Source organism: Lolium perenne, chromosome 6 (genome assembly GCF_019359855.2).
Source record: "Lolium perenne isolate Kyuss_39 chromosome 6, Kyuss_2.0, whole genome shotgun sequence".
Classification (NCBI taxonomy): Eukaryota; Viridiplantae; Streptophyta; class Magnoliopsida; order Poales; family Poaceae; genus Lolium; species Lolium perenne.
This window is the reverse complement of record NC_067249.2, coordinates 159,042,249-159,114,337: the sequence shown is the minus strand read 5'-3', so window position 1 is coordinate 159,114,337 and position 72,089 is coordinate 159,042,249. Positions and strand designations below refer to the sequence as shown.

General features: G+C 45.7%; 2 protein-coding genes across 2 annotated transcripts; both read right to left on the bottom strand.

Annotated features, from left to right (window-relative positions):
• Nucleotides 1-40,523: 40,523 nt before the first annotated feature.
• Nucleotides 40,524-41,201, bottom strand: LOC127307079 (uncharacterized). The gene has a single exon (XM_051337776.2). It carries the CDS (start codon nt 41,165-41,167, stop codon nt 40,757-40,759), a length of 411 nt encoding a protein of 136 aa, XP_051193736.1. The 5' UTR covers nt 41,168-41,201; the 3' UTR covers nt 40,524-40,756.
• A 600-nt stretch (nt 41,202-41,801) lies between these two features.
• Nucleotides 41,802-46,312, bottom strand: LOC127307080 (protein MIS12 homolog). The gene is made up of 7 exons (XM_051337777.2): nt 46,036-46,312; nt 45,865-45,928; nt 44,913-45,032; nt 43,257-43,349; nt 43,039-43,177; nt 42,153-42,287; nt 41,802-42,062 (listed from the first exon to the last, which is right to left on the bottom strand). The coding sequence occupies exons 1-7, from the start codon at nt 46,158-46,160 to the stop codon at nt 41,995-41,997; spliced, it is 744 nt and encodes a 247-aa protein (XP_051193737.1). The 5' UTR covers nt 46,161-46,312; the 3' UTR covers nt 41,802-41,994.
• Between the last annotated feature and the right edge of the window lie 25,777 nt (nt 46,313-72,089).

Sequence of the window (72,089 nt, the reverse complement as noted above, 5' to 3'; positions counted from 1 at the left end):
ATCTACTGTGACAACATGGGTGCCATCACCAATGCACAAGAACCAAGGTCACACAAGAGGCTGAAGCATATCAAGCCTGCGTTATCACTCGATTCGCGAGTAAATCGAAGATGGAGAAGTAAAGATTTGCAAAGTACACACTGATCTAAATGTAGCAGATCCGTTGACTAAAGCTCTCCCTAGGGCAAAGCATGACCAACACCAGAATGCCATGGGTGTTAGGTACCTTACAATGTAATCTAGATTATTGACTCTAGTGCAAGTGGGAGACTGTTGGAGATATGCCCAAGAGGAAATAATAAAAGTGGTTATTATATATATCTTTATGTTTATGATAAATGTTTATATACCATGCTATAATTGTATTAACCGAAACATTGATACATGTGTGATATGTAAACAACAAAGAGTCCATAGTATGCCTCTTAACTAGCTTGTTGATTAATGGATGATTAGTTTCATAATCATGAACATTGGATGTTATTAATAACAAGGTTATATCATTGTATGAATGATGTAATGGACACACCCAATTAAGCGTAGCATAAGATCACGTCATTAAGTTATTTGCTATAAGCTTTCGATACATAGTTACCTAGTCCTTATGACCATGAGATCATGTAAATCACTTATACTGGAAAGGTACTTTGATTACATCAAATGCCACTGCGTAAATGCGTGGTTATAAAGGTGGGATTAAGTATCCGGAAAGTATGAGTTGAGGCATATGGATCAACAGTGGGATTTGTCCATCCCGATGACGAATAGATATACTCTGGGCCCTCTCGGTGGAATGTCGTCTAATGTCTTGCAAGCATATGAATAAGTTCATAAGAGACCACATACCACGGTACGAGTAAAGAGTACTTGTCAGGAGACGAGGTTGAACAAGGTATAGAGTGATACCGATGATCAAACCTCGGACAAGTAAAAATATCGCGTGACAAAGGGAATTGGTATTATATGTGAATGGTTCATTCGATCACTAAAGTCATCGTTGAATATGTGGGGGCCATTATGGATCTCCAGATCCCGCTATTGGTTATTGGTCGGAGAGAGTTCTCACCCATGTCCACATAGTTCGCGAACCGTAGGGTGACACACTTAAGGTTTGATGTTGAAATGGTAGAACTTGAATATGGAATGGAGTTCGAAGTATTGTTCGAAGTCTCGAATGGGATCCCGGACATCACGAGGAGTTCCGGAATGGTCCGGAGAATAAGATTCATATATAGGAAGTCATTTTATAAGTTTGAAAATGATCCGGTGATTTTACGGAAGGTTCTAGAAGGTTCTAGAAAAGTCCGGAAGGAATCACTAAGGAAGGAGGAGTCCCGGAGGGACTCCACCTCCCCATGGCCGGCCAACCATAGAGGGTGGAGTCCAAGGTGGACTCCACCAAGGGGGCCAGCCACCCCCCCACATGGAAGGGGGGAATCCCACCTCAAGTGGGAGTCCCACCTTGGGTAGGTTTCCCTACTACATGGAAGGTTCTTGTGTTGGGGTCTTATTCGAAGACTTGTAGTCCAACACTTGGGGATCCACCTATATAATGAGGGGCATAGGGGAGGGGGCCGGCCACCCCAAGACCACAAGGTGGCCGCACCCTATAGTGGCCGGCGCCCCCCTCTCCCAAACCCTAGCCGCCCCCCTCTCTCCTCCACCTCTCCCGCACGCTTAGCGAAGCTCCGCCGGAGATCTCCACCGCCACCACGCCGTCGTGCTGCCGGATTCAAGGAGGAGCTACTACTTCCGCTGCCCGCTGGAACGGGGATAAGGACGTCGTCTTCATCAACACCGAACGTGTGACCGAGTACAGAGGTGCTGCCCGATCGTGGCACCGTGATCAAGATCTTCTACGCGCTTTTGCAAGCGGCAAGTGATCGTCTACCGCAGCAACAAGAGCCCCATCTTGTAGGCTTTGGAAATCTTCAAGGGTGAGTCTCGATCATCTCCTCATTGCTACCGTCTTCTAGATTACATCTTGGCTTGGATTGCGTTCTCGCGGTAGGAAATTTTTTGTTTTCTATGTTACGAATCCCTACAAATAGTGCCTTAAATAAAATGAGGAAGCTCCCAAGGTACATGCATAACTTAAAATGTTGCATTTGAATGCAATATGCATAACATGGAATCCTCACTCCCTCATTACCATTTAAAACACGAACATTTGCAATAGATCATAGATAGAAAATTAAGCTTAACACTTGCAACAAATAAATGGTTGAGCAACAAGTAAGAGGCACCATAATTAATAAAAGGCTCAACCAAGAGGATTTGTTAAAGGCATGATAGAGCATATTATAAGACTATTACAAGGATGAGCAAAAAGCATCATCATAGTCTTCTATGAATTATATTCCTTAGCATGACCAATCAACACGCAACAAATAAATAAGAATATCGAATGGAGATGTATCATCTCTTATGTGTATAAGTTTCTCTAAGTGAGCGATATCACAAAGATATTTATCCACAAAGAAACATGCACACACAAAATAGATACACAAGAAATATAGCATGATATCCAAGACAAAGTCATGCAATATACCAATAAGAATTTTTGCTTAATAGCATGGCCAAAGGCTCAATTTTATCTTATAGTACATTCATGGACTTCAACCACAAGCACATCAAAGACATCACACATATCAACAAGGGAAAGAAGATAGTTGGGATACTTTGAGAGGAGCAACAAGTATCACAAAGAAAGAATACCAAAACAAATAACTCAATTTGCACTTTCATCGATATTGCACATGTGATAGGTTTGAGGAATTGATATGCAATAAAATTGCTAGATAGGCATAGTTGGGATGGATGAATCATGAGCATGATTTTATATACTTCCCAACATATGTCCTCATCTCAATTTACTCACATTTGCAATAAAGAGGTTTCATTAAAAACTTTGCAAGAAGCATAATATTTTAAAATCAAGAGATTCATGCCAAGATGCAACCACATGGTTGGATGCTAGGAAAATATGCATGAGAAGATACTTGTTACCGAGATAGCATTGGTGTGGATGTAGTAGATATGTGTTCGTTGACCATCCTAGCTTGCCTCAAGTTACCATTGAGTCACCACTTCTCCCCAAGAGTGAGACAAGCATCCAATGCATATCCATTATACCTAACACAAAGGTAAGTACAAAAAGGTCCCCAAACTAATTGGGTCCGAAGTAGTTAGACACACTACAACATATAGGACAAACTCCACAATACTGTGTGCATATAAATATGAAATTGAATTTCATGCACATCTTAACCAAATTAGGATTTGATGTAGTTTACCCTATATATTGGATCAAAGAAAGTAACACATGCCATAAGATATACATATATTAAATATGCATGCACAATACTTTCAAGAACCAAAGGAAGATACATTTTGGACAAAACACCGAATAAATCAAGAGATAATGGTTGTCCAAATTATATCAAAGAATCAAATCAACACAAGATTGACTCCAAAGACTTATCTCATTATAAGAAGCTAATTAAACCTAAACACAAAGGAATGAGATAACCAACTCCCAAGAGAGCAAGGTTTCAACAAATAAACCAAACCCTTGACACTTTTTTATGATGGCACAAAGTACCAACAAGAAAATTTATGTCTCCCAAAACCAAATTCTTGATAATGATCAAGAGATGTTAAGCATTCTAACAAATATAGAAGAGCTCCCCCAAGATTAGTGCATTATCTAGGATTTTTCATATGAATACAAAAATGCACAAAACTAGGATCATCATGCTACGTATATCTACTAAAATGCAAAGAAAGTTTGAATAGACAAACTAGATCCATAAGATGCAAGGAAGACACATGGGAGTCAAAGCACACCAAATTCATGGCAATAGATAAGGCAATTTAAACACAAGAGCCAATGTAAATATGATCAATAAAAATCTACCTCATAATAGATTGCCAATTGTCCTAGGACAAGAGGTATTAGGAAATATTTCCCGGTGGTAGTTTGTAAGTATTCGAAAGATCACATTTACAACAAATAAAGCATATGGTAAAAGATAAGATTTAACCATCATGCAAAGAGAGTTTCTTGATAGCTTCAAATAGTCGTACTAATATGCAAAGCAATTAATAGTATTCATACCAACATGCAAAGCAATTAATAGTATTCATACCAACATGCAAAGCAATAAATAGTATGACTTGAAGCACATGGTTTTCCAAAAATGTATTGAGGGACATGTTGTAACAAACCATGCCAAGAAAAACTTTCACAAAAAAAAGATCCACAAAGATATTAGCAATGAAACCATTTAAACAAATTGGAACTTGTTTGAGCAAACATGCCACATAGGAGAGAGATAATTTACGATATCAATTCTATGTGACACAACCTCAAATGTTCACAGTTTCTAGGCTTGTAATATTCACAAAGCTTAGTACTCCCCCATAATGTGATAATGAATTTATTTTCACAAGAGGCAGATAAGATCCAACTAGAGATATTAATGGACATTAGAATTTGAATTTCTCATGAAGATGACATACCACATAGAGACTAGATAATCTTGCAATATCAATTCTAAGTGATATTTCTCATGTACACACATTGTTAGGATCATGAAATTCCCAAAGGAATATCACTCCCCCAAAATGGGATAGTCCATTAATCGCTCATAAGAGCCATATAAGATACAACAAGATGCAAGAGGCTCCAACACAAATACAAATACATGGTGTGCAACCCAACATACATAGACTTGATTTCTCAAGAAAAGCAAGTAGGAAGCACAACATATACAAACACATGTTAGGAACAAAACTAACACATGCAAAGGGGCGAGTAACTTTCAATATAAATGAGTTGAGCACATGTTACCGCAAGGAGGAACATTGAATATATGATAGAAGCAAAATAACCAAAAGACTAGGCTTGAGATAATATAAATGATGAAGATCCCTTAATTCTTCATGATGTAGCCAAGTCTCCAATGCCCTCCAACAATCACCTATTGATCAAGTTTTGGATTGTTGGTCCCCAACTAAGTTGGGTCCTAAGAGGTTAGTCACAATAGGCTTGGCAACCCAAATGGTTCTTTTCTTGACACCACTTTGAGCACCAACATATTTGGCAAACACATTGCCACCCTCGTCCTTATGAAGATAATAAACATCATCAATGGTGATAGAGTTGGATGAGGTACCAATAGTGCAAAAGGAGGAGATGTGGCCCTTCTCACGGCATATGTAGCAAGTTCTTTTCTTCTCCTTCTTCTCACTAGATTTCCCCATAATGTGAGCATTGGCTTGATTCTTCTTGGGAAGTGGCATTTCTTCAACTTGATGTTGAATGTGAGTTTGAGCTTGAGGCCGCTTCCCTTTTTGCTTCTTCTTCAAAGGGCAAGATCTAACATGATGCCCTTCAATTTTGCACCTGAAGCAAACAATCTTGGCCGGGTCTTTGACTTGTACTTGGCCCTTCTTCTTATTGTTGTTCGTGGACTTGTTCTTGTTGTTGGATTTGAATCCAAGTCCACTCTTGTCATTGGGGGATTGTTGCACACTCAACATCGTGTCAAGTTTGTATTTCCCTTCATGACTTTTTACCAAGTCATTCTTCAAAGAAGTGACTTGGGCCTAGAGCTCTTCGATTTCCTCTACATGGTTAGTAACAACACAAGTACTAGAGGAAATAGAACCTTCATTGTTAGAGCAAGAAGGCAAGGAAGATAATTCATCACAAGATTTAGCAATATTATGAGTGGATGAATTACTAGGACTAGCACATGGCAATATAACATTTTGAGTAGTAGTGCTAGTACCCACATGAGGCTCACAAGGTGTTGCCTTAGATATGATAGCCTCATGAGCTAACTTTAGCCTATCATGAGAGGCTAGAAGATCCTCATGGGAGCTAGAAAGCTTTCCATGATCTTCTTCCAATTTCCCATAATTGCTAGTTAGGAAATCAAGTTGAGCCCTTAGCTCAACATTCTCCTTCAAGATAGATGCTTCACAAGAAGTAGAGTTAGTAGCACAAGCATCATTATTAATAGCAATAGGAGAAGGCAAGTTTGCATGCTCTTTTAGATACGAATCTTTAAGTTTCTCATGCGATTCGGTGAGTTTAGTGAGTGCACTCTCAATGACCCTTGAGCCCTTTTTGAGTTGCTCAAAATCCTCAAGGAGTTTAGCATTAACAAACACAAGCTTATCATTTTTTAGCTTTAGTTCATTTGCCATCTCAAGAGCTCTATCCTGGTTTTCCTTTTCTCTAGACAATTCTAGAGCAAAGGTCTCCTCAAGAGCTTCCTTGGTGGTTTGTTCTTCTTCAAGTTCATCCTTTAGGGATGCCACATCATTGGCATACTCACGTTCAAGAGCACCCTTTTTATCAATGGTGTTCTCATGCATCCAAATAAGTTTTTGGCTCTCAATAGCGGTAGTCAAGATTTCAAAGAAGTGAGAGCAAGCAATTTTATCTTTGCAAATAACCTTGAAAACACTCTTACCCTTATCGCGTAGAGAGACAACCCAATCATCTTCTTCATATTCATCCTCATCCTTATCCCCACGAGAAATATTAGGTTCCATGGTAGGAGGTACCGTGGAACCCTTGGCCATAAGTCATATATGAGAACCGTGAGATAAAGATGAGGAGTTACTTGAGGCTCCTTTCAAGATCTTGTCTCGACCAATAGAATCTTTGGTTTCCTCTACATTGTTAGCCACACAACAACTAGAGGAAATAGAATCATTTTTATCATGGCCACAAGACAAATCAAGCATATCATCATGAGATTTATTCAAGCAACTTACACATGATATGCAAGGACTATCAACACAAGCATGTAAATCATTTCTAGTGCTAGATGTGTTTAAGTCCGAAGATGAAGCAGTGCAATGAGTTAGAGATGAAGAATCATCAATAGTAAGCTCAATATCAATATTGCAATTTTCATCACCACTCACCATATCATTACCTTGTGTCTTACCACACTTTGGTGAAGTGGATGAAGATGAGAACTCATCACGGCCGGAAGTGGAAGCAATACAATTGCTCACAACAATGGAAAACACATGAGAAGCAAGAGCATCGAGGCAAGAGTTTTTCTCCTCCTCAAGAGATAAACTTTGAGGATCCTTAGGAGAAGAAAAACCCATGTCAAGAAATCGCTCCATGTTCGGGGAAATACCCCGCAAAATATTAAGCACATAAATTTTCCATAGATCATAATTTGTGCCATCAAATATAAACAAGTTATTATGCGCTAATCCCCTAACCGACATCTTTACTCTCAAGGCGGTGAAGCCTAAGAATGAGAGATCTTGCTCTGATACCAATTGAAAGGACACGGATGTCGCCTAGAGGGGGGGTGAATAGGAGATTTAAAACTTTTACGAGATGGGCTTAACAAATGCGGAATAAAACTAGCGTTTACTTTGTCAAGCCCAAAGCCTATATACTATGGTTCACCTATGTGCACCAACAACTTATTCTAAGCAATGGTTCATCTATGTGCACCAACAACTTATGCTAAGCAATACAAGCAAGTATGTTATAGCAAGATATATATAACTTCAGGCACGATGGCTATCACAAGGTAAAGTGCATAAGTAAAGAGCTCGGGTATAGAGATAACCGAGGCACGCGGGAGGCGATGATTTATCCCGGAGTTCACACTCTTGCGAGTGCTAATCTCCGGTGGAGAGGTGCGGTGGCTTAGTGCTCCCGAATGCCACAAGAGGCTCACCTTGAGGTGTGGTTGCTCGATGCACAACAACGCCACAAAGGCCTCACCCCAAGATGCGGTACTCACACCACACACCGAACGCCACGAAGGCGCCTCACCTAAATCTCTGGTGACCCTCGCCACAAAGGCCTAGGTCACGGTTCCACTATGGGATTTCCTTCGAGGCGGAAACCGGGCCTTACACAAAGGTTGGGGCACACTTCCACAACTTAATTGGAGGCTCCCAACAAATCGCCACAAAGGCCTAGAATCGGTCTAGGGTTCCAAGAACCCAAGAGTAACAACCTTCTTGCTTTCACCACCACGAATCACCGTGGAGAACGCAAACCGATGCACCAAATGCAATGGCAAGAACACCACAAAGATGCTCAAGTCCTTCTCTCTCAAATTCCAACAAAGCTACAAAAGCTATTGGGGTATAAGGGAGGAAGAACAAAGAGGAGAACACAAAATTCTCCAAGATCTAGATCTAGAGGATTCCACTCACAAAGAGAGGGATTTGATTGGTCAAGATGTAGATCTAGATCTCCTCTCTCTTTTCCCTCAAGAATATGCAAGAATCATGGGAGGAATCAAGAACTAGGGCAAGCTTTGAAGGACAACAATGGACGGGAGAGAGAGAGAGAGTGAACCAACCAGCCCAAGGAGGAAGAAGGGGTGCTTAAATACCCCTCCCATCGAAATATGACCATTTGGGTATGCTCAGGCCGGATTTTCCGGGCCAGATATTTGCAAAATATCTGGGCCCCGAAAAATGGCTAAGGACTTGAGAAAACTGCTCGCAGTAAGGGGCCCGGATATTTTGAATCCGGGCCGGAATATCTCCCCCCCCCCCCCGAAAACTGCAGAAACACCAAAACGAGAATGATCATAACTTGAGCATCCGGACTCCGATTTTGATGATCTTGGGCTTGTTTCGAAGCTAGTAACAAGCTCTACAAGATCATGCAGGGAACCATCATAGTCCAGCAAGGTAGGATAGAAATAAATGATGAAAGGTTTGACCTATCTAAAAAAGACATACCAGTAAAACCTCCAACCTTGAAAATGCAACAAGTAGCCCGTGCAAAAACCATTCTTGATGAACTAGAGCTTGTCATGAGAATAAGCACAAGCTATAAAACATCACATGGATAAGATCCAAATAACAACCAAGAAATATGATGCAAGGATGCAAAGGTTTGAGCTCTCCGAAGGATACGATCGAGTTACTCACCCGAGAGCCCTCTTGATAGTACGGCAACTAAACTATAAACCAGTCTCCAATTACACCATGAGACCGATGAGAAAGAAACCCTATCAAGAGCAAACCTTAACCTTACGCATTCCACTTGAGCTTGATGATGACGGTCTTGACCGCAACAAGATGGAACGCCTTTCTTGATTGTGCTTGCTTGACGAAGTCTTGTGGATTGCTCCCCCATAATCCACCATGGGAGAGCTTATTCATCGGCGCATCTTCATATATCCATAAACACCATATAGATTGCTCCCCCATAATCCACCATGGGAGAGCTTCTTCTTCGGCGCATCTTCTCATATCCATGATCACCATATGGATGGCAAGAGTCTAGCAAAGAATCTCTTCGAGATGGCTCATCTTGAACTTGCACTTCATTTCGTTGATGTCTTGAAGTTAACCTTGAGAGCTCACTTCATCTTCATCTTCAAGACATACTTGACACTTTGCACTTCATTTCGTTGATGTCTTGAAGTTAACCTTGAGAGCTCACTTCATCTTCATCTTCAAGACATACTTGACACTTTGCACTTCATTTCGTTGATGTCTTGAAGTTAACCTTGAGAGCTCACTTCATCTTCATCTTCAAGACATACTTGACACTTTGCACTTCATTTCGTTGATGTCTTGAAGTTAACCTTGAGAGCTCACTTCATCTTCATCTTCAAGACATACTTGACACTTGATCTTCTACATTTGTTTCTTATTGCAATCTTGAAGCCAACATATGGTTCAAGCATTGCCTATGAACAACTCCTACAAATATAACTCAATGCAAACATTAGTCCATAGGGATTGTCATTAATTACCAAAACCACACATGGGGGATCCATGCACTTTCATTCGCGCGACGAGCCACAACAGCGACGCCTCCACTCGTGGGAGCATGTATTGCCGCCCGTGGGAGCAACGCCGGCTACCGATGGGAGCAGGTCCGACCGCCAATTGAAGCATTGGTGGCCAAGCGTGGGAGCAGTGCCTCCCACCAGCACCGCCGCCGGTGCTACCACCGGCTGCCGCAATCCGCAGATGCTGCGACCCGCCGCCGCCGGTGCTACCATTGGCCATCGCGGATGCTGCGAGGCTCCGCCGCCGGTACTTACAGCCAACCAATCCAGCAGCATCATTTCGAAGCCTGGAGGAGACCATCCCCCGGTTGGGTCGACGATGTGGAGGCGCGCGCCAAGTATGTCGAAGGTCATGGATTTGCCGAGCTCGATCTCCCACTGGGGATTGGGACGTCGTCGTCATCGCTACACTGGAATTTGGTGGCGCGTCGGAGGACGGTGAGGTGGCTAGCTTGCGGTCGAATTTGGGGCGGAGCGGGCAGGTGCCATGGAAGCGGCAGCGAAGAGAAAGGGAGAAACGGATCGTGGGTAAGATGATGGCTCCGAAACGATAAGGTAAACTGGGTGGGCCCTGAACACATTGCTAGCAGCCACGGGGAGGACGTGTGTCACGCGCTGAAGCCAGAGGTCGCGAGCGACGCGTTCCTCCGGGAGAAAACAAGCCTTTTCCAAAAAATCTCGCAAAAATGGTTATTTTGATTACCATAAAGAACACTTATACCGGACCAAATATTCCGGTATTTTATAGTTTACTTAAATTCTAAGACTTTTGATAAATATTGGATAAATTTATAATTTCGTTTTGCAAATCTCGACCGGTATTTCTGGTATTTTCTAAAACCGGTAATATTAGTGACTGCCGATATTTTTGCGCAACCAAGAAAACAAAAACCTTTGCAAGACCTCACTTCTCATGAAGAGCTAAGATTATCACATGCAGAATGGTTTTTCATAATTTGTCCACTTGTTACTCCAGTTTTATGAAGTTTTATTTCATTATGATGACGGGGGATTTCAGTCTTCTAGACCCTTCTGTTACACCAAAATGAGCAAATCTATATAATGCTACAAAAACTTTTGAAGCAAGTTCAATTTCACCGCCATGAGCTACAAAATCGAGGGTTTAACCATGTAATTGTTCTAATCCTAGTGAAGTTTTCTTTCTCCTCAAGTGGTTTGGAATCTCCAAGGCGCTTGCTCCATGAATTACAAAGCTTGAATAGGGTTGCTTATGACCAAATACTTTGGCAATGTAGCCAGTCAATCGATCGCCGTCGTGTTTATCCTACCTATTATCTCTCGAATTGTGGTTGATGATATCATAAGATCAAGCATTTGAATGAACTCAGCTGATTTTGCATACATAGAAGGAACAACACCACCCCTACACAAGGTGGACGAGCCAGGGTAGCAAGCACCGAAGATTCTTTTTTTTTTGCGGGGGAAAAGTATTTTCATTAATTTATCACAGAGTTACAATCATTTTGCATCGCTTAAGAAATCTCAGGTGGAGAGTTGCCAAGCCAGACTTGAGTCCGACGCATGCACCTTCCCATTTGGGCAAGTTCATGACTAACCTGATTACAATCTCTACTAATCTTTACCAAAGTAGAATCCCTTTCCCGAAGAAGGTCACGAATAACATTTATTCTAAACGCGTAAATAGAGGTGTTCGGGGTGCTTTCCTTGATCAACTCCGCTGCTTCTAAACAGTCTGTCTCGACAGTGATATCCAATGATGTCCAGGTATAAGAGATCTTCAATCCATCTTCGATCGCCATAAGCTCAGATTCGGTAGCATCCCTGCAATTTTTTACTTCACGACAGGCCGCCACTATCATGTCCCCTTGGCAGTCGCGCAAGGCAATGCCTATCCCAGCTTCACCAACTTTATCAAAAGCCCCATCCACATTTAGCTTGGCTTTGCCGAGGCTGGGAGGCATCCAGCGTTTCCTTACCTTTTGTCGCCCATCATTGTCAGTTTTGAATTTCTTAAAACCTTGCTCAGCATCTACAACCATCTTACCCTTCTCCATGGAACCTTCCGGCCATTGCTTGATTAGGAGGAGAGAGTTTAAATAGCTTATCAGAAAACGGCAAGATCCTTCAATTGGAGGGCAGGGCTTACCATGTGCGAGCTCATTGTGCCCATGCCAAATTCTCCACATTACCATTAATGTCCTAGCTCTTTGATCCAGGGGTATGGCATGCAGGAGGTTCAGCAGCCATTCCTTCCCTACATTTTTAATGGTAGCATCAGCTGGGAGCTCCCATACTTCTTTCATAGCTAGCCACAGACTCCGTGCATGGGGACATCTGGTAAAAATGTGGAAAGTATCATCAGGTTCTGATCCGCAGATTTGGCATAAGCTTGTTGTCGCCATGCCTCTGTGCTGCATATTCGATTGAGTTGCGAGTGCATTACAGCATATTTTCCATGCTAGAAGCTTGACCTTCGGTGGTACTGGGCAATCCCAAATGAGCTTCCAGCCAGGCCTTTCTCCATCCGGCTTGGAACTTGTGGCACCACAGTCTTGTTTCTGCATAAGGAGATTAAGTCCGAGGCGGTAGGCGCTCTTCACAGTAAATATACCATGTTTTTCCGGAACCAGGCAATGAAATCCTCGTCATATCGCTGTGAAGGCTGTATCTTGAGAATTTCTGTAACATCGTCCACCAAGAAGTACTGCTGGAGGCGTTGTATGTGCCAGGTACCATCTGGCAATATGAAATCTGCAACCCACCTGAACCTACACCGGCCTTGACTTGATCGGGGAATATGGCTGGACTCCCTGGGAATCCAAGGATCGCGCCAAGCTCTTATTTTTGACCTTGTACCCACCCGCCATATGACGCCCAGTTTCAGCAGCTGAAGGGCATGTTCAATTGCCTGCCATGTTGATGATCCATTCCCTGTGAAAACAGTGTCAGTCAAGAAGCCATTAGGGTAATATTTTGCCTTTAGAAGTTGTGCACATAATGTATCTGGATATTGTAGGAGCCTCCACGCTTGACGGGCTAAGAGAGCTTGATTAAAGAGTCTCATATCCCTAAACCCAATCCCTCCATAGTTCGTTGGCCGGAGCATAATATCCCATGCAATCCAGTGAGTCTTGCGCTTTCCATGTTCAGTGTCAACACCCGGATTTTTAAGTCCAGATACCTATTCTGCCATTCATCGCAATCCCAGGAATATTGTTTTTGCGAGACATAATAGATTGATATCACAGAACATCATTCATTACAACATCATAATTGTCTTACAACAAAGGATCACATGATCCAGTCTCATTACAATAATAGATGATCTATTGAGCAATTACAAAACACATAGCGGAAGCGAAGTAGCGTAGTAGTAGTCCATCTATTCCACAGGCAACTGTTGACGTCAGGAGGGGTCCTAGTTGTCGTAGACGTCCTGTTGTCCTTCTTCCTTGTTCTGGTACTCCTCTTCATAGTCTGGCCATTTGAATAGCCAGGGACACAGCCATGAGTACTTTAAAGTACTCGCAAACTAATACTAGTGTAAGTATTATCAACTATAGTAAGGGGGTTCTAAGCTCTAGTTTCATTTGCATAAAGCCAGTTTTATTTCATACGCACTTTAGTAAACAAAGACTCTTCAATCACCTAACTAAACTCAAGTGGGAACATTAGTGTCATTCCCACAACTCTGTTGTGATTCAAAATCAAGGTCACATTTCAATTCAATTCACCAGTCACCATTCATATTTTTGAAAATTTCTGATGACGGAACAATATGGCCTTTCCAACCGTCCATGACCGCGGACGCGGCTATTCGAATAGGTTAAACTCTGCAGAGGTTGTACACTTGTGCCACAACAATTGCAATAGTCCGTCAGGGGTAACTGGCCCTGATTTATCGCACACAGTGCGCGAACTACCAATCATAACCTTTCATTTACATACCCTAGTATAGGCACCTCTCCCCATGAGCTTGGCCTCTCGGTGTGAGCAAACCGCCAACCCAGGAACTGCACAGGGCTTGGGTGGGACATTCACCTCATTTCACGTCATTTCACTTTCAATGGAGGCAGCCTCGGCATAACCCCTATGACGCTTGTTCAGAGGGAACCCATACTAAAATACATAAGTTTCCAGCTAAGCCTTACCCAGATTCAGGTATTGTGGGGGGTACTCAAGAATTGGAATGGTATCGCATCCGAACCCAACCATCAGTTTTTGTAAAATTCACCAAGTCATTCACAAGTCATATTCACCTTCAAAATCTCTCAATAGAATGACTCATCATTCCAAGGTTTTCAAAGTCATTTCACGTCGCAATTTCCCAACTAGAGTAGTCACTTTTAATGTTTAGCACTAGCAACTAGTTATGAGGGGTGCTAAATAGCTTATAGCTTTCTAGGCTAAGTGTGAGGCTCTTGTACTACTCCATTGCTAGACTAAGTGAATCATGAATCAAAAATAATCTTTGATAAACCAAAGTCAAAACTTGTAAGGTAAAAACTCGGGATAGGATCATTAAGCATAAGTAAAATGTAATGGTGCCTTGCTCTTGTAGAGCCTAGCAACTTGCAAGAATATTAGCTTGCAACAATATAACTTGCATTAGTCTAGCTTGCCTTGGTTGGGGTAGTGATCAAGGTTCCCTTCTTCTTCTTGGTAGAAATCCTCCTCCTCTTGATAGTATCCGGTATTAGCGTCTATAAACGAATGCGAGGATACCAACACCAATCAATACTTAATGAACCTAAATAGCCTTACTGGCTCACTCAATATGGTCTAGCATCATCATCTACCTTACTCAACATTTGACTAGGGTTTCTTCTTTAGTGTTTAGAAAACAACTCCTCTTATTGAATTAGGGTTTTCTCTTTAGTTCTTTGGAGAAATAATTTCCTCTCATTGAATCTTGTTAAGATTTAATCTCCTCCAATAACAAGGTATGATCACATGTTGACCAAGGTCAACACTTCACAATTACCCTTTGAGAAACATGATTTAAATGAGGTTCCATACCTCATACAATTTAAATCCTATTTGATTTAATATCCTCAAGTGAGCAAACATGAGACCATGCAACAAGGGTCATCACATTACTTCATACTACTTGGGAATATGATTTAAATGAGGTGCTACACCTCATATATTTAAATTCCTAAATTTGAAAATAATTGAAATGGGCTAGTATTGACTACATAGCCAATTTTTTATTCTAGGCCATGATAATATGAAACAACTATAGTATTTTATTACATAATAAATTAGAAAACATCAAATGTGATTTATGAGAGTTGGAATTACTTCAAAATAGTTTATGGTTGATTTTAGATATTTATTTGAAGTTTGAAAAGTTACTGATTTGTCATTTTTATTGCAGAGGATCTAGAATGAATTTTTAATTGAAACCAGTGGGATTAGTTAGATCATTTCATAAGCTTTCTATAACATTTTGAATCACTAAATTTGGGTTGGTATATTTGAAAATATCTAAATTCTAGCAATGTACCAGTATTGAATTTCATTAGAACCAAATAATTCACATTTGAATTACATGGGCTGCGCGGGAAAGAATTTGGGCCGCAGAGGGGTTAAACGGGCCAGCCCAGTCGATACTCCGAGAGCCACGGTGGCCTGACGAGCAGGACCCACCGGTCAGTGGCGCATAGCCATTAGCGAAACGGTACGCGACCACAGCCGTGCGATTAGGCGATGATCGGACGGCTAGACATCGTCCTCTTCCTCGACATAACGCCGGCGAGAGGTAACCCTAGCAGTGGCCAGACTAGGGGGTCGGGGAGATACATGGAGGCGGGCGAGCGTCGACGAGGCGGGCAGACGTCGTAGAAGAGGGCGGTGAGTCGAGGGAGGGTCGCAGCAGAGGTTGAGGAGGACGGGAGCGTCGCCTTCGTCCAGCTACTGCCGCGGCGAACTCCAGTGAAATTGCGGTGGCGTGGTGGCTAATGTGGTGTAGAAAGAGGTCGAGGAGAGCGAGTGAGAAGAGGGGAGGCCGATGGTGTGCTCGGATAGCTCGGGGAGGGGCTCTATTTATAAGGTCGAGAGGGACCGAGGCGGAGCGGGGCAGATCATGGGGACGACAGCGTTTCTGGGCGGTGAAGGGGCAAGTGATGGGCACGTCGTGTAGGCGACATCGTGGCGGACACGACGAGCATCAGGGCGCTGAAAACGGAGCACGGGAGCGTCGTCGTCGTCGGGTACCAGGATACCATGGCGGACGATCGCCGATGAGGGCGTCGTATACAAGGCGCCGGCGAGCCAATGGCGATGTCCAGGGGCTAGCTGGGGTCGTGGTGAGCAGGTGGGTGAAAGGAGAGGTTGCGAGGTGGTCAGATGCGACGAGGCGAGGCGACGCACTGACGTACCCGTGGCCATGCCTGTGCACGCGCTGGCGAGCTCGAAGACGGTGACCACGTCATGGCCTAGCGTGTGTCGTCCTCTCCTGGGCCAGGGCGTGCGCCAGCAGATGCAGGGTGATGAGGTCAACACATCTGACAAGGTTAGAGAGAGAGGAGGGCCAGAGTGAGAGTTGGCAGGGTGGTGATCATGGTGGCCTGACATGGCATGTTCTTGGATCTCTTGTGCATTGTTCTTGTTCTCTGGGTGCATGGCAAGGTTGAGTGGTGTGAGGCCAGGCTATTTGACATGGTGGGCAAAGTTGGAGAGGTCTAGGGCATGCACATTTGATCAAAGCCAATAGTGTATGTGACATATGACATAATTTTGGGCATGGTGGGGATGTGAGGTGACCATGCAACACTAGGTGAGGTCATGTTAGATGGTTCAGGGTACCATGTATTGTAGATGAGCACAAGGGAGAGAGAAGTGAGGTAGGCAATAGTGGTTGGAATAGTGGTTGTACCTCTATGTACTTAATTTGATTATTTACTAAGGTCTCATGTGTGATGAATTTTGATCAATTTTTGTGATGGAGGTGTTCTAATTGATGTTGGGAAGCAATGTGTGGCATTGGTTTGAGAATTGGAATGGATTTGTGAAAATTCTAAATTTTGAGGGAATCTAGAATCTGTTTCAACATAGCATCTTGGCTTGACTATTTTGAGCAATGGTCAATGATCTGGTCAAAGTGGTCAACACTAAAGTTGCTCATCTTGATGAGGTCTTGGATGAGGTGCAAATAGTTGTTAGGGTTTGGTTTAAGAATCTCTTAATAAAAGGGTTCAAAGTGGGTATGTTGTTAAAAATGGCACAACTGACCATTATCACATGCCACATGGTTTTTGATTTTTCTTTGATTTGATTTGATTTCTCTTGACCCAATTGATGTTGTTGATTGTTGAAATGGTATAGAGGAGTGATCCAACCATTCACAACAAGTCTTATGGTCAAGATTCTTAATTTCACAAATTGGCTATTTACTCTCATATGCCTCTATGACATTTTTATTTTCTTTTTGATTTATTTTGTTTTCACCTTGGATTTGATTTGTTGAGCACTAGGTAGGGTTGATTAATGTTTTCAAAACATCTACACAAGTAGAAAGGTCTAGGTAAAAGTTTTACCAAAATAGCCATAGGCACATAGGCCCTTTTCTTTTTAATTTAATTTATTTTTATTTTGTTTATAATGGATGGTGAGAAGAGGGGTGAGTTTTAGGGTTTAGTGGGGTTTAACAATGGTTCACCATCATTTAGAAAGGTAAAAAGGGGATTAGTCAAGATTTGCATATTAGGGCCACATGCCAACATATGTCTTTTTATTTTATTTTAGTTTCTTCATATTTGATCTTATTTGGTTTTGAGAAAGTTAGGGTTTAGGGTTTTAGGTTATTTCAAAATACTTCACAATCAATCAATGGTAATAACACAACATATAAGCATGATCACTATGCCTCAAACTTAATTTAATAAAAGTTTTTGTTGGTTCCAAAATTTGGAAACATGGAATTTTAATTTCTTCTTTGTTTGAAAATTTAGGGTGTTACATTCAGCACCCCACCAGTATCGGCGTATCATTTTTGTGAGCTCATCACACAAGCCATAAGGTAACTTGAACACACTAATTACATAGACCGGTATTGCCTGAGCGACTGCTTTGATAAGGACCTCCTTGGCTGCCTGTGACTTATGATCATCATCCCATTCAACGAGACATTTCGCCAGTTTGGCCTGGAGGCTCTGAAACTTACCTGCATCCATCCGTCCCTCGGGAGTCAGCAATCCCAAATATTTTGCTTCAAAAGTTTCTTGTGTCACTTGTAGCACTGTTTTTACCTCACTTTGGGTATCCACTGGGCACGAGTTTCCGAAGAGAATGGAACATTTGCTAGGATTAATTAGTTGCCCTGTACTAGATGCATAGAGGTCCAATGTTTCCTTTACTCTTATGGCCTGTTCGTTTTGGGCTTTAAAAAATAATAAGCTATCATCGGCAAAAAGGAGATGGGAAATACCTGGGGCTCTTCTACAAATTTTAACAGGCTCAATACTACTACTCTGTACTTCATATTGGAGTAATGTAGATAGACCATCAGCGACAAATAGAAATAGGAATGGCGAAAGGGAATCACCCTGCCAGAGGCCCCGGGAGGGCGAAAATGAATCCAGGAGGGCTCCATTGAATTTTACCTTGTAACTCATCGAGGTGACACATGTCATTATCCAGTCAATCCATCGATGAGAGAACCCTAGCCTTTGCATCACTTTCCTTAAAAATCCCCAATCCACCCTATCATAAGCCTTTGATAGGTCTAGTTTATACGCGCAGAAGTTCTTGTTCGGATTCGTATTTTGTTCAATGAAGTGTAGGCATTCGAATGCCACGAGGGCATTATCCGTTATCAGCCGACCCGGAACAAACGCACTCTGATTGATCGAGACAATTTCACCCAATATAGGTCTCAGCCGGTTCACCATACACTTGGCAATCGCCTTATATATTACTCCGCACAGGCTTATAGGCCGGAAATCTTTGAGTGTTTCTGGGTTATCAATTTTTGGTATCAGGATGATGGCTGTGTCATTGACACCGTCTGGCATACGGCATGTGACAAAAAATACCTTTACTGCATTGGTGACCTCTTCCTTAATTGTCCCCCAATTTCTTTGATAAAATCTTGCTGGAAACCCATCAACACCAGGCGCTTTGAGGGGGCCAATCTGAAACAGAGCATCGCCAATTTCATCATTTGTGAAGTCCCTACATAAGTTGTCATTCAGATGCTCTCGCAAAGTGATGCATATGATCTCGCATACAGTGGTGGAGCTACCACAGATTGGTTGGGGGTCAAAAGAGAAAACACACCATGCTGGGGGGAGGGGGCAAATTAGTCTATGTTTTCCAATTTAACACCCTAAAATAAAATTTTCTTCACTAATTTTTTCAAGTCAGGAGGGGGGGCGGTGGCCCCCCTGACATACACATAGATACACCCCTGCTCGCATATCCTTCAGTTTTAAGAACAATTATCAATACTAGCATATTTTAGTCCCCCTTCCTTGTACAATTTTGTTGCATAGCCTAGCTTATTTTGCCCACTCAGCCTCTAAGCGCCGACTTCGTCACTACGAACACAACATATACATCAAGACATCAGGTACTGAGAGCAACCAATTTGAGTTTGAAAAGGAGTTACAAGACAAGGGGGGAGGGGGGGAATGAGTGGCATGTTACATTTTCTCATTTAGTGATACATCTACCAATCCATTCCCACCTCTTAGAATACTTGGCATTGATATTATAGCAGAATAAGCATGCTAGGGACCAAATATGAACCTTAGTCAGCTTTCTTTAGCTTTGGTGATGAAAATCAAAAGAGGAATTAAGGTGAAAATTAGTATATTCCCTTTGACTGGAGGACCCAAGCTTAGGGCATCTCCAGCGGCGCGACGCAAACGGACGCTGAGCGACCGTTTGCGTCCGCCTTGACCGAAAATGCGTCTGGCACCATCTCCAGCGGCGCGACGCAAAGTGATCGGGCCGTCCGCAGAGACGCAAACCTGACGCATATTTGCGGCACGTTTGCGTCTCTGCGGACGCTGCACGGACGCGCAAAGTGTCCGCCCGCGTCTCACCGGGCCCGCCTGGCAGCGAGTCTGCATCGAGGGCATCGCTTCGGCGGTCAGCGCTTCCGCGTCTGCGCCGCAGCCTTCGCCATCAATGGCGCGACTGTCCGTTCTGCGCGCGCACCGGGCGGCGGCCTGGCTTCTGTGCCGCCTTCAATGTCATCATATCCCGCGCGCGGCCACCCTTAAAAGTCCATCGGCCGCGTTCCTCCTTCGCCCACACCTCCACTCGCACCACCACCGCCGCGGCGCCATGGGGAAGAAGAACGACTTCGAGGCCTCCGGCAGCAGCAACAAGAGGGTGCCGCTCCCCGTCACGCTGGGGAGGCTCATGCACGGCAAATGGTAGCCGTGCGAGGCCTGGTACGGCGTGCAACTGCCTGGCGGCTGGCAGCTCAGCTGCCGCTGGGTGCCCATCCCTCCAGTCCCTGTGCGCGAGCCTGATCGGAGCGCGGATATCCGGCGAAGGAGGCGGTACCTGCCGCCAGACCTCCGCGCCGATCCGGCGTACGCCATCGACTCCGAAAGTTGGCGTACGTATCTGTCGACCGAGACGGATAGGAGAAGAAGGGCGGGCTTCATGGGCGATAGGGATTTTCCCTTCGCGGTTGAACCGCCGACTCGTCCACGAAGGCAGGAGGCGCCGACGCGTCGTCAGCATCCGCCGACGTGCGCGCAGTACGACGACGACGACGACCGCGACGACCACAACGACGATGCCTACGACGCCTACGACGATGAGGATGACTACATTGAAGCGCTCGTGTACCATAACGAGGAGGTAAAGGACGACAGCGACGACTACGTCGCGGTCGTCTTCCACGAATGGCAGCAGGCCATGGCGGAGGGCCGCAATTTCGAGTTCCCGGAGAACATGACGGACGACGAGATGGAGAAGCTCGGCGTCCTCATCTCAGAGAACGACGCGCCTGTGCAGCCGCCGCTGCCCCGCTACGCCACCGGCGTCATGCCGTCGGGCCTGTCGGAGGACGAAGCCCTTAGACATGCGCTACAGGACTCGGCGGCGCCACAACGGCCGCCTTACAACCCCTGGGCTCCTCCTCCACAGCCGCAGCCCTGGGCGCCTCCTCCACCGCTGCCACAGCCGTATCCCTGGGCGCCTCCACCGCCGCCACACCCGCAGCCCTGGGCGCCTCCACCGACACCACAACCGAAGCCCTGGGCGCCTCCACCTCCAGCACTATCGGTGTTGTGGGTATACTTCATGGGTGTACCATCGACAGTGCCTAGATCCGGCAAGCTCGGGTGGCCCATAGATGGTGATGTGGCCCATCAGGCGGCCCAGTTGCTGTTGATCCTGAAGGATGAAGTCCAGCCCAGGATAGGGAAGCCGGATCCTGACCGACCTTCTGAGGAAGCCGGATCCGTGGAGGCCCATATGGAATCCGGATCCAGTACGACGTAGATGGGAAGGCGGATCCTTGACGTACACGGCAAGACATTGTACTGTAGTTAGGCAACCTGTAATCTAGCTCGGACTCTCCATGTAAACCCTAGATCCATGCGCCTTTATAAGCCGGATCCCGGGAGCCCTAGAGGCACAACCACAACTCATTGTAACAACGCGAAAGCGCCCAGATAATTCCAGACAAGCAGCAGTAGGCCCTGTCATCGTGCAGGTGTTCCGAAGCTGGGTAAATCACGTACCACCGTCCCGTGTGCACTCTGCCCTATGGCCCCTACTTCTTCTTCCCTCGTGAGGATCCCTCCTCCGAGGCACCGTCGAATAGGCAACGACAGTTGGCGCCCACCGTGGGGCCAGCGGCGTCTGGAGGCCGGAACCGGGAGGGTTCCGCCATGGGAAGCTACGATGACACCATCGTTGTGGGGCGCGTCCTTTACGCTGGAAACCTTCCGATCGTCCCTCCGGACGAGTGCTGGATTCCGGCTAAGACAAACCCCGTCAAGCTCTCCATCGTCCCAGTCAGCGGCATACACATCTTCATCGGCGAAACCGTCGATTCCGACGGAAACGCTCTGGTAAGTAACGCTGACGCGACCGCCGCTGAGCAGGACACAGTCGCGAAGATCCGATCTGAGATGCATGAGCTTCCTAAGGAAGATTCCGCCTTAGATCTAGAAAAAACAAAACTCACCCAATCCGCCCCTGAGCAGGAAACAAAGGTGGAAGACCAACGCCGATCCGCCTGGGTCTCCCAAGTGTTAGAGAAGCAAAGGTGTAACTTCGTGCACTTCCTAGCCCACACCGCAGGAGCCGCCCCTCAAGAAGTCGGAGCCGGCCCTATGCAGGTTGAGGCACCGGAAAATAACACTGCTCCGGATCAGCAGGAGGCTGTCGGAGAAAGCAGCGCTCTGGGTGAAGAATCAATCCTGGGCAACCTAAGCCCAATTTCCGGGGATACCCCTTCCATGGATACTGAAGAGTTCGATCGCAAGGTGAAGGAATTTGTATACGGTGATCAGCCTGAAGTTGAATCCGCCCAGCCTAAACAGGTTCTCGCAACCTTGGCGGCGCTGGATCAACAGGAATCAGAGGATGAAAACACCCACTCCGACCCACAGCCATCCCATGCAGGATCTCCGCTCTCACGGGAACGACCGCATAAGGAAGTCTTGTCCCCGGAAGAACTGGTTGAGCAAGCAGGCATGGATGCAATCGCACACTCGGATATCCTCAACAAACCCATAACTCCCGAAGGCGCAGCAAGTGCGGAAGCCCTAGAAGCCAAAAGGCATGAGATGCTGGCAACAGCCAAAAAGTTTGCCACCACCGCAGCAGCAATTCTTGACGAGAGGAAAGAGGCCGCGAACTTCGTGGACAATTTTCTCCAGCGCGAACGTGAGGTGGACGAATCACTGGCAAAAGTCAAGCAACTCCGGAAGCATTGGGAGGACAAGATCACTGAGGCTCAACAGGAGGTCGATAGGATCCGGCGAGAAACTATAGCTCCCTGCAAGATCACCTTCGCAACTCCGACTGAGCAACAGTCGTTCGCCACTCCAAAGGATAATATGAAGAAGGCTGCGGAGATCTTGAAGAAAAAGGACGAGGAGATCGACATCAACTACGTCTGTACGCTCGTTGCTTCAGCAATGAAGCAGCAGAGCAAGGCAGATACTTCGCGCAAGTTGGAATCCAACCCGGAACATTGCATCTCTACCGCGTAGAAGGACGCCTACAACAATCGCCATCGCGATGATGAGTCGCGAACCGGATCTTCGGAACGCAGAAGGAAAACCAGAGTACACCCAAATCCAATCCCTGTACCTTCAAAGACTCCTCCGTCAGATCCAAGAAAGGGAAAGGATGCAATGTACACTGGTAGGGACAAGTACCGTAACCCCTCACCTCCGCCCGAGGGGTATCCGCGTCCCCCACTCCCTCGCCGCCGTAGTCCAGCCGGAAACACCAGACCTCATGGGCCTGGCGGAATCAATATCCGCGACAACGTGCCTCCTCCGAGGAATGAGAACAGGGAGCGTACGTCGGAACCTCACCGAAGCCGGAACACTGATCGTGAGCCCGAGCCTAGGAGGAGTCGGAATGAGGAGCGTGACCCGGAACCTCGCAGAAGCCGGAACGACGAAGGCAGCCAACACCACGGTGAAGGCAGCCACCGAAGCCGGAGTCACCACCGTGAAGCGCGAGGTAATACGTCTCCAACGTATCTATAATTTTTGATGTTCCATGCTTGTTTTATGACAATACCTACATGTTTTGCTCGCACTTTGTAATGTTTTTATGCGTTTTCCGGAACTAACCTATTGACGAGATGCCGAAGGGCCAATTGCTGTTTTCTGCTTTTTTTTGGTTTCAGAAATCCTACAAAGGAAATATTCTCGGAATTGGACGAAATCAACGCCCACGATCTTGTATTTCACGGAAGCTTCCAGAGCACCGAAGAGGGGCCAGAGGAGAGCCAGGGGGCCCACCCCACATGGCGACGCGGCCAAGGGGGGCACGCCCCCCTACTGTGAGGGGGGCCCGTGGCCCTTCCGACTCCGACTCTTCGCCTATATAAGCCTCCCTGACCTAAATCTTCGAGACGGATCGACGAAACTCCAGAAAACCTTCCAGAGCCGCCGCCAACGCGAAACTCCAATTCGAGGGAGAGAAGTCTCTGTTCCGGCACCCTGCCGGGACAGGGAATTGCCCCCGGAAGGCATCTCCATCGACACCACCGCCATCTTCATCGCCATTGCTGTCTCCCATGATGAGGAGGGAGTAGTTCTCCCCCGAGGCTGAGGGCTCTACCGTAGCTATGTGGTTCATCTCTCTCTTTGTGATCTAGTTGAATATCATCTATGTGCTACTCTAGTGATGTTATTAAAGTAGTCTATTCCTCCTCCATGATGTAATGTTGACAGTGTGTGCATCATGTAGTACTTGGTATATGCTATGACTGTGATCTCTTGTAGATTATGAAGTTAACTATTACTATGATAGTATTGATGCGGTCTATTCCCCCTTTCATAGTCTGTCGGTGACGGTGTGCATGCTATGTTAGTACTCGGTATAATTGCAATGGTCTATCATGCACTCTAAGGTTACTTAAATATGAACTCCGGATGTTGTGGAGCTTGTTAACTCCGGCATTGAGGTGCTCTTGTAGCCCTACACAATGAATGGTGTTTGTTATCCAACAAAAGAGTGTAGAGTAGTTTCAGTTATGTGATCAATGTTGAGAGTGTCCACTAGTGAAAGTAGGATCCCTAGGCCTTGTTTCCAAACATCGAATCTCCGTTTATTTACGGTTCCACTGCATGTTTACTCGCTGCCATATTTTATTCAGATTGCTATTACCACTCATATTCATCCATATTACTTGTATTTCACTATCTCTTCGCCGAACTAGTGCACCTATACATCTGACAAGTGTATTAGGTTTGTCGGGGACACAAGAGACTTCTTGTATCGTGATTGCAGGGTTGCTTGAGAGGGATATCTTTGACCTCTTCCTCCCTCAGTTCGATAAACCTTGGGTGATTCACTTAAGGGAAACTTGCTGCTGTTCTACAAACCTCTGCTCTTGGAGGCCCAACACTGTCTACAGGAATAGAAGCGTGCGTAGACATCACGAGGGGAATCAGAAGGCGGAAGCAAAAGGTCGCATCAGCCCCCTCGCAGGTCTCCTTCCCCACCACCTAGCGGTGGAGGCGGAGGTGGAGGCGGAGGCGGTGGCCGGAGATCTCGCTCACGTTCGAAAACCCCTCGCAATGGCTCGCGTGACGCATGGGAACGTCTCAATGAATACAAAACTGATTACATTGGCCCGAAGTGCTTTGGCAGGATGATTCGAGAGGAACCAAAGCCAAGGATGAACCTCAAGCTACCCAGAAACCTGAAGAACTATGATGGCACCGAAAGGCCGGATACCTGGATCAAATATTACTATAATGCAGTGACCTTTGCCGGAGGAACCCCTAACATCGCCTGCCGCATGCTTCAGCTCTACCTTGTAGGTCCAGCCCAGATCTGGCTCAACGACCTTGAGAAGAACTCCATCTTTTGCAGGTTCGACCTGAAGAATGCCTTCGAAAAACACTTCAGGGCAAAAGACCTACCACAACAAGCGATCTACATGCCTGTATCCAGAAGAAGGGTGAAACATCAAGGAACTTCCTCACCCGATGGCTAGCAACCAGGAACGAGTGTGAAAATGTTGATCACACCACAGCTATGCACGCCTTTATAGGTGGATTGCAGAGGGGAGGATTGCTACGGCACAAGCTCACATGCTTGGCTAACGCAAACAAACTGACTTTGGATGACATGATCTCCATTGCCAGCGATCATATTGCCGCCGATGACAACGCAGGCGGAGATTTAGCAGCTACAGCAATACCCCTGCATCAGCAAAAGAAGAACCGTGATAACGGTAACAGCAGCGGCACTAAGCGGAAAAATCCCTCTGATGACCAGAAGAGTGGCGGATCCGAGATGGTCGCCATAGCCTTTCAACGCGGAGGTCAAGGAGGTGGGAGAGGCCATGGTCGCGGAGGCGGAGCCGGCAGGGGCCAGCAGCGTAGTGATGAGGTCACCGCTTCCGGATCCCGCGCTCCCCAAACTTATGAAGAGTACAGAGACATGCCCTGCCTGGCCCATCTGGATCCGGCTACGGGGAAGTCCACTCACACTAACCGTAACTGCAAGTGGGTCAACGATCTAAAAAATGACCCGGAAGCAGGATACAAGCGAGCCCGGAAGCACCGCCCACGCGGCAAAGGAGGCAAGGGCAAGAACAAGGACAAAGAGGATGACAGTTCCGAGGCAATGGACGAGGATGAAGCTTCGCCGGATCCCAAGGGAGGACCCGCAGCTAAATCCAACCGTTTCGACAAAAAGAGTGTAGGTGTGTACCACACCTTCCTCGGAACCCCAGCAGTCCGCGCCAGCAAGTCTGCTTTCCGGATCCTGAATGCCACAGTTCCAGCTGTGCCGCAGTATGTCAGGTGGTCGGAAGTTCCGTGCACATTTGATAGGCAGGATCATCCTACCATTGTGCCAAAAGAGTGTTATGCCTTGGTTGTAAGTCCCCGCATCGATGGCTATGACTTCTCCGAGTGCCTCATGGATGGCGGAGCCAGTCTGAACATTATGTACCTGTAGACTCTAGAACGGATGAACCTTACCAAGGAACAGCTCCAACACAGCAACACTGAGTTTCATGGCGTAGTTCCGGGTAAAAAGGCGAACTCCCTCGGCAGCATCAGACTTCCCGTGGCCTTCGGCGATGTCAATAATTTCCGCGAAGAGATGATCACGTTTGAGGTCGTACCATTCAAGAGCTCCTACCACGTCATCTTCGGCAGGCCCACCTACCACAAGTTCCATGCAAGAGCGTGCTACATATACAACAAGCTCAAGATTCCGGGTCCGAATGGTATGATCACCGTATCCGGAGACTACAAGAAGGCTCATGAGTGCGAGTTGGGCGAAGCCGCCTTCGCAGGGTCTGTGATATCTGGAAAGGAGTTGAAAGGCTACAGAGTCGCGGTGGATCCGACAGAGATGCAAACCACCAAGAAACAGATCTCCGAACAGAAAAATTCATTCAAGGTCGCGATAGAGACCAAAAAGATCAACTTCAAGGAAGGAGATGCTACCAAGCAGGTCTCGGTCGGAGCCAACATGACCCCAAATAGGAATACGCGTTCCTCCGCGCTAACATGGACATCTTCACATGGCAGCCTTCTGACATGTCTGGAGTACCAAGGGAACTCGCCGAGCACTACCTCAACATAAACCCGGGGGCTAAACCGGTGAAGCAAGCTATGCGACGCTTTGGAGACAAGAAGCGCCGCGCCATAGGAATGGAATTAGCAAAGTTACTAGAGGCAGGTTTTATAGTAGAAGTTATCCATACTGATTGGGTCGCAAATCCCGTCCTTGTACCCAAAAAGAATTCTGAAATACTAAGAATGTGCATCGATTACTCCGGCTTGAATAAGCATTGTCCAAAGGATCCGTTTCCCCTGCCGCGCATTGACCAGGTCATTGATTCGACGGCGGGGGCGAAACTTCTGTGTTTTCTTGACGCATATTCCGGGTATCACCAGATCCGGATGAAGAAGTCCGACCAAAAGGCGACTTCGTTCATCACCCCGTTTGGCACTTACTGCTATGTTACCATGCCTTTTGGTTTGAAAAACGCAGGTGCCACCTACCAACGTACGATGCAGCGGTGCCTGAAGGACCAAATTGGCCGGAACGTACACGCCTACGTCGAAGACATCGCGGTCATGACCCAGAAAGGATCCGACTTGATCATCGATCTCACAGAAACCTTTGAGAATCTTCGACGGTACAAGATGATGTTGAATCCGCTGAAGTGTGTCTTTGGCGTTCCAGCCAGAAAACTCCTTGGCTTCATTGTCTCTAACAGGGGCATTGAATTAACCCAGAGAAAATCAAGGCAATCATGTGCATCAAAAGGCAAACTTGTCTCAAAGATGTGCAACGACTAACTGGTTGTGTTGCAGCAATCAGCAGGTTCATTAGCCGTCTTGGCGAGAAGGCGCTACCCCTGACAAGCTGTTGAAGAAGACAGACAAATTTGTCTGGGACGATGCAGCGGATGCAACACTTCAAGGGTTGAAGGAAATACTTACCTCCCCACCTATCCTAGCAGCGCCAGAAGAGTCTGAGCCCATGCTCCTTTACCTGGCAGCTACAAATAGAGTCATCAGCCTCGTCATCGTGGTGGAGCAACAGGAAGAAGGACACGAGTATGGAGTCCAAAGGCCAGTCTACTACATTAGCGAAGTGCTTACGGAATCCAAACAAAGATATCCTCACTTTCAAAAGCTAGCCTATGGAGTGTTCCTAGGTAGAAGGAAGCTGAGGCACTACTTCCAGGAGCAACCAGTAACAGTCGTGAGCAAAGCTCCGATGTCAACGATCCTCAACAACACTGACGCAACAGGACACACAGCAAAATGGGGCATCGAATTATCTGCCTTCGACATCAACTACAAAGCCAGGACTGCGGTTAAATCCCAGATCTTGGCAGATTTTGTTGCGGATTGGACAGAAGCTCCGGATATAAATCTGGAGCCGGAACCGGAAACATGGGTTATGCACTTCGATGGATCCAAGCAGCATCAAGGCTCGGGAGCCGGAGTCACCGTGAAGTCCCCTACCGGAGAAGAACAGCAGTACGTTATGCAGATCCACTTCGAAGCTACAAACAACATGGCGGAATACGAGGCTCTACTACATGGTCTGCGCATCGCTAAGGAAATTGGGATCAAGCACATCATTTGCTGCGGAGATTCCGACCTGGTGGCACAACAAATAGCCGGAACCTGGAACGCCAGAAACTCCGTCATGGCGGCTTACAGAGACGAAGTTGACGAGATCGCCAAATGCTTCCTCGGATACAAAGTCAAGTACGTCAGGAGAGACGATAACGCAGCGGCTGACATGCTATCCAAGTTCGGATCCGGCAGGAAACCAATTCCGCCTGGTATTTTCCTGGAGCACCTACGGATACCCTCGGTGAAGGGCGCTAACCCGGAAAACCCAGATGTGGCAGTATCTCCGGCTACAGAAGTGATGGATATCATTCCCGCCTGGACACAGCCTTTCCCGGACTACCTCATTGATCAGAGGTTGCCAGAGGACGAGGTCCTCGCACGGCAGATCATTAGGCGAGCAAGATCCTACACAATCGTTGATAGACAGCTCTACAAACGAAGCGCAACAGGAGTTTTTCTCAAATGCGTCTCCAACCAAGATGGTATTGAGATACTCAAAGAGATCCATGCAGGGGACTGCGGGCATCATGCCGCTCCCAGGTCACTCGTTGCAAAAGCTTTTTGGCTTGGGTTTTACTGGCTCACAACTAAAGTAGATGCTGACAAGCTGGTAAAGACCTGTCGAGGTTGCCAGTACTATGCTACTCAACCAAACGCTCCAGCCCAAGAGGTGAAGACCATCCCTATCACCTGGCCGTTTGCGGTCTGGGGGCTCGATATGGTTGGAAAACTAAAGAAATCATCTCCTGGCGGTTTTGAGTACCTACTGGTCGTTGTTGACAAGTTCGGTAAGTGGATCGAGGCAAAGCCAGTGAGAAAAACCGATGGTGCTACAGCACTAAAATTTGTGTGCAGCCTCGTGACGAGATTCGGCATCCCACATAGCATAATCACAGATAATGGCACAAACTTCACACAGGGAGAACTGAAGGATTATTGTGATGACGTAGGGATCCGGCTTGACCTTGCCTCTGTGGCCCATCCACAATCCAATGGTCAGGTCGAATGGGCCAACGGCCTCATATTATCAGGAATTAAACCACGCCTTGAAGAACCGCTGCGACGCGCAGCTGGAGCTTGGGCTGATGAGTTAGATTCTGTTTTGTGGAGTTTACGAACTACCCCTAACAGGTCAACCGGATTCACTCCGTTCTTCTTGGTATACGGATCCGAAGCCGTGCTCCCCTCCGACATCATCCACGATTCCCCACGAGTTTCCGCCTATAATGAAGAAACTGCTGACGAGGCCAGACAGCTATATGTGGACCTAATAGAAGAAGCTCGGAATTTAGCTGACCAATGCTCCACCATATACCAGCAGAAACTCCGACGCTATCACAGCCGTCGAGTTCGGAATCGCTCATTCATGGCCGGAGACTTGGTCCTCCGCCTTCATCAGGCGAAAGACCATAAGCTACAATCTCCATGGGAAGGACCCTTTGTCGTTAGCAAAGTGCTTCACAATGGATCATACTACCTTGTTGATTTCCGGGAGTTAAAACACAAACCTGCTAATTGGCACCGGAAACGCAAGAGAGAGGATCCGGATGACATATATGACGAAACAGATCGACCCTGGAACATTGCACAGCTACATCCTTTCCACACTTAGTAAAAAAAATTCCGAGTTACATACTCTGTAATAGTTATACATGATCAATGAAATAAAGCATTTGGTTCACTCTTTGAGTCTTTTACCTCCTTTACTTGTTCATTTTTAGATCGTGTATGTTTTCCAACTAAAACCGCGGAGCTAGATATTTCCGCCTATGTGTGTATGAAAGTTGTGATTTTCAAAAATCGTCCTTTTTTGGACGTAAGATTAAGTTTTCTGGTGAAAATCTTTTATGTTACAAACTCATGGATTCCTGGTAGCGATTTCCGGCACCTACGCTGGTGGCTTGTTTCCGCGGTTATTGACGGATTGCTATTGGGCTTCGTCGCCGCTGGCGAGCGTTTCCGGCTAATGGTCCTCCGGCTCGTGGAAGGTCAAGTGGGCAAGCCGGAAAACATAAAACCAGCACTTGCTTTCAAACAAAACGAAATATGCAAATAACATTCAAACGGATAGCAGGATAAGTATTTTCCGCCCATGCATAAGTGTTTCGTCCCTAGCTACTTAAGAATTTAAGTTATATTACAAACCCACTCCGGGGCCAAAATGATACATCAGTTTGATTGTTTAACAGGTTTTCACTCAGATGATTGCTCCTCGTCAGAAGCCACGTAGGCGGAGTCGTCGCCGGAGCCAATGCCGGAGTTGTCATCGGAGCCTCCCTCAGATTGATCAGCGCTTGATCCGGAGCCCTCCGCGTCGCCCTCCTCAGCGCCTTCCTCTTCATCTTCCGCCTCAGAGAAGCCCTTGGGGAGATCGTACTTGTTGTACCAGAACGAGTGGTTAACTCGTCCAACAAAGAGTCGATCGAATCCTTGGGTCTCCGCGAGAATTGCTCTCATGTTGGTGCTCTTGGGAGTGTCGCGCGCAACATCCGCAAACCTCATGGCTGGGAAGTGCGCTTTGCAGGTGGCCAAAACGAGGGAAGCGACTCCGCGAGCAGAAGATTCTTGCCAATCCTTGATGAGCTCCGGCACCGGCTTCATGAGCTTGGTCATGGTGTCGATCACCGTGGTCTTGGCCCTCTTCAGGGACAATGACTTGGCGACTCCGCGACATGCCTCGAAGAGGTCGTCTATCGAACTCCGCGCCTCATCATATGCTTCGGTCCTCTTGAGGGTTGAATCCTTGGTCCACTCAAAGACAAGACTCGCTGCGAAAGTGATGATCAGTTCTTCCGCGGACAAAGCAAAGTGTGAGGAAGTCGGAGCTAAATAGGAAAGGTTCTTACGGAAGATCATTTTGTCGATAGCCTCCGCCTCTTGACTCTTATTTTTAGCCGCTAAGGTTGATACCCTTTGCTGGCTCTTTTTGAGTTTGTCCGCAAGTTCTGCCATGTCGCGCGCATGCTTCTCCAAGAGCTCCTTCTTCTCCAAAGTTTCCTTCTCGGAGGATTCTTTCAAGAAGTTCTTGAGAGATTCATTCTCCGCCTCTAGCACTTGGACCTTGGCGGACAAGGCATCAATGGTGGGGTGCTTGGCAATTTCCTCTGTAGGCGGAAAACCACACAAGTTATACATTGCTCATGACAAGATACGTGAGCAACTCGGAATTCTTACCGTTCAGGTGGGTCTCCAAGAGCGATACAGCCTTTTTGCTATTCTCGGTGTTCTGGCGCAGCTCTTCAATCTCTGTTATTTGCTCCAGCACATGGACGCGCAGGTCTTCGTGCAGTTTCCGCGTGTTCTGAGAAGCAGGCAGGGGTTAGCCAGAAATTCAAAATTCTGGGGGCTGGCGGGAGGTTTAAATCCTTAGATTGAGAAAATTTCAAATTTCTGCTAAGGTGCGCATCTAAAAAGCATCGGCTCACACATGTTACTCGGAAAAATGTCCAACCCAATGCTTGGGGGCTAGTGTCACCTGGCGCACGTTCTTGTGCTTAGCAAAGAAAACCTTGAGTTCACTTTCGAGGTCAGAGAGCTCTTGCATTTCCGTGTTCGCAGGCCCCCACACTTGGTCCATCATGGCGGAGATCTCCGCATGGCGTTGTGAGAGGGGGGCCTTTTGCAAAGTCGGAAAGAGGTGAGGATGAGTCTAGGGCGAGCCGGTGGCACGACTTGGCAATAACTTCTTCTCAACTTCATCAGCCAGAGCTTCAGCTGGGGTAATGGTAGGTTTCTCAGGCGGAGGTGCGGATGAGGATGCACCCTTGCCGGATTCGCTGTGGCCGGTATCGGCGGTTGGTTCTTCAGGGAGGTCATCGAGGTTGATGACGTCCTTAGGATCCGTCTCGGCGGTAGAAGAGTCCTTAGGCGGAACCTCCACTTCCGGTGTGACGGGCATAGAAGCCGGAGAGGGCTTCGTTCTCTTCTTGGGGATCTTGGGGGCTGGCTTCCGGAGCTTCTGTTGCGTAATAAGAAAGGCATAACAAGTTAAGCACATGCTGATTCATGGTGACAGAGGAATTTTAAGACGGAAACTAAGCACTTACCCAGATGGTTTGAAAAAGTGGTGCATGTCAGGTTGGGCTCGGTTGCTAGTGTCGATGAGCTTGAGGCGCTTCTTCTCCGCCTCCGCCTTGCGGGTAGCCGCAGTGCTAAGCACTTCGCGGGCACGTTTGGTTGCGGGGCTGGAGGGAGCAACCCTCTTCCTTTTGGAGGGACGCGGAGCCTCGGGAGCTTCCGCGTCCGATGTAACTTCCGGGTCGGTGTTGCCCGCGTGAGGGACCCGGATAAGAGTTCCGAGTTCGCCCTCCTCAAGGGCTTTGAGCTATGTTACCCAGCCAACACTTAAAAAAATTAGAAAGGAATCGACAGTTGAATCAAGGAAACGTACCGCGGTCCCGGAGCCATTGGTGTGGATGTCCTTGTTACACACGTGAATCCGAAGATCACGCGGAATCTTGATCAGAAGTCGGATCCGCTTGTCGATGGCGTCGGCGGAAAGGTTGTCCTTGGAGGCGCGCATAGGATCGTCGCACCCCGTGTACTGGAACATCAGGCGGTCCCGATGCTGAAGTGGTTGGATCCGCTTTGTGAACCAGGACATTGTTAGGTCCTTCCCAGACAGACCATCTTCCGTCAGTTTGCATATCCGCCTAACTGCGCGAGTCAGTAGAGGTGACTCGAAGAGATGAGGACATTGGGTCCAGGCCGGAGTCTCACTGGCGGGGCTATTTTTGAAGGGCGGCAGCACCCTCTCGCTCGCCGGGTGGGAAACATCCTTCAAATAGAAGAAGCCTCCGGACCAGTATTGCGCGGATTCATGGCGGTCGGTGGGAGGATAGACGCGGCCGGGACGGAGCATGAATGTGATTGACCCTCAGGTGGCCGACTCGGAAGTTTGAGGAATCTTCTCCTTTTTGACGGAGAAGAAGTACTGAAAAAGAGAAAGTTCTGGGGGTACCCGGAGGTGGCCTTCGCATAGAGTGACATGGTTGCTGATGGCCAGGATGCTGTTTGGAGATATGTTGTGAGGCTGGAGTCCATACACCTTCAAAATTTTCGAGAATAAATCGCTTCGCGGAAAGGAGAAGCCACGCTCCACAAGCGCCTTGGTCACCACCATTTCTCCGGCTTCGGGAGCTGGAGCCAGAGCACCCGGAAGTGTCCGCCAGGACCCGGGTCTTAGAAATCCCTCTGCCTCGAGGTTGTTGAGCTCGATTTCTGTGGTGGTGCAGGGCCACCACTTCCCCTTGGCTTCGCTGTCTCACGGGCGAGCCTTAGATTTTTTGGCGGCCGCTTCTTCCGCCTTCTTTTCTGCTCGCTCTGCTCCGGCGGTTTTTTCCGGGTTAGCAGACACTCCCTCGATGTTCTTGCCGGAATCCTTGGAGGGTTCCAGCTGAACTGGGACAAAGGGGGGAGGGGCGGAGGAGATGGGTGTTGCCATGATCGGCTCGGAGGCAGGAGGCGGAGTCGAAGAAGACATCTGAAGAGAAAACAGTGGCGGATAAACTAACTTAGTCGGATCCAACGTGGAAACCCTAATTCATCCCTACCAACTACGGTGCGAAGACGAAGCATGAGGGCTTACCGGAATGGATTCCGCGGTGGTCGGAGTCGCCGGTGGCGAGGTTTAGCTGCGGTGGCTCGCTGAACTTAAGAACACGATGAACAATAAGCGGCGGCGAAGCGACTCCGGCGAACTTCCGGTGAACTCCGGTACGGCGGAGAAGGAGCTCGGAGGCGGCGCTGCGCTGGGAGGTGAAAAGGGGGCGAATGGGGTGATTAGGGTTGAACGGCGGATATTTATAGGCCGGAGGAGGAGATTCGTGCTCCGCATCCTATGGTTGGAACGCAAGCGTCGCACCGTTGGATGAGCGACACGTGTCGAAAACCCTAAGCGGTAAAAACGGCTAGGGATAAGTTACCGCTCAAATCGAGCGAAAATGGCGCCAAGATTGGCGGAACCGTTTGAACTTTTTAAGGTTCCGGGTTGCAGCATGAAGATAAGCAAACTCTTGTCCGCAGCAGGGGAGTAACCCGGAGACATGCCGTAGCGATGCCGTCAATGGATGAAGTCCCGCAGGATGGGGGTATTTTCCGACCAAGAGTTGGGAAAGAAGAAAATGTGAAGTTGGAATTATTCAAGTTTCCCCGCGTTCCCGAAATTGCCGGAAATCGTGAAGCGTTAGCAAGGCGGAAACAAGAGGTGAAACTCGGAGAACTCTGGGGGCTACTGTTGTGGGTATACTTCATGGGTGTACCATCGATAGTGCCTAGATCCGGCAAGCCCGGGTGGCTCATAGATTGTGATGTGGCATGTGGCCCATCGGGCGGCCCAATTGTTGTTGATCCTCAAGGATGAAGTCCAGCCCAGGATAGGGAAGCCGGATCCTGACCGACCTTCTGAGGAAGCCGGATCCGTGGAGGCCCATATGGAACCCGGATCCAGTACGACGTAGATGGGAAGGCGGATCTTTGACGTACATGGCAAGACATTGTACTTTAGTTAGGCAAGCTGTAATCCGGCTAGGACTCTCCATGTAAACCCTAGATCTGTGCACCTTTTATAAGCCGGATCCCGGGAGCCCTAGAGGCACAACCACAACTCATTGTAACAACGGGAAAGCGCCCAGATAATTCCAGACAAGCAGCAGTAGGCCCTTTCATCGTGCAGGTGTTCCGAAGCTGGGTAAATCGCGTACCACCGTCCCGTGTGCACTCCGCCCTATGGCCCCTACTTCTTCTTCCCCTCGTGAGGATCCCTCCTCCGAGGCACCGTCGAATAGGCAACGACAGTCGGCGCGCCCGACGTACGCTCCCCCGGATGGCAACTGGTCGTGGGCGATACCGGGGCTCATCGTGCCCGACATCGACGACGAGTAGTAGTAGGCGTTAGGTTTTTTTTCGTGTTTAAACTATGTAAATTATGTTTTCATATTTAAAAAAAATGATTCGGCCAAAAAATGCGTCGTGCCGCTGGAGCCACCCCAGACGCAAACGGACGAGCGGTCGATTTCGATCATTTCGACCGATATAAACGGACTCACGCGAACACTAAAATGCATCGCACCGCGGGAGATGCCCTTAGCACCATGTGAAGGAGCCACATACCTGGGCTTGGACAGCCTGGCTCCCTCCGCGTGACTCCGTCCGCGTGGGTCAGGACTCATCACACTGGTGGGTTGCAGATTTAGGCCCGACAATCGGGTTAAGCCTAGGTTTCAAACCCAGCCCAGCGCGAGAAATGCCTAGGTACCACCACACCGCGAGAAGAGAAGCAGCCCGATATGTCGCGAGCAGCAAAGCATCGGCGGAGGAGACACGAAGCAACCTGGAGGCAATATGGGCGTCCCTATCCGCTCCGCTGACGTGGCGCGCCTGGGGCCACCCGCTGCCGGTCAGGGCCTTGACCGTCTGGCGCGGCCAGATCCCGTGTGGCCCGTCAACCCGTGGCCCGAGCTGAGGACACGTGCGGCACGGGTCATCTCCCCAGCAGATCCCAACGATCGTTTGGATGGACGGTGGCGATGTGACGGTCGGCGACAGCACCCTGGTCGTACGCCGTCGTCTCCCCCGAACATGTGGGGGCGCCAGTGGCCAGGCGACGCGTGCCGGCCGGAGGAGCCGGATTCCTTGCGTTTTGATGAGGAAAAGGGGCGGATCAGGTGTGCGCATTGAGTTTGATGCCGTGCCCCGTGTGGCATTGGACCATTGGTAGCCTGGCGAGTACTACAGCATTGATCAGTCTCACAGGCTCGACACCGCGCAATTTTTGCTTTGACTAGGTCATCCGATGCAACACACGCAAAATCAAGGGGCGTATTGGTCTCCGGCGGTTCAAACCATTTTAGATATAAAATGTGTTTGTTTTGATTTATCTGAGTTAGACCGAGATTCGACAGAAATGCTGCAACTTTACTTTCTTTGTTTGGATTGAGGCTAAATCCAGTGGGCCGACGCATTTTGCCCACTTTTCACTGGTATGGACATCGCGGCGTTAATGCCAACACATCCCCGTCAACTAACCGCCTAGCCAGCTTCCCGTGTGGCCTTCAATCTCTACTCTCTAGTGGGCACGCCTTTACGTTTCCCGTCCTAGCTCGTGCTTGTACAGAGGGACGGCATCGCCACGGTGGACTGGCATTCTAGGAAAACTGATCCCGTGGCACAGAGGCAAAGCAGGTGGCGACGGTGTTGGCAAAGGCCGAGGCATGGCTAGAGGAGGCCCAGGCGGCGATCGCGATTGCCTGTGCAGCAATGCTAGTCGCGCCACCGCCCGCTCCCAACGCGTGGGAGGGTGCGGACCTCGGTTACGCCCCAGATGTCACAAAACGAGTAGCGAGCTCCACTCGTCTCATTTGAGATCACCCAACACAACAAGGCTGCTCATTGCCATCCTGTTTTCCTCAATGGTGGCACAACATGTTCCTCGATGGTGGCAAGCCGTGCAGCACGTGAGGTTGTTTTTGAGGCGAATGGAGGACGTGGACCGGGAGAACCAGGAGTTGGAAGTGGTGGTGGAGGAGGCAATAGAGAAGGATAGGGTCACCACGACGCCAACAGGAAGTACAAAGGCTGTCAGTCACAACATCACATACACAAATATCATTACCGAAAGTGCTAAATTTCACACATTTGTTCCGAATATCAAAACCTGCTGACAGCGCATCTAGGCAAATGCAAATTGTGGTCTTACGAGAAGAGTGCAATCAAGCCAATTGGGGACTATATCAGTTTTTCAGCAATATGAAGATAAAAAAATGCCATGTAAAATGGAGCTAGGGCCAATCCCGAGTTGGCTTTGTCGCTTTGGATGCTAGGCCTACAAAAGCTTAACAGGTCTTGGCTGATACTAGCAACTTCTTATCATCACAAACTCCAACAAGTCAGTATCGGAACAGGCAGTGCTGCATTGATGCGTCAGTCTTCCTAAGCTTCGGAGCTAATGGCTTGCCCTATAGGTGGTTGTGAACTTGTGATCGACTAACTCCGTTTCAAAACTACTGTCCCGGATTTGCCTAATACAGATGTATCTACATCTACATAAAGTTGTGGCGCTTATTTTGAGACAGGGGAATATTGCAGCTAAGAATATACTGCCAGTTCCGCATTGAACTTCCCAACCAGTGTAATAATGAAATGACAATTTGAATTTGAAAATCATAAGTGTTCCTAATTTGTAATCATAAAATAATTCCCAAAGTTTCCAGCAGATTTTTTCTAAGAAGGGTACAATTTTCAAGGGTAATGGAATGTCCCTTGCAATGAACTATTGTACCTATCTCTAGTTGATCGAAGAAGTAATATAACACTGAATGATGTCCCAACAATGGAAACATAATAAGAATTCACTTTAGTTCCATATGCACCTCGGTGCTCATAGAATTTCCAGCGCAACATTACTGATCAAAGAGATCTGCTAATTGTGTACCAGTGTAACCATCTATGTATCCTCCTCCAGAAGAACAACAAACAAATAGTAACAAGTGAAGCTAATTGATCAACGCAGGCACATATTGAGCAGAAAAAACGTAGAGACGAACACATCCCAAATCAAATACTATAAAGATGACACTAATTAAGTCAAAAGGAACTTGCATATCTGAGAAAGACGGAGCAGCAAGATAGCTGGATTTAATCCCTAATAGTCTCCAGATATCTCAAAATATAGTTAACTTAAGCAAATTCAAGGGCAAGCTCGCTGCAATTGCTGTAACTATCATAGTCGATCAAAGAACTAACAAATCACAAAATAGAGTTCTAGAGATGGAAACCTAACAAGAGTGCAACTGTGAATTTTCTCTATTTTGAAAGAGAAGTGTTCAATTCTCGGTGCTAATAAAATTTCCAGTGCAATACCACTAGTGATCAAAGGGATCTGCTAATTAAGTGTCCCTAGTGTTCCCAATAAGATTGCACGCTATCTTGGTATCCTCCAGTTGATCAACTAACAATAGCAATAACTGAAGCTCACAGAGTAACAGATCAATATAGGCACATATTGAGCAGAAATCACATAGAAACAAAACAATTCCCAAATCGAGTTAACTACACAGACAATAGAACAGAAGGAACTCTCAGCGATGATGCTAATCAAGTCAAAAGCCACTTGCGCATTATCCAAGCATCACAAGATCCAAGAACAACACAGCACTAAGATAGCCGGATTAATCCCCCCAAGTCTCCAGATATCTCAACATAGTTTCACTTGACCCATAACCTAACTAACAGGACCACCATAACCATAGATTGAAATCACAACCTCTCGACTTCCTTAGAACACAATTAGTACCAGGAGGACAAGTTCACAGCAATAGCAGCATTGGTTAAAGGGCATACTGTAGCTATCTCTAGCTGATCGAAGAACTAACAAAGAACTAGGCATCCTAATTCAAAATATAAAAGGGTCTGGATTCTTTGTGCTTCTAGAGTTTTCAGTGCAATACCACTACTGATCAAAGAGATCTGCTAATTCAGTGTCCCTAGTATTCCCAGTAAAATCGCCCATCTCTATACCCTCCCCCAGATGAAGGACTAACAATTGCAACAAGTAAAGCTAATTCATCATGGTAGGCACAAATTGAGCAAAAACAATACGGAGGTAAATGCATCGCAAATAAACTGAACTACACAGACAATAGGACAACAGAAAGCCGCAGAGATGAATCAAGTCAAAAGGCTTGCATACTAACCAAGCAACAATTAAAGTTGGTGTCAACTCTAAAAAGATGCAGCAGCAGTTTATACTATACTTTTGTAAGATAAAGAACAAGCAATATTGCATTGGCATGCCAGTCTTTATCAGCTCACGAGCTAATTGCTGGTTACTTGAAGTCAAGCTGGTTGTGAACTTGTGATCTAAATTGATAAAAGGATATCCTACCATTTCTGATCTAAATTTGGAATAGGGAAAAAAACACTGAAGTTCTGGACAGGATTTCCAAACAAAGTGTATAATTTTCCAGGCTAATGATTTTTTTTTTTTTTGGGTGGGCAAATGAACTGTCCCTTGTAATGCACTATTGATCTAAAGGGATATGATAGTTATCCTAGCATATCCTCCAATAAAACTTCTCCAGCAAAGTGTATTAATGCAATGAAAAATTGATTGAAATCATAACAGTGTCCCAAATTTGCAACCATAAAACATCTCTTAAGAGTTCCAGGCAGGATTTACAAAAGATAAAAGATTCAATTTACTATGCTAATCGAATGTCCACTGCAATGCAACTGATCCAACTAGCCCCCTAGTTCTGAATTTAACTTATCCGGGACAGTGTAATAATGCATGCCAATCTGAATTCAATTTCATAAAGTTCCAGAGAGGGATCTCCAAAGAAAAATGATTCAACGTTCCATGCTAAAGGAATGCCCCTTGCAACGCACTATCGATCAAAAGGGATATGCGTACTATCCTAGAACAACAAGACTCTTCAACCAAACTCAAGGAGCATACTGCATATGGACAGTCACTGCAATTGCAGCATTGGTTAAGGGCATATTTCAGGTATCCTAGTCAATCGGAGAACTAACAAATCAGCATTTGTCAATGGCATATTGTAGCTATCCTAGTCAAACAAATAACTAGTAAATCAGCAATTACGTAAGGGCATAATGTAGCAATCCTAGTCAATCGAATAACTAGCAAAACAACATTGTTTAAGGGCATAATGTAGCAATCCTAGTCGATTGAAGAACTACCAAATCAGAAAATAGTGCCCCGAATATGGAAGAAATAGATCTGCTAATAAAGTATTCCAGTGTAACCAATAAGACTGCACACGGCTTCTCTGATTCATGTGCAACTAACTTTTGAAATAAACTGAAGCTAATAATTCATCACGGTTTGCACATATTTAGAGCAGGAACAATATGGAGATGAACACGTTCCAATCAACTGAAACAACGCACAAAACAGAAAATAAGGAACTCGCCGAGATGATTCTAATCAAGTTCCAAAGGCCTTGCATAATTAAGCAAGCAACACGATATTATCCAAGAACAAAAGCAGTAGTACTAGTACGGTGGTAGCTGGAATCAATCCCCACGAGTTCTCCAGATAAACAGTCTCCACTCGACCGATAATAATAACCTAGAAACTAAGAGCAATATATCGACATAGCAGCAGCAACCTCCTGGGAAGGGAAGCCCCCCGAATTAGTACCGTCCGGATCAGGCGAGGTCGTCGTCGTCGAAGTCTGCGGCGTCGAAGGCGTTGAAGAAGCCGGCGAAGGCTAGCGGGGCGCGCGGGTCGGTGGGGCGGGCGCCCCCGCCCATGCGGTGGGAGTGGAGCAGGTCGCCGTCGTCGTCGTCGTCGAGGAAGGCGCTGCGCGGGGAGTCGGCGTCGATGTCCATGAGCGTGGTGATGGCGTCGTCCTCCATGGAGCGGGGGGAGACGAGGCGCACGGCGTAGGGGCCGTTGCCGGCGGCGAAGGGGTGGTCGGTGGGCGGGCCGGAGCCGACGATGGTGAAGCTGGTGCTAGGGTTTCGGCGGGACTGGTGGGGCGTCGCTGGGCCGCGCGGGGTGCGCTGCCTTTGCTGCTGCTGCTGCTGCTGCCGGGGCGTCCTCCCGTTCCCCTCCATCTTGTTGTTGTTGTTGGGTTTCGATGGAGATCTGTGTGGCTGGCGGAGCCTTCGTGGCCCACGGGATTATTTTTATAGAGCAGATCCAGAGGTTTTTTTTTTTTTTTTTGAGCAGTAGCAGATCCAGAGGTAGGCGGTGTGTTTTTTTATTCTGTTTTCCTCGGCCAAGGAGACGGTGGTTTTGTTTCAGAAAAAAAAAGTTGGCCCACAGGAGTTCGGGAGCCAAAAAAAAAACACTTTCCGATCTAGTGTCTATTTTTGTTGATTCCCCTCCAACCTCTTTTATTCATCTGATGAAATATAAATCGATTAACACACACCATCCTCATCATCGGAGAGACACCCAGATGAAAGAACACAGCTCCGACAACCACAGATGAATCAACAGCAATGAAGAGCGCCAAAAATGTTGAACCGCAGAGAAAACCAAGCAAAAACGACAGGATAGAGCAAAACCGTTTTGCTCTGTTTGTCTCTAGTAACACCGCTGGGGGATTAGGATACTCTAGCGCAGAAGAAAGTATCGACTGAAACAGAGTTATTTTTGGAAGCCTCAAAATACTAGAGCTCTTGCACGGACCAGAGAATGCTAGTGATTTGTGGGTTGTATCTGAAGAAACAAACACCTGTGAAAGAAAAAAATGGAAATACATGATTGACATATGATACATGATTGACATATACACACAGCTGTTCTGCTCGAATTGCAGTTCAGGTTTACATCACATAGGCAGCTAGCGAGAGTGTAGCTTGGCAAGATTACAGCGGAGCTAAGGAGATGAGTAGTCTACATGCTGATATGGCAAAGGCTGCCTTAACAACGTGAGCTACTCCTTCCGCAACCCATTCATAGCCTCGTTCACCTCCTGAATGTCTTCGGTGCTAGCAGCAGAACCTGCGAGGCAATGTAGTGAGCACAAATTATCCCACAGATACGCACACGAACAACGAAGAGATCTAGGGAAAACGATGGCGGTATCCTTACCCAATGCTAAACGCTTCTGGTCTCTAACACCGCTGATGTTCAAAACATTTTGGCCCACCATGCTCTCAGCCTCAACTTTTTTCCTTTTCATGACCTTCATTTTCTGGTGCAGCTTTGGTAGTGTGTTCACGAGAGCTGCAGTTGAGTAGGAATGCATTCAGAACCAGGGATAATAGGACAAAAGTAGTAATTCTTGATTTACTAGTATAGTATAGCTAGCAGCATGGACTAGAGTACTAGACCAAATAATGTTAGGGCTATGATCTTTCTGATTTATGTCAAGCATCCTGTAACCTTCCACTGTATTTGTGCAAGACGGAAACGAATAGAACACGGCCAGACAGAAACAGAGAAGTCATAAGTAAGTGCGAGAACCTTGATATCTTAAGCTTACACATCAGAACAAAAGTTCAGGAAGGTCACCAAAGCTTGATTGTCCATTGAGTTATTGTTCACAAGTACTCCGTAATAGCCCATGACTAATACGGATACGCCCATCACTTACTACCAAATTACTAATTTGTCCCAGTTGTCTAGCAAGGTTATAGGAAGAATATTGGCATCAGGGTTTATGCTGATAACATAATAAAGCACAACTGGCTCGATTTTACAGGAAACCCTTCAGACCTTCACCACTAACCAGCCATCTGAACTGGTAAGTGCCCAGGTAAATAATCAACTAAGTGAAGTTCAAATCATTGAGAAATTTTAACTTTCTAATCAGTAATCACCCTATTTAATAGATATTATTCTTGCCATGTTCTAGCAAAACATGATGTTGGCATGCCATCGATGTTGATGTTGAACTGCAACCTGAGTGTACTAATACAATACTGGTGAGCAGCACTAGACATAATGAACACAGCTGATGAATCTAGTAGCATACCTTGAATATTGTCCTGAACAGATTTGTCTTCAAACAATTTCACTACTTCAGCTATGGAGGAATTAAGGGTACTCCTGTACGTATTTTGCCTTTCCAAGGAAGAAATCTCTCTTTGCAGTTCTTCAGATTCCTTGTTAGCCTAATTAAACAACGTGAGAGTTTCTTAGATTAACTGCAGATATGTTAACAAGACAGTTCCTTATGACTAAGTTGCTTACAGCTTCTAGTTTTTTCCTCAATAAATTGAGTTCTTCATCCAGCTCCAAATCATGATTTCCATCTTTATCCAACACCTTTGCAGAAGAATTATCCTGATGAAGAAAAATACATTATATTTCTACTCATTTATATGAATAGCTTTTATTGAAATGGGGGTTGCAAAGTAAAATAAAAATACAGAAAGGAAATGTACATGCAAGGGTGCTTGAGTTTATGGTGTACTGAAATATATATGTTAAAAATTCTCAAAAGATGCTCATAAATGAATGTTTATAGAACTTTGAAAGATGCATGATTACGTAAATCCTAAGCTCAAGCACCCACCCTTTCCATGTACGACTCCATTCTCAAATATTATACAAAAATGCATGGCTTTACTGAACCAAATTTTGTGTACATGTTTATATCTTTGTTGACTATATTAAGCATTAACCTCAAGCTTACCCACATATTTCACACTGATTTAGTTTACAAGATCGAAGACCTGAACTGCAGATAGCACACCAGAAACTTTGTTCTGTATGACAACATCAAACTGGAAAGTCGCTAGTTATGACTTAAGTCACTTACTAGTTACTAGTCGATATAAGAGTACAGGCATATCCTTCTGTTTCTCTAAGAAACCATTTTACGCAAATGTTGTAACTGATATTTAATCAATTCACAACTGCCTACGCAACTGGAATTGAAACCTAATAGGAATATTTTCTATGGGTTGAAAACAGAATTCCAACACCATATTCTAAGTATATGGTTGCTCTGTTCACTATATTGGTTATTCAGCCTATTATGTGAACAGACCAAGAAGGCATTAAAATTCTAAGAAGAAAACAATAAAAAGTAATCTTAAATAAATAACATATTACAACAAATCAACAATTACCAAAGCAATTAAATAGGAGTGCAAACCATTGGTGCAAACAATGCAATAATTACACTTTTGATTATCCAATACACAGATATGGTCAGAGATAGATAAGTGAAGTGGATCATGGGGAGTATAGCAATAAACTACTGCATTTCAGTACAACAATAACCAAAAAAGCTAATTATGTACACGGGTCTAGCAATTAAGAAAATATATCAATAAGCAATGTCTAGATATCTGTAAGCCTGAGCATCACATGGTCTTATTCATATTACTATTTCTTATGTTACATCCTGACCATTGGGTCTTAGAAAAACTAAAAATAAACAATACCATGTACTCCCTCCAATCATATATACAAGGCCACTCAATCTTATCTTAAGTCAAACTAGTTTAATTTTAATGGAATTTATAGAAAAATATATCAACATAGTATATTATGAAAACATATTTCATGATAAAATTAGCTGTACATAAAACTTATCTTGAAAGATTACAATGGCCAACTGGGCCATATCTAACTCACGCACTGACACCCCAAATTAGTCAACAGAAACCATGTTATTAAACTGCTGGGTCGACTAAATAAATTGAGATTATTTTCAGAACAAATCAGTAGAAGATGAATCATCACTTTCCAAGATGTTTAAATTATCTGTGCCAATAATCTATAGTGAATCATATGGAACGGGGGTGAGAGTTGTGTAAATCAAACCAAAACTGAGCGTTCCGTCAAATTAAAAAATCTGGCTTGAATAAAGCAATTACTTTGAGATAAGGAACTTACATCTTCAGGCGCCACGAATCCCTCAGGTACAGTTAGACAATGCCGAAGGCAATAGGCCTCCCACCTGCTCATTCTCGTATCCAATACATCCCTTACCAAGTGGTGAATTTCAGTTACCCCCTACAAACAGAAACCATCAGCAACTCCACACTTCAGAATGACCAGTTGACAAAATCTAGAACATTTTACATTGTGAATGCTACGAAATGGCTTTAGGAAGAAAGATCTCAATGGCATGAAATGGAACGTAGTCTAAACGAAACATTTTTTTTAGATATCTTACAGCACGATACAGGTAAAACCAGATGAATTACATGTAAAAAACTAAATTTATCCTGAGGACTGTTTCAGACTCTTCATTCTGTAATTCTTTTACATTTAAAATTTACGGGTAATTTCTTGTACTCATATATCGAATAAAAGTTCATTCCCGGCACAGCGAAGTTCTGATACACAGGTTGCAGCATAACAAAGCAGAACACTAATTTGTTACAGAAAAGGCGTCACCAAAGCAGTAAAATGTACTAAGTTATATAACCCGTACACCTGAAAGACACGTCTACTTAGGCAATTAGGCTTCAACGCTGCATCAATTTCCTTTGGAAATTGGAATGGTATACTCCCACATAGCAATCCTATCTATCTATCTATGCCGGATCCAGAGTTCAGGTCTCCCCATTATGGCACAATTACAAGCGTTGGAGGGTGGTCCGGTGAGGGCATTTCGTTCAGATCCAAACCCTAACAGATTCCCCTGAGTATTATCCCCGAATTATTACATGAGGTAGCACCGGCGTGTGAAACACAACAGCACCGTCCGCGTAATCCCAACCCTGAAATCCCTGAATCTAGTTCTAGCACGAAGCGATAGTGGCAGAATTCTCCAGAATAAACCTAGGCGGAGGGTTCAGTTTATACTTTGTACCGAAATGTGAGGTCGGATGGAACTTACGCGCTCCAGCTCCTGGGCCTTCTGGGCGGCCGTGGCGGCGCCGACGGCTTCGGGGGCGCCGTGCCTGGAGAACGACGGCGAAATGAGGAAAGTTAGCAGGAAAACAGCAGGCGGCGAAGCGGGGGAATCGAGCTGGTGCTACGGGGAGAGGGAGGGGGTCGGAGGCGTAACTGGAGGCAGTACTCGAAGGCCTGGCAGCGGACCTCGTCGACGGTGTTGAGGACCTCGTTGATGAAGAGCTGCGGGCTCAGCCCCAGCGCCGCCTCCGCCGCCGAGCTCGCGTCCTCCCCTTCCATGGTTCCCGACCTGGCACTCGTAGGCTAGCGGGCGCGTGTCTTGGGTCGTGGCGGCGGCGGCGGCGGCGGCGTGTGTGCGCTGGTTGGATTGGAAGCTGGAGACTGGAGTATGTGGTTGCTCGGCCGGCGGCGGTTTCGTTCAAATTTCCCGCTGGCCGCGGCCAATTTTTCAGGAAGATCTGATGCGCCGTCACCTCATAGTCACCGGAAATCCTATACACCGACCAGGTCGGTGCCTACGAGGCACCGCACATCCTGGTTGGGTATTGGGCCTGGCCCATTTTCCCATTTTTTCTCTTTTTCTGTTTCTGTTTTTTCTTTTTTTCTGTTTTATTTTTTTGTTTCCTTTTTCTTTTTTGTTTATATTTTTTGTTCAAAATTGAAAAAATTCAAATTTGAAAATGTTTTAAATTCGAAAACGTTTAAATTCGAAAAGTGTTCAAAACGAAAAATTTTCAAAGCTAAAAATTATTCGTATTCGAAAAATGTTCAAATTTAAAATATGTTCATTTTTGAAAAATATTCAAATTTTGGGAAAAATCGTATTTTGAAAAAATGTTCACTCTAAAAAATGTTCAAATTTTGAAAAATGTTCAATCTAAAAAATATTCAGATTTTGGAAAAAGATATTCTAAAAATTTATTTTCGAAAAAAATATTTTAAAGAAGATAAAAAAAAATGAAATTCCAGAATAAAAAACGGATTTAAAAAACTCTTCTTTTTAAAAAACAAAAATATATAAACAGAAAAGAAAACGAAATAGAATAAGAAAAACAAAACCGACCTTACCTAATGGGTCGCGGCCCACTACACAACCGCTGGGTCGGGGGGTGTGCGGCACCGCGTCCGCACCGACCCGGTTGGTGTATAGGGTTTACCCTATACACCGACCCGGTTGGTGTATAGGGTTTACCCTATACACCGACCAGGTCGGCGTGTACCGCGTGCCGCGGTACGGGCCGGCCCAGTTAGGTGCGGGCTTCCTCTTTTTTTGTTTTTTCTTTTATTTTTTGTTTCTCTCTTTTCTGTTTTGTTTTTCCTATTTTTGATTTTTGTTTTCTTTTTCTTTTGTTCTTTTTTCATTTCTTTTTGTTACTTTTGTTTTTCAGATTCGAAAAATAGAAATATTTTTTAATATATTCAAATTAAAAAAATATTTATTTTAAATTTGTTCATATCAAAAAATGTTATTTTTAAAATTTGTTCAGATTAAAAATATTCATCTTAAATTAAAAAAATTGAAATAAAATTTAAAAATAGATATTTTTGAAAATTATTCAGAATAAAAAATATAGTTTTTAAAAATATTGATCACATAAAAAATTGTTCAAACCCGAAAATTGTTCAAGTATGAAATTTTTGAAATTCGAAAATTGGTCAAAATATAAAAATTATTCAAATTTGAAAATTGTTCAAGTTTTAAATTGTTCATACATAAAAATTATTAAATTTTCAAAAAAACATTAAAAAAAAGGCAGAAAAGAAAAAAAATAAAAAATAAAGATAAAGCGAAACAAAATGTTGGGCCGGCCCAAACCGTCCACCGGGGGGTGTGCGGCGCCTGGTCCGTGCCGACTAGGTCGGCATACAGCACCCCCCGGTGTATAGGAGGTCCCCATAGTCACTCCCGAGTCCCGACGCGTACGTTCGGCGTGGCCTCCGAACTGGGCCCGGTTCAGCTGATGGGCTTGAACGTATACCCTTACTTGGATCATACTAGCATGGATGCCTTGGATATAGTAATTCGTTCAATTTAGGCCTTGCATCACTTTCCGGCCTTGTTCCGGGTGGTTTCAAAGGGAAAAACTGTTCATTTTTCTCTCTGCAGATCATACACAGTCCGCTCCATTGACAACATAGAACCGTCAACAAGCCCGTTGGTTAGTCCAACAGATTACCGATCATCCTCTAATAGCTGATGTTGTGGCTCTAAGATTACCTACAATAAGAGTATCATAGGTAGTATCATGCAAAAATGCTGATGTGGCAGTGTAATTAAAGATGAGTGAGAGGATACTAGTATCATAGGTAGATACTGTATCATAGCACATACTACTAGAAAATTAATGTCAAGTAAATCTTTTTTTTTGAAAATAATGTCAAGTAAATCTTGTACATATATTTGCATTGAGATTCTACAAAACAATTAATATATAGAGAATATGATACTAGTATATGATATCATGCATTGTGGAGATAATAACATGTAGTAGTATCATACGCATGTTACTTCTATATGATACTATGCAATTGTAACTAGTCTAAGGGTTGGATTGATATTTGCAAAGCTCTCAAGTTCTTATCACGGGTGGTGATGAATGTGTGCTTACAAGTTGTTTGTCTCTGTGACTCGCACGCTTGCGCGCTGGTTCTCGCGAGCCTGATGATTAATTCTTCAAGAAATCCAAGGGCTGTGGGCTTATTTAAGTTCTTTTGTAATTCCGCGTGTCCTAGGATCGTACATCAGTGTAGCTCACCTTTTTTTTTTTTTTTTTTTTGAGGGGAGTGTAGCTCACCTTTGTGCTAAACATGCTTGCACATTGGAGGTTACCAATTCGTTGGATGCCCTAGCTTCCTCGTGTCTAGTCTATAGCTTTGATGGCTGGCAGAGCTGATGTTGAGTCAAGCCTTAAGTTTCCATAAAGAAAAAAAAAAATCCAACAGGTATGTGGTACGGTAATCTACGCAACAATTCTACAACGTTGTGGGGTCACCGTCTTATCCAATAATGGTGCACAGCTTGTCAAAATTCGTGTTGCACAGTTTTGCACTTTCATCATGTACAAAGTCCATCTTCACGCTCCTATAGGCACTGGAGTGGGCATGTGCACCTCGATCATGTCCCGCAACCCACCGCTCACACCCACCGTACGGCACACCACCTCCCGAAAATCTAGCGTGACGATCCCCTCCTCCTTCGACCATGCCGACGTCCAGCGACCTCACTTCCTACTCTGACCATGTCGTGGCCGACGACGCCCTCGAATTCTCCTCTTCTTCGACCACTCCGGTGGGAGGGAAGGCTCCCTCCTCCAAGCAGATGACGACCATGGTGGATCTAGGCTTGAATGGCCTAGCAGGATCCGTAGCCACTCTAAGACTTTTTGGTTCACGGTATTCCTCTTATTTCTCCTTTTTATTTCCTAATTGTGGATGCATTTCTGATCCGTGGCCATGATCTTCCTTGATCCGAATTTGTGGGTGAATACATGGTACAGATTGTGGTACGCCTCTCTAGAATCTGAACATAATTCTAAAAGAGTTATGAAAATAATTCATGAAAGGAGGTTCTAAATCCAACTAATTTAGGTGTTTATCCATAATTTTCTAACATAATCCCATTGAGTTCATCCTTAATTTCCTAACATGATTACGTTAATTGACTAATGGATTTGGGGATAGCGGGGCGCAGGACAAGATGTACATGAAAAGTACGGTTATGTCTTCTGTGAAGAAAAGAAAAGGACTTGCCTGTTAGAAAGAAGAACTTTCCAGGGTGTTAATTGCTATTCACAAAACTGCAAGCACGAATCTCAAAGCCACATTGGATGTCCAAAGATAAGTCAGGAACACCCACATATATGTAGAGAGTCATTTTCGCACATGTAGTATACAGTATATACCGTATACTGTCTGATCGTGTGTGTGCAGTATTACCGTGGATGCGAAGCCCGAGAGCTCGAGTGAACACAGCGTGACTTTTTACGCATATGACACCAGAGCGCACGAGGATACGGCCGTGGCTAGGTGCACCCGTCCAGAGCCGAGGCAGCAAAGCAAGTGGCGGTGGCCGTAACTTACGAACACGAACGGCACACATGATCAGTATGCCAAGCTTCCACGAACGAAAACGATGGGGAAAAGCTAGCGGCCACCACCATCACAAATTACTTGAAGCTTTTTTACTTGGCCGTCGTAAGGGCATACCGAGGAAACCCTAGGATTAGTCCGGGCAACAGCGGCGTCGTCGTCGTTCCCTTTGTTGAAGGTGTTGTTTGGTATGCGGTGATTCGAAGTGCTAGGTGCGTGGTAGGACTTCTCCGGAGGACGCAACGGTTGCGGGTCATTCTCGTTTTGTCGATCTGTCGGTGTCGGCATTCCTTTTCTCTTTCCTTTCTTTGTAGTTTCGTTTGGGCTTGGTTGTGCTGCGGCCCCAACATGTTTCTTGTATCGTGTGGTTGCTATATTAATATAGCGGGGCGAAAGCCTATTTCGAGGAAGGGCATCTCCAGCGACGTGACGCAAACGGACGTTGAGCGACCGTTTTCGTCCGTCGTGACTAGATATGCATCTGGGGCCTGCTCCAGCGGGGCGACGAAAAGTGACCGGGCCGTCCGCGGAGACGCGAACCTGGCCCAAATATGCATCAGGTTTGCGTCTCCGCGGACGCTCGGCGGTCGCGGAATCTGTCCGCCTTGGGTACATCCGCGCCTGTCGTCGTGGTGAACAGACAGATGCCATAGGATGGCTTGAGTTGGGGTCGAATGTGCGCTAGAGGATTCGGGGGAGGGTTTTAGTAAGAATGGGATGAACTCCGGATGGATTCCGGTATCTTTATTGAACTTGGCCTTGGCCAGAGGTTGAAGATGTACAGTACAAACACTATCTCTCTGCTACTACATGGTGAAATGTCTCTCTAGTGCTCATCAGGTACCCGCATAAGGGCGTGCTCCCTCTCCTTATATAGGGGAGAAGGTGGCTTACAGGGGAAGAAAACCTAGGAAACCCTAATGGCATCTTTGACTAGACAAACTACTTTACAAAGTCACTTTGGCCCGGATGGCACCGGTAGACCTTTAATCAGGAACGGTGACATCCTCCGCCATCTTTTACGTCATCATCTGCTTTGGCTTCAGATCTTCGATTAAAGCTGAAGTGCTTCGCTAATCTTTGTCCTCTAGCTCTTTGGAGAATCTTTGACCAGCTTGCCGACTTGCTACAGTGACCGGTAGTCCGGTACACTCTTAGCCTATTCCGGTATACCCCTCCTGTGATACCGGTATAGCTTTACTTAGCCCCAAGCCTATCTTCATAGCCCGGAACAACCTTTAAACCGGTATCTTGATAGCTCAAACCATCCGGTTTGGCATGCCTTTGGCATACCGGGGATCACTGAAAGGATCGTATGCCGCACCTAGAGGGGGGGTGAATAGGTGCTAACCAATTTTTAGTTCTTTTTCAATTTAGGCTTGACACAAAGGTAAATTCTCTAGATATGCAACTAAGTGAATTTACCTATATGACAAGGCTAACTACTAAGCAAGATATAGCTAAGCAATATAAGAGATAGAATAGGATAGAGGTAACCGAGAGTGGAGCACGCGATGACACGGAGATGATTCCCGTAGTTCCCTTCCTTTGCAAGAAGGTACGTCTACGTTTGGAGGAGTGTGGTTGCTACGAAAGCTAAACCAACAGCCACGAAGGCTTCACTCAGATCTCCGGTGAGCAACGCCACGAAGGCCTAGCCCACTTCCACCAAGGGATTTCCTCGAGGCGGAAACCGGGCCTTTACAAGGTTCTTGGGGCACACATCCACAACCGAATTGGAGGCTCCCAAATCTGTTACAACACAACAATCAACAACAATACATCAACACAAATCAACTAGGGATCCAAAGAGGAACACTAGCAAGGGGGCCCTCAACAAAATGAGGGGGAAATGAAAATTGCTTCGGTGAAGATGTAGATCGGGGTCTTCTCCTTCGATTCTCCAAAGCACAAGGGATTTGGGTGGTTGAGGGAGGAGATCCGATGGATTTGGTGTTCTTGGTGGCTCAACAATGGTGTATGACTTTTTGGGGAAGAAGTGAGCAGCTGAGCCATTTGGAGAAGAAGACTATAAGTAGTCGGTGGAGATCCTGCCGATCCTGCCGTTGGAGAGAGGTGGCCGGTAGTACCGGCCAGGTTAGGCCGGTACTACCGCTCCTAGGCGAGCGGCGCGGCCAACAGGAGGAGGCCACGTGGCCGAGAGGGGCCAGGAGAGCTCGGGCCGGGAGGGGAGGCTGGAGCCTCCGGCCGGGGTACCGGCCAAGGTACCGCCGGGGCTCCAACCTCCCTGGCAAACATACTGAGGCTCCCCGAGCCAACCGGTACCTTGGGCGGTACCAAGGCCGGAGCCTCCGGCCGTGGCCAGGCCGGCGGTACCGCCCAAGCCTCCGGCCCCTCCTCTTCTTTTTCCTTTCTTTCTTTTTCTCTTCTTCTTCTCATTTCTTCCTTTCTTCTTTTCTTTCTTTTCTCTTCCGATATCTTGCACACTCTTCACGCTTTGAGCATCTAGAGAATGTAATAACCTACAAATCTTATAAACCGAAATGTTCATATATTATCATTGTCATCAACACCAAAACTACATATAAAATGAGATATGTTCTTTCAATCTCCCCCTTTTTGGTTTCTTGATGACAATATAAGATTTGCAAAAGATGAGAGTATTTGAGCAGAGAAAATATAAGATTTGCATAATAAGCTCCCCCTAGACATGTGCATCCAATAGAATTAACATTTGAATAAGAGGCACATAATCTAGGATCAAAATACTCAAGTAAATACGATTCACCAACAAGTGCAAAGATACATAGTAAGCAAATAAATTCATCACTTGTATAGAGAAGAGACAACCATAAGTGAGTAAAGACAAGTGTTGAGTTTAGAGATCATACCACATGAAGTTCACTTAGTCTTTACCATAGATAGATAGATAGATAAGGTCTCATACATAAATAGATAGCCCCTATGACTCACACACATAGATAAGGTTCATAAAGCATAATAAGTAGTTCTCAACAATAGATAACCATAAGTCACAAGCATAAAGAGTCAAAGAAAACGCAAGCTTGTGACTTCCCATGCAAATCCCGAACCTAATAGAACTCTTCTCCCCCTTTGACATCAAGATGCCAAAAAGGTTGAAGAGCGATGCTATCGTCCCTAGCCATCAAGGAAGTCCCCGGCAATATCGGAGTCGACATCATAGGAGGGTCCATCCTCGCCATCAGACCACTGGCTATGAGCAGAAATCCACTGAGGCTTCGGAAGGATATTCTCTTCAGATCCTGGAGGAGACACTTCCACACCAAGCTTTGTCATGATGCTCTTCTGACGGCGTCGAGCTTTCTTCTCTGCCACATAGGCGTCATACATACGCTCCTGAATATCCAGCTGGAGGCAGAAGGTCTTCTTTACCTTGATCTTGAGCTTGGTGTACCAAGAGGGCTCGAGCATGGGATCATATGCGGAGTGAGCCGGAGGCCCCCCAAGGGCCATATGAGGAGTAAAGCCATCAAACCGGCGAGCAGGAGCAGTGGAAGGATCTGCAGGACCTGCTGAAGGAGCTGCTGAGGCAGAAAGAGCTGCAGAGGCTGAGGTAGGAGCTGGGAGCCCATGATCTTTGATAAGAATGTTCTTGCGACGATGCTCAATGAGGGGTGAGTATGGTTCCAGAATAGCGCCCTCAAATTTCTGACGCCACACCTCAGAAATAAGCTTCATGATGAAGGGAGCAAAGGAAGGAGACCTCTTCTCCACCATACGCCCGAAGATCTGGTTCCACAGGCAATCCATGACATCCATCTTCTTACCTTTGCCCTTCCGGAGATGAGTTTGAAGCATCAAGTCAATGACAAAAGAATGGATCTCATCAACATTACCAACTCTGACGGCAACGGTCTCACGGTAGATGCTAAGCATAATATCATATACGGGTTGGAGACCGGAGGTGTATCCAAGCTTGCATCGACCGGGCATATAGAGCGGCTCAAGAACATCTTTGGTGCTTGCATTAGACTCCTCGTGAAACCTCCAACCACTAGAACGGTCGTCTTCACAATTTTCCGGAATAGGATAGCCAAGAATCTGCCCAAAGTTGCTCCATGTGGTAGTGAGTACCTCATCACGAGTCATCCAAGTAATGGAGCGAGCTTTGTCCTCATGAAAATACACTGTGGCAAAGAACTGAGTCACAAGGTACGGATCATAGTTGCATTGGAAAGTCATAATGGGAAGCAAACCAAACTCCTCGCAAATCCCAAGAGCTTCATGAAAGTAGGCATCCTTCTTCAAATGGTCAATGTTGATATACCGTTGATCAACAACCTTCACCTTGGGAGGATAGACTTCATTGAATATGCGCTCTTGAACCTCGGTGTAGAAGTGGCGGTTGCGGGTGCGAGAAGACCGAGGCCCCAAATAGGGGTTAGCGGTGCGAGTAGCCATGTATGCATGAAGGAGGACGCTGCCATAGGACGCAATAGCCTGTTTCCCTTTCTTTTTATTTTCCAAAGAAGCACCACGCACAGTAGTGGCACGGGGTAACACTTCATCTTGTTCAACAAACTCATCCTCAAGGGTCGGATCCCCTCGCCTCTTCCGACTAGCACCTGTGAAATAGACGAACAGAGCCGAGGGAAATATGGGATAAGGGCACAAGCTCATCTCAATTAAACAAAATTTTGACCCAAAATACACATGCATGATTAATAAAAAAAATGGCCACACACAATGGGTAAAAAAATTTGCTACACAGTAGAGGTTAACGGTGCTACATACTAGAGGACATCGATCAGCAATAGATACAACCTCTTAGTGTAAGATTTAGCCAAAAATCTAAGCATGTAGAACCGACAACCAACAAACATATGAGCCAAAATACGAGCAAAATACACGGAGGGAGAGGCTAATACCGGGAGCCATGGAGGAGGAGAGGTGGGGGAAGGCTCCCACGGAGCCGATCCAGCCGGAGGGGGCCGGAGGGTGGCCGGGGGAGCGGGGGCGGCGCGCAGGGTAGTAGGGGCAGGGCGGCGGCTGGGCGAGTGGGCGATTGGAGAGGATGCGGTTTGAGGATGCAGTTTGGGGCTCGACCCCTCTTGGAGGTACCGGCCCGAGGCCGGCGGTAGTACCGGCCAGGCCCCAGGCGGTAACACCGGCCTGGTCAGGCCCGGGTCGGCCAGCCTCCCTCCTTTTTTTTAAACGCCCCTGTTTTTAAAACACAATTCGGTCAAGGATAAACATGAGTTTTGGTATGCAAAAAAAAAATTGTTTGAAACGAGCTTGTGCAAGACATAGAAAGTTTTTAGAGATGAGAGAATGGCTTAGGATGGACACAAGGAGGGGTATGGTACTATGAACTCAAGTTTGCAAGGACCAAAACAAGAGAAAGCCAAACATTGAGCCAATTCCCATAAAAACAAGGAGATGTCAATAAAATCCAATGAAGATCCAAATTACTCCAACTCTTCACAAAGAAGAGTGTGGTGGCCTAGGCCACCATATATGAGTGTTGTGGCATGGCACCGCGAAGATATATCTTGGGTCCAAGCCACTACTCATCATTGAAGCTCACATATCAACATATGATATAAAGAGAATGATATCTTAATGTTGGCATTATGGGGGGAGGGATAGCTCAATAATTTAAACCGCACTCCCCCTATATCCATGCCCACATCTAAACCAAATAAAGTTTTGAGACGAAGGTGTGTTTGCAAGATGGTCAAGCTATACTCCTTGAATCAATGATATTTAGCTCATTCCTCAAATAAGTGAACCTTGCTTCATCAAGAGGCTTCGTGAATATATCGGCAAGTTGATCTTTGGTAGGAACATAGATAAGCTCAATATCACCACGGGCAACATGATCCCTAATGAAATGATTCCGGATCTCAATATTCTTCGTTCTTGAATGTTGCACCGGATTATAGGCAATCTTGATGGCACTTTCATTGTCACATAATAGAGGCACTTTGTCACAAATGACACTGTATTCCTTTAAAGTTTGCCTCATCCATAACAATTGAGTGCATCCACTTGCGGCGGCAACATATTCGGCTTCGGTGGTGGAGAGAGATATACAATTTTGCTTCTTAGAAGACCAACACACCAAGGACCTACCAAGAAATTGGCAAGCCCCGGAGGTTGATTTCCTATCATCCTTGTCTCCCGCCCAATCCGCATCGGTGTATCCATTGAGAATAAAGCTTGAGCCTTTGGGGTACCAAATACCATATCTTGGGGTATCAACCAAATATCGAAAGATTCTTTTGAGAGCTATCATGTGGCTCTCCTTAGGAGAAGCTTGATACCTTGCACACACACCAACACTCAACGCTATGTCCGGTCTAGATGCGCAAAGGTAAAGCAAGGATCCAATCATGGAGCGATATACCTTTTGATCCACCTCTTTACCATTGGGATCAAGTGCAAGATGACATTTGGTAACCATAGGAGTGGCAACACCTTTCATCTCGGTCATCTTGAACCTCTTGAGCATGTCTTGGAGATATTTTGCTTGGTTGATGAAAGTTCCTCCTCTCAATTGCTTGATCTCAAAACCAAGGAAGAACTTCATCTCTCCCATCATAGACATCTCAAACCTATCGGTCATAAGCTTTGAGAATTCATCATTGAAAGCTTTGTTAGTAGAGCCAAAGATAATATCATCAACATATAATTGGCAAACGAAAAGCTCCCCATTGACCCTCTTAGTAAAAAGAGTGAGATCGATTAGCCCAACATCAAACCCACGGTCTACCAATAATTCTTTAAGGTGCTCATACCAAGCTCTAGGAGCTTGTTTGAGACCATAAAGAGCTTTATCAAGCTTGTAGACATGGTTAGGGAAGTTGAGATCCTCGAACCCCGGGGGTTGCTTAACATAAACCTCTTCATGCAAGGGACCATTAAGAAATGCACTTTTCACATCCATTTGTTGTAACTTAAAGTTATGATGCGATGCATAAGCAAGAAGGATACGGATGGACTCAAGGCGAGCCACGGGAGCATAGGTTTCTCCAAAGTCAATTCCCTCAACTTGAGAGAACCCTTGAGCCACCAATCTTGCCTTGTTCCTCACAACATTTGCAAACTCATCTTGCTTGTTCTTGAATATCCATTTAGTGCCAATAACATTGCGGCACCCCTTTGGCTTCTCTACTAAGGTCCACACTTTGTTGCGCTTGAAGTTGTTGAGTTCTTCGTGCATAGCTTCCAACCAATCCGAATCTTCAAGGGCTTCAAATACTTTCTTGGGTTCCACTAAGGAGATATAAGCATGATGATTGCTAAAGTTAGCCAATTGCCTTCTTGTGGAAACTTTTGCCCTTATATCACCAAGGACCTTGTCATGTGTGTGTTCACGAATTTCAAGGTTCCTTTCTCTCCTTGCTAGACGACGGGCCTCGATCTCCTCCTTGGTTCTTCTTGGCCTTGGAGGTATCACTTGATCAACTTGATCTTTTGGGTCCCCGTCTTGACCTTCAACTTGAGCAACTTCAATTTCTTGAGAGTGCTCAACCTCATGTGCTTGATCTTGGACATCATTTGGTGCGGAGCAAATATCAAATGGATACTCGTCGGAGCCATCATGAATTCTTGATTGATCTTGACCTTGATCTTCTTCTTGATCTTGTCCTTGATCTTGTCCTTGATCTTGTCCTTGATCTTGCACATAAGAAGGAGGGTTTTGTTCTTGTTCTTGGGTTGGTGCATCATTTGCTTCACTTGATGGGGTTTGTTGATGTTGAGAAGATGAGGGCTCCACCGTGGTAGAGCATAGTCCTTCCCCAGACGCCATACCGTGTCCCTCAACGGGGCGGAAAAATCCCACACCCATTCTTACTATGGCATCTTGAGGTATTTCATCACCTGCACATACATCAACTTGCCCCACTTGGGAGCCATCATTTTCTTCGAACCTCACACTACAAGATTCAATGATAATCCCGGAGGCTATATCAAAGATTCTATAAGTGTGAGACTCGGCACCGTAACCAACAAATATACCCTCCAAAGCTTTAGGAGCAAATTTAGATAAACGAACCCCTTTGATTTTTTAGAAACACTTACACCCGAACACCTTGAAGTATGAGATATTAGGCTTGTTCCCGGTGAGTATTTCATATGGAGTCTTGTTCAAGCCCTTGCGGAGATAGAGCCGGTTAGAGGAGTGACAAGCGGTGGAGATGGCTTCGGCCCAAAAGTTATAGCGGGATTTATACTCCGCCATCATAGACCTTGCCATATCCATAAGAGTCCGGTTCTTCCTCTCCGCAACACCATTTTGTTGAGGGGTGTAAGCAGCGGAATATTGATGTCGAATCCCCTCATCACTAAGAAAATCATTGAGTGTGTAGTTCTTGAACTCGGAGCCGTTGTCACTTCTTATTGCCATAATGAGGAGGTTGTGTTGGCGTTGCACCTCGGTAGCAAAGTCAATGAATATTTGTTGAGTCTCATCTTTCGTCTTGAGAAAGTAGACCCAAGTGTATCTTGAGTAGTCATCAACAATCACCAAGCAATGTTTCTTCGCACCAAGACTTGCATGAGTAACGGGACCAAAGAGATCCACATGAAGGAGCTCCAAGATCCTCTTGGAAGAGATAATGGTCTTGCTTGGATGCGGAGAGTCATGCATTTTGCCTTCAACACAAGCCCTACAAACACGATCTTTGGCAAAATACACATTTTCCATTAGTCCCACAATATGGTTCCCCTTGTGAAGACTTTGCAAAGTTCTCATGTTGACATGGGCTAGGCGGCGATGCCACAACCAACCCACGTCCGCCTTTCCGAATAGGCACATCGCACTTGTCGTGGTGGTCCCCGAAAAGTCCACCACATACAAGTTGTGTTCGCGATACCCAACGAATGCGACTTTTAGAGTCTTGCTCCACAAGAGGGCCACAATATCATTATCAATAAAGACGGCGAAACCCATCTTGCCAAGGGCTGAAACGGAAAGCAAATTGTAACCAAGGGTTTTGACAAGCATGACATCCACAAGAGTAATGTTGTGTGCAACCACAACCTTGCCAAAACCCAATACCTCGGATGTAGAATTATCGCCAAAGGAGACAGTGATATGATTTATGTTGGGCCTCAACTCCTTGGCGAGGTTCTTGCCGCCGGTCATATGACTTGTACATCCACTATCAAGTACCCATTTTGAACCTCCGGCGGCATAGTCCTACATGAGATCAATTCTTGGATTTAGGTACCCATTTTTCAATGGGTCCTCTTTTGTTAGCAACAAGGGTCTTTGGGACCCAAATAGACCAAGCAACATAACCATCATATGGACCAACATATTTAGCATAAACATCACCATAATAATCTTTAAAAAGAACATAGTGAGGGTTATCTATTCCCGCACCATCATCATTAATGGTTTTGCCCTTTCGGGTTTCACCATTAGCTTTCTCTGTAGGATAACGTTGCATAGAAAACAAAAAATTTCCTACCGCGAACACGCAATCCAAGCCAAGATGCAATCTAGAAGACGGTAGCAACGAGGGGTTTATCGAGTCTCACCCTTGAAGAGATTCCAAAGCCTACAAGAGGAGGCTCTTGTTGCTGCGGTAGACGTTCACTTGCCGCTTGCAAAAGCGCGTAGAAGATCTTGATCACGATCCCTCCGGCGCCACGAACGGGCAGCACCTCCGTACTCGGTCACACGTTCGGTTGTTGATGAAGACGACGTCCACCTCCCGTTCCAGCGGGCAGCGGAAGTAGTAGCTCCTCTTGAATCCGACAGCACGACGGCGTGGTGTCGGTGGCGGTGGAGAACTCCGGCGGAGCTTCGCTAAAGCACGCGGGAGCTATGGAGGAGAGGGGGCGGCTAGGGTTTGGGAGGGGGTGGCCGGCCACTCAAGGGGGGCGGCCAGGTTGTGGTCTTGGGGTGGCCGGCCCCCTCCCCTTGGCCCCTCATTATATAGGTGGAAGCCTCAAGTGTTGGACTACAAGTCTCCGAATAAGACCCGAACCCAAAACCTTACATATGATAGGGAAACCTACCCAAGGTGGGAATCCCACTTGGGGTGGGATTCCCCCCTTCCATATGGGGGGGTGGCCGGCCCCCATAGGGGGAGTCCACTTGGGACTCCTCCCCCACTAGGGTTGGCCGGCCATGGAGGTGGAGTCCCTCCGGGACTCCACCTTCCTTGGTGGTTTCTTCCGGACTTTTCTAGAACCTTCTAGAACCTTCCATAGAACCTTCCGCATCATTTTAATTCACATAAAATGACATCCTATATATGAATCTTATTCTCCGGACCATTCCGGAACTCCTCGTGATGTCCGGGATCTCATCCGGGACTCCGAACAAATATTAGAACTCCATTCCATATTCAAGTTCTACCATTTCAACATCCAACTTTAAGTGTGTCACCCTACGGTTCGCGAACTATGCGGACATGGTTGAGTACTCACTCCGACCAATAACCAATAGTGGGATCTGGAGATCCATAATGGCTCCCACATATTCAAGATGACTTTAGTGATCGAATGAACCATTCACATACGATACCAATTCCCTTTGTCACACGATATTTTACTTGTCCGAGGTTTGATCTTCGGTATCACTCTATACCTTGTTCAACCTCGTCTCCTGACAAGTACTCTTTACTCGTACTGTGGTATGTGGTCTCTTATGAACTTATTCATATGCTTGCAAGACATTAGACGACATTCCACCGAGAGGGCCCAGAGTATATCTATCCGTCATCGGGATGGACAAATCCCACTGTTGATCCATATGCCTCAACTCATACTTTCCGGATACTTAATCCCACATTTATAACCACCCATTTACGCAGTGGCGTTTGGTGTAATCAAAGTACCTTTCCGGTATAAGTGATTTACATGATCTCATGGTCATAAGGACTAGGTAACTATGTATCGAAAGCTTATAGTAAATAACTTAATGACGAGATCTTATGCTACGCTTAATTGGGTGTGTCCATTACATCATTTATATAATGATATAACCTTGTTATTAATAACATCCAATGTTCATGATTATGAAACTAATCATCCATTAATCAACAAGCTAGTTTAGAGGCATACTAGGGACTCTTTGTTTGTCTACATATCACACATGTACTAATGTTTCGGTTAATACAATTATAGCATGACATATAAACATTTATCATAAACATAGAGATATAAATAATAACCACTTTATTATTGCCTCTAGGGCATATCTCCTTCAGTCTCCCACTTGCACTAGAGTCAATAATCTAGATTACATTGTAATATACCTAACACCCATGGCATTCTGGTGTTGGTCATGCTTTTCCCTAGGGAGAGCTTTAGTCAACGGATCTGCTACATTCAGATCAGTGTGTACTTTGCAAATTTTTACTTCTCCATCTTCGATGTACTCGCGAATCGAGTGGTAACGCAGCTTGATATGCTTCAGCCTCTTGTGTGACCTTGGCTCTTGTGCATTGGCGATGGCACCCATGTTATCACAGTAAATGATTAATGGGTCCAATGCACTAGGAACCACACCGAGCTCTACAATGAACCTCTTCATCCATACCGCTTGTGATGAAGCCTCTGAAGCCGCTTTGTACTCTGATTCTGTTGAAGACTTCGCCACCGTGCACTGCTTCGAGCTTGCCCAGCTTACTGCACACTAGTAGGAAAACGCTTATAGGCGAAGCTTATTTCTGTGGCGCACCACCAAAAATGCGCCACAGAAAGTTATTTTGTGGCGCACCAGGCACGGTGCGCCACAGAAATAGCTTAATTTTGTGGCGCACCAGGCACGGTGCGCCACAGAATAGCTTAATTTTGTGGCGCACCAGGGATTCATGCGCCACAGAAGTTTGGTGGGGCCAGCCCCAATCATTGATTTCACTATTTCTGTTCCGCACAGGACCAGTGCGCCACAGAAATAAGACATTCTGTGGCGCACTGGTCCTGGTGCGCCACTGAAATAAGACTTTCTGTGGCGCACGTGGGATGGTGCGCCACAGAAACTACACATTTTTGTGGCGCACATGAGTTCCATGCGCCACAGAACTTTTTTTTGGCTGTTCCCACGAAAAATCTACATCCGAATTCACCAGGGCTTGCCCGGTTGGACAATTTTTAGAATCTCAAAATTCGAAAAGAGTAAAAAGTTACGGGCAGTTAAAGATTTTTTGCTGCAAAATAGAAAAAAAGAAAAAAAATTCTGTGGCGCACCAAGTGCCCGTGCGCCACAGAATTAACGTCCAAATTTGAAATTTCTGGCGCCCACTTCTCCTTCTCCTCCATTTCTCCCCTTCTCCCCTTCTCCACTTCTCCTCTTCTCCTCCTCTCCTCCTCTCTTCCTCTTCTCTCCCTCCACTTCTCCACTTCTCTTCTCCTCCACTCCTCCTCTCTCCTCTCTCCTCTCCTCCACTTCTCCACTTCTCCTCTCTCCTCTCCTCCACCGGCGACCAACTCCGGCGACCAACTCCGGCGACCTCCACCGGCGACCAACTCTGGCGACCAACTCCGGCGACCTCCACCGGCGACCACGACCAACACCTCCTCCGGCGACCACCTCCTCCACAACAACCACCTTCTCCTCCTCCTCCACCACCACCTCCTCCTCTACCACCACCACCACCACCACCACCTCCACCTCCACCTCCACCTCCTCCTATTCCACCACCACCTCCACCTCCACCTCCACCTCCTCCTATTCCACCACCTCCTTCGGCCGGCCTCATCCTCCACCCACAAACCCACACCACCCACGCAACCAACCACCCACCTCCGGCGACCTTCCAGAAAAATTAAAAAAAATCGGCGGCCCCAGATCTAGATCTAGATCTAGATCTGGCCGCCACTTTTTTTGAAATTTTAAAAAAAATTCTGTGGCGCACCCGCGGTGGTGCGCCACAGAAATAAGACTTTCTGTTTCTGTGGCGCACCGCCGCACAGTGCGCTCACGTAAATAAGACTTTCTGTGGCGCATGGGCAGGTGCGCCACAGAAACCTTATTTTTGTGGCGAGAATTCTGTGGCGCACCGACCATGCGCCACAGAATCAATTTTTGGTGCGCCACTGATGAGGCTTTTCCTACTAGTGGCAGCACCATTCAATATAAACACGTACCCAGACTGTGACTTAGAGTCATCAGGATCAGTGTTCCAACTTGCATCGGTGTAACCGTTTACAACGAGCTCTTGGTCACCTCCATAACAAAGAAACATATCCTTAGTTCTTTTCAAGTACTTCAGGATATTCTTGACCGCTGTCCAGTGTGCCATTCCTGGATCACTTTGATATCTGCTAGTCAAACTAACAGCATGTGCTATATCCGGTCTAGTACATAGCATGGCATACATGATAGATCCTACTGCCGAGGCATAGGGGATATTACTCATCCTTTCTCTTTATTCTGCCGTAGCCGGTCCTTGAGTCTTACTCAAGACCTTGCCTGGTAACATAGGTAAGAACCCTTTCTTACTTTCGTCCATTCTAAACTTCTTTAGAATCTTGTCCAGATATGTACTCTGTGATAGCCCTATTAGGCGTCTTGATCTATCTCTATAAATCTTGATGCCTAATATATACGATGCTTCACCAAGGTCTTTCATTGAAAAACTATTATTCAAATAACCTTTAACACTGCTTAATAGTTCTATATCATTCCCGATCAATAATATGTCATCTACATATAATATCAGGAATGCTACAGAGCTCCCACTCACTTTCTTGTAAATACAGGCCTCTCCATGACCCTGTATAAACCCGAAGTCTTTGATCACCTTATCAAAGCGTCGGTTCCAACTTCTTGATGCTTGCTTCAGTCCATAGATTGAACGCTGAAGTTTGCATACTTTGTCAGCATTTTTAGGATCGACAAAACCTTTGGGTTGTACCATATACAACTCTTCCTCAATGTCTCCATTAAGGAACGCCGTTTTGACATCCATCTGCCAAATCTCATAATCGAAAAATGCAGCTATTGCTAACAAAATCCTAACAGATTTTAGCTTCGCTACAGGTGAGAAAGTCTCATCGTAGTCAACTCCTTGAATTTGTCGGAAACCCTTTGCGACAAGTCGAGCTTTATAGACAGTAATATTACCATCAGCATCTGTTTTTCTCTTGAAGATCCATTTATTCTCGACAGCCTTTCGGCTATCAGGTAAGTCTACCAAAGTCCATACTTTGTTATCATACATGGATCCCATTTCGGATTTCATGGCTTCTTGCCATTTGTTGGAATCTGGGCTCATCATCGCTTCTTCATACGTCGCAGGGTCCTCATCATTGTTATCCACAATCATGACATTTAGACAAGGATCATACCAATCAGGAGTGGCACGCTCCCTTGTCGATCTGCGAGGTTCAGTAGTTTCCTCGTTCGAAGTTTCATGATCATTATCATTAGCTTCCTCTGTTGCCGGTGTAGGCGGTACAGGTACAACTTCCGGTACTGCACTACTCTGATCAACGAGTATAGATTCATCAATCTCATCGAGTTCTACTTTTCTTCCAGTCACTTCTTTAGTGAGAAATTCTTTCTCAAGAAAGGTTCCGTTCTTAGCAACAAAGATTTTGCCTTCGGATCTGTGATAGAAAGTGTACCCTATAGTTTCCTTAGGGTATCCTATGAAGACGCATTTCTCTGCTTTGGGTTCTAGCTTGTCCGGTTGTAACTTCTTTACATAGGCTTCGCAACCCCAAACTTTCAGGAACGATGACTTAGGTTTCTTATTAAACCATAATTCATACGGTGTCGTTTCTACGGATTTTGATGGTGCTCTATTTAAAGTGAATGCGGCTGTCTCTAATGCATAACTCCAAAATGATAACGGCAAATCAGTAAGAGACATCATAGAACGAACCATATCTAAGAGAGTTCGATTACGACGTTCGGACACACCGTTTCATTGAGGTGTTCCCGGCGGTGTCAATTGTGAAAGTATTCTGCATTTCTTTAAATGCATGCCAAACTCATAACTCAGATATTCACCTCCACGATCAGATCGTAGAAATTTAATCTTCTTGTTACGTTGATTTTCTACTTCACTTTAGAATTCCTTAAACTTCTCGAAAGTTTCGGATTTATGTTTCATGAAATAGATATACCCATATCTACTCAGATCATCTGTGAAGGTTAGAACATAACGATAACCACCGCGCGATGCTACGCTCATTGGTCCGCACACATCGGTATGTATGATTTCCAATAAGTCAGTAGCTCGCTCCATCATACCAGAAAATGGAGTCTTAGTCATTTTTCCCATTAGACATGCTTCGCATCTATCAAGTGACTCAAAGTCAAGTGATTCAAGTAATCCATCGGTATGGAGTTTCTTCATGCGTTTCACTCCAATATGACCAAGGCAATGATTGCCACATATAAGTAGAATTATCATTCAATTTAATTCGCTTAGCATCAATGTTATGTATATGCGTATCACTACTATCGAGATCTAATAGAAATAAGCCATTCTTTTCTGGTGCTCGACCATAAAAGATATTATTCATAAAAATAGAACAACCATTATTCTCAGACTTGAATGAATAACCGTCTTGCATTAAACAAGATCCAGATTAATGTTCATGCTCAACGCGGGTACAAAATAACAATTATTTAGGCTTAAAATTAATCCCGAAGGTAGATGTAGAGGAAGTGTGCCAACAGCGATCACATCGACTTTGGATCCGTTTCCAACGCGCATCGTCACTTCATCTTTCAGTAGTCTTCGTTTATTCTTTAGTTCCTGTTTCGAGTTACAAATATGAGCAACCGAACCAGTATCAAATACCCAGGTACTAGAACGAGAACTAGTGAGATAAACATCTATAACATGTATATCAGATATACCTTCTTTCTTCTTCTTGACAAGGCCGCTCTTCAGATCAGCCAGATACTTGGAGCAATTACGCTTCCAGTGTCCCTTCTCCTTGCAGTAATAGCACTCAGCATCAGGCTTAGGGCCGTTCTTAGGTTTCATAGGAGGCGTGGCAGCTTTCTTGCCACCCTTCTTGAATTTTCCCTTAGACTTGCCCTGTTTCTTGAAACTGGTGGTCTTGTTGACCATCAACACTTGGTGCTCTTTCTTGATCTCAATCTCAGCAGCTTTTAGCATGCCAAAGAGTTCAGGTAACTCCTTGTTCATGTTCTGCATATTGTAGTTCATCATAAAGTTCTTGTAACTTGGTGGCAGTGATTGAAGGACACGATTAATCCCCAGTCTGTTAGGAATCACTATTCCCAAGTCACTGAGTTTCTTCGCATGCCCGGTCATGGCGAGCATGTGCTCACTAACGGAACTGCCTTCTTCCATCATGCAGCTGAAGAATTGTTTCGATGCTTCATAGCATTCCACGGCCGCATGAGTCTCAAAAATAGCTTTCAGCTCTTTCATCAACTCATGAGGATCGTGATGCTCAAAACGTTTTTGAAGATCGGATTCCAGACTGCACAGGATGGCACACTGAACTTGAGAGTACCGAATTTTCCGAGTCTCGTAACAGCTTTTACTTCATCGGTTTCAGTTTCTGCAGGAGGGTCACCTAGCGGTGCATCAAGCACATATTGCAGATTTCCGCCAGAGAGGAAGATCCTCACATGACGGAACCAGTCGGTGAAGTTGCTACCGTTGCTCTTAAGTTTTTCTTTCTCTAGGAACTGGTTAAAATTGATTGGGGACGCCATCTCTACAACATATATTTGCAAAAGTTTAGACTAAGTTTATGACAAATTGAGTTCAAATTTTAATTCAACATAATTAAAAATCTAGATGAACTCCCACTCAAAACAATATCACTCGCATTGTCTTAGTGATCACACGAACCAAATCCACTGCACCTAAGTCCGATCATCACGAGACAAGGTGTGATTTCAATGGCGAACACTCAAAGTGTTCATCATATCAACTATATGATTCATGCTCTACCTTTCGGTATCACGTGTTCCGAGACCATGTCTGTACATGCTAGGCTCGTCAAGGCCACCTTAGTATCCGCATGTGCAAAACTGTCTTGCACCCGTTGTATGCACTTGTTGATTCTATCACACCCGATCATCACGAGATGCTTCGAAACGACAAGTCTTGGCAACGGTGCTACTAAGGATGAACACTTTATTATCTTGAGATTTTAGTGAGGGATCATCTTATAATGCTACCGTCGCGATCTAAGCAAAATAAGATGCATAAAAGGATTAACATCACATGCAGTTCATATGTGATATGATATGGCCCTTTTGTCTTTGCGCCTTTGATCTTCATCTCCAAAGCACGGACATGATCTCCATCATCTTCGGGCATGATCTCCATCATCGTCGACGTAGCGTCAAGGTCAATGGCACCGTCTTCATGATTGTCCTCCATGTAGCAACTATTACAACTACTTTGAAATACTACTCAACATGAAATTTAAAGACAACCATAAGGCTCCTGCCGGTTGCCACAATACAATAATGATCATCTCATACATATTCATCATCACATTATGGCCATATCACATCACCAAACCCTGCAAAAACAAGTTAGACGTCTCTAATTTGGTTTGCATATTTTACGTGGTTTAGGGTTTTCGAGAGAGATCTAATCTACCTACGAACATGAACCACAACGTTGATACTAATGTTTTCAATAGAAGAGTAAATTGAATCTTCACTATAGTAGGAGAGACAGACACCCGCAAAGCCTCTTATGCAATACAAGTTGCATGTCGAACGAGGAACAAGTCTCATGAACGCTGTCATGTAAAGTTAGTCCGAGCCGCTTCATCCCACTATGCCACAAAGATGCAAAGTACTCAAACTAAAGATAACAAGAGCATCAACGCCCACAAAACCATTGTGTTATACTCGTGCAACCATCTATGCATAGACACGGCTCTGATACCACTGTAGGATAACGTTGCATAGAAAACAAAAAATTTCCTACCGCGAACACGCAATCCGAGCCAAGATGCAATCTAGAAGACGGTAGCAACGAGGGGTTTATCGAGTCTCACCCTTGAAGAGATTCCAAAGCCTACAAGAGGAGGCTCTTGTTGCTGCGGTAGACGTTCACTTGCCGCTTGCAAAAGCGCGTAGAAGATCTTGATCACGATCCCTCCGGCGCCACGAACGGGCAGCACCTCCGTACTCGGTCACACGTTCGGTTGTTGATGAAGACGACGTCCACCTCCCGTTCCAGCGGGCAGCGGAAGTAGTAGCTCCTCTTGAATCCGACAGCACGACGGCGTGGTGTCGGTGGCGGTGGAGAACTCCGGCGGAGCTTCGCTAAAGCACGAGGGAGCTATGGAGGAGAGGGGGGCGGCTAGGGTTTGGGAGGGGGTGGCCGGCCACTCAAGGGGGGCGGCCAGGTTGTGGTCTTGGGGTGGCCGGCCCCTCCCCTTGGCCCCTCATTATATAGGTGGAAGCCCCAAGTGTTGGACTACAAGTCTCCGAATAAGATAGGGAAACCTACCCAAGGTGGGAATCCCACTTGGGGTGGGATTCCCCCCTTCCATATGGGGGGTGGCCGGCCCCCATAGGGGGAGTCCACTTGGGACTTCTCCCCCACTAGGGTTGGCCGGCCATGGAGGTGGAGTCCCTCGGGACTCCACCTTCCTTGGTGGTTTCTTACGGACTTTTCTAGAACCTTCTAGAACCTTCCATAGAACCTTCCGCATCATTTTAATTCACATAAAATGACATCCTATATATGAATCTTATTCTCCGGACCATTCCGGAACTCCTCGTGATGTCCGGGATCTCATCCAGGACTCCGAACAAATATTCGAACTCCATTCCATATTCAAGTTCTACCATTTCAACATCCAACTTTAAGTGTGTCACCCTACGGTTCGCGAACTATGCAGACATGGTTGAGTACTCACTCCGACCAATAACCAATAGCGGGATCTGGAGATCCATAATGGCTCCCACATATTCAATGATGACTTTAGTGATCGAATGAACCATTCACATACGATACCAATTCCCTTTGTCACGCGATATTTTACTTGTCCGAGGTTTGATCTTCGGTATCACTCTATACCTTGTTCAACCTCGTCTCCTGACAAGTACTCTTTACTCGTACTGTGGTATGTGGTCTCTTATGAACTTATTCATATGCTTGCAAGACATTAGACGACATTCCACTGAGAGGGCCCAAAGTATATCTATCCGTCATCGGGATGGACAAATCCCACTGTTGATCCATATGCCTCAACTCATACTTTCCGGATACTTAATACCACCTTTATGACCACCCATTTACGCAGTGGCGTTTGGTGTAATCAAAGTACCTTTCCGGTATAAGTGATTTACATGATCTCATGGTCATAAGGACTAGGTAACTATGTATCGAAAGCTTATAGCAAATAACTTAATGACGAGATCTTATGCTACGCTTAATTGGGTGTGTCCATTACATCATCCATATAATGATATAACCTTGTTATTAATAACATCCAATGTTCATGATTATGAAACTAATCATCCATTAATCAACAAGCTAGTTTAGAGGCATACTAGGGACTCTTTGTTTGTCTACATATCACACATGTACTAATGTTTCGGTTAATACAATTATAGCATGACATATAAACATTTATCATAAACATAGAGATATAAATAATAACCACTTTATTATTGCCTCTAGGGTATATCTCCTTCATTCTCATGTGCGGGCTTGGCCTTTTTCTTGTTTGCCTTTTTAGCCTTGGTATTATAACCAAGTCCCTCCTTCCCATTGTTTGACCTTTGCTTACTCAAAATATCATCCAAGGAAAGTTTACTTTGGGGAGAGGAGGCCTTAGCAAGTTCATCCTTCAACCTAGCATTTTCCTCAATAATATTTGCATGATCACATGAAGGAGTAGAGGTACTAGGTATGTCATATGAAGCAAGCCTAATTTGAAGTTGCTCGTAAGACTCGGAGAGGAGAGAGTATTCACTCTTCAAGGCTTTGTGAGCCTTGTCTAGTTCATCTAGATCCTTCACAAGTTTCTCATGATCAACACCAAATTTGGCCTTTTCCTTTATAAGCACTTTAGTCTTAGCTCTAGCAAGATCTCTAGCTTTAGTGAGCTTGTTAAGTTTATCTTGAGGTTCTTCAAGATTTTCTAGCCTCTCTTCAAGAGATGCTATAGTTTCTTGACATTCCTCAAGAGCATTTTTAAGGGCATGTATTTCTAGAGAGTCTTCTCTCTCTATTTGGCACTTTTTCTCAAGAGTATCATTTAGTTGAGCTATACGAACCATGAGACTTGAAACATGCTTCTTAGTGTTACCTTGTAGGTTACTAATGAAATCATCAAACTCTAGCATTTCTTGTTTCACTTTTAGACTAGCGGGGTCAACCCCTAGATCATTAGAAATGTTAGGCATAGAGGGGTTAGGAGATGATACCTCGGAAGATTTAGCCATGAGGCAACTTTCTTCCTCCACATGAATGACCTCATTGGGAGATTCACTTGTTGATGAAGAGTTGGTAGAGAGGGAGGCAAGGGCAACCAATCCATTTGAGGTTGCACCTTCTTCATCATCAACATCTTCATCTCCGGAGGTATACTCTTCTTGAGTTGATAGCACAATAGATGTGTCCAAGGTGGACCTTGCCATGAAGCAATGTGCATTCTTGCGTTGAGGGTTCTCATTGGGTGAATCAAAGAGAGAGGAAGAGGGAATGTTGGTGGTGACAATGGCGGCTGATACGTCTCCGACGTATCGATAATTTCTTATGTTCCATGCCACATTATTGATGATATCTACATGTTTTATGCATACTTTATGTCATATTTATGCGTTTTCCGGAACTAACCTATTGACGAGATGCCGAAGGGCCAGTTGTTGTTTTCTGCTGTTTTTGGTTTCAGAAATCCTAGTAAGGAAATATTCTCGGAATCGGACGAAATCAACGCCCAACATCCTATTTTTCCACGAAGCTTACAGAACACCCGAGAGTCGCCAGAGGGGAGCCCTGGTGGGCCCAGGAGGTAGGCCGGCGCGGCCCAGGCCCTGGCCGCGCCGCCTTACCCTCTCACCGCCTCTTCGACCCTCCGACTCCGCCTCTTCGCCTATATAAAGGTCCTCGACCTAAAACCTCGACATGAAAAAGCCACGGTACGAGAAACCTTCCAGAGCCGCCGCCATCGCGAAGCCAAGATCTGGGGGACAGGAGTCTCTATTCTGGCACGCCGCCGGGACGGGGAAGTGCCCCCGGAAGGCTTCTCCATCGACACCACCGCCATCTTCATCACCGCTGCTGTCTCCCATGAGGAGGGAGTAGTTCTCCATCGAGGTTTGGGGCTGTACCGGTAGCTATGTGGTTCATCTCTCTCCTATGTACTTCAATACAATAATCTCATGAGCTGCCTTACATGATTGAGATTCATATGATGATGCTTGTAATCTAGATGTCATTATGCTAGTCAAGTGGATTTTACTTATGTGATCTCCGGAGACTCCTTGTCCCACGTGTGTAAAGGTGACAGTGTGTGCACCGTGTGGGTCTCTTAGGCTATATTTCATAGAATACTTATTCACTGTTATGAAGAGCATAGTGAAGTGCTTATTTATATCTCTTTATGATTGCAATGTGTTTTGTATCACAATTTATCTGTGTGCTACTCTAGTGATGTTATTAAAGTAGTTTATTCCTCCTGCACGGTGTAATGGTGACAGTGTGTGCATCGTGTTAGTACTTGGCGTAGGCTATGATTGTGATCTCTTGTAGATTACGAAGTTAACTATTGCTATGATAGTATTGATGTGATCTATGCCTCCTTTCGTAGCGTGAAGGTGACAGTGTGCATGCTATGTTAGTACTTGGTTTGGTTATGTTGATCTATCATGCACTCTAAGGTTATTTAAATATGAACATCGAATATTGTGGAGCTTGTTAACTCCGGCATTGAGGGTTCATGTAATCCTACACAATTTGTGGTGTTCATCATCCAACAAGAGAGTGTAGAGTCTAGCATCTATTTATTCTGTTATGTGATCAATGTTGAGAGTGTCCACTAGTGAAAGTATGATCCCTAGGCCTTGTTCCTAAATACTGCTATCGCTGCTTGTTTACTGTTTTACTGCATCTGTACTGTCCGCAATATTACCACCATCAACCACACGCCAGCAAGCACTTTTCTGGCACCGTTACTACTGCTCATATACATTCATACCACCTGTATTTCATTATCTCTTCGCCGAACTAGTGC

What these genes read in the sequence shown, in the direction of transcription:
- LOC127307079 (XM_051337776.2), bottom strand. Translation starts at nt 41,167, where the DNA reads ATGGAGGGGAACGGGAGGACGCCCCGGCAGCAGCAGCAGCAGCAGCAA.
- LOC127307080 (XM_051337777.2), bottom strand. Translation starts at nt 46,160, where the DNA reads ATGGAAGGGGAGGACGCGAGCTCGGCGGCGGAGGCGGCGCTGGGGCTG. An exon ending in GCCTTCGAGTACTGCCTCCA is followed by an intron (nt 45,929 to 46,035) that starts GTTACGCCTCCG and finishes GTCGTTCTCCAG; the next exon opens with GCACGGCGCCCCCGAAGCCG. An exon ending in TGAGGAAAAAACTAGAAGCT is followed by an intron (nt 43,178 to 43,256) that starts GTAAGCAACTTA and finishes TTGTTTAATTAG; the next exon opens with GCTAACAAGGAATCTGAAGA.